Source organism: Leptosomus discolor, chromosome Z (assembly GCF_034619465.1).
Source record: "Leptosomus discolor isolate bLepDis1 chromosome Z, bLepDis1.hap2, whole genome shotgun sequence".
NCBI lineage: Eukaryota > Metazoa > Chordata > Aves > Leptosomiformes > Leptosomidae > Leptosomus > Leptosomus discolor.
In genome coordinates, this window is record NC_141419.1 from 24715675 (window position 1) to 24779653 (window position 63979).

Here is a 63979-nt window from a genome sequence, read left to right on the forward strand (position 1 = left end):
TGACATTTAAAAAAAAATCCACTTGCAAGTTATTTCTGGTCAAATGTTTGCTCACTTTCATACAGTTTCACCAGGCACAAGCCTGAAAATATTGGCATATTTGGAGAAAAGCTGATACCTATTCGAATTGTTTTTAAGTGCAGTAACAATCAGAAAACATTAAACTTAAAAGAAAAACTTAAATGTCATCTGGAAAAAAGTTTCATATGTTGCAAATGATTAATGCATTCACTCATCCTTTTCTTATTAAATCCTTGAATTTAGGATTTTCCAAAACATTCCAATTAAGAGTGCATTGTTACAGGTTTTTTTCTTGCTAAGCAAACTGGTGAAAATGAGACACACTTCTTTCCCACATATGCTCAGTTGCAAGACGTGGTTTATCAGTCCTATTGATTTTCTGCCACAGCTTAGAAGCCAACTGGTAGAGTTACCAACTATAAATAAATAAAAAAAGTGCTAATAAAACTGCACCCTCATTAATTCCAGCTGTGGTGTAATTTTCAACTATGCTCACAGTCTGGATAGTGGTTTTGACATCTGCTGTGATTACTTCTGTGTTACTTTCAATACTGTTCTGTGGATCTCCTCCAGTTCCTGGTGTTGCTTTCCTGACCCTCCCCTCTGAGGAGGTGGCTGTCTCAGGTATCATACCTTCAAACACGGCTGCAGGCCTCACTTGCTCACCTTTGAGCACCCTGAGCTGCTTGGAGGGAGTCTTCTCCAGCTCTAAGCGCAACTCTGCTCACTAGACATGTTGATAATTTTGTTCACACCCAGTTTTATGGTCAGTAGGTTAAGAGAGGTTCTCCTCCCCCTCTACTCTGCCCTGGTGAGACCGCCTCTGGAATAGTGTGTCCAGTTCTGGGCCCCTCAGTCCAAGAAGGACAGGGAACTGCTTGAAAGAGTCCAGTGCAGAGCCACAGAGGTGATTAAGGGGATGGAACATCTCCCTAATGATGGAAGGCTGAGGGAGCTGGGTCTCTTTAGCTTGGAGAAGAGGACACTGAGGTGTGACCTCATGAATGTTTATAAATACATAAAGGGCGAGTGTCAGGAGGATGGAGCCGGGCTCTTCTCGATGATGTCCAATGATAGGACAAGGGACAACGGGTGCAAGCTGGAGCACAGGAGGTTCCACATTAACATAAGGGAAAACTTTTTCACTGTGAGGTTGACAGAGCCCTGGAACAGGCTGCCCAGAGAGGTTGTGGAGTCTCCTTCTCTGGAGACATTCAAAACCCGCCTGGACATGTTCCTGTGTGACCTACTCTAGGTGGTCCTGCTCTGGCAGGGGGGTTGGACCAGATGATCTTTCAAGGTCCCTTCCAACCCCTAACCTTCTGTGAGATTCTGTGATTCCATACATACAATTTTTTAATTGGGCGCATGACTCTCTATGAGGAGAGCACTTTGCTTGCTCATACAGTGACCCCATGCAATGTACTGGCCAGTTAAGACAATCTTTCAATACAAATACGGATTCGTGCTCAGTTGCTACTGTGCCACCTTGTAAATCTTATAACCATGGACAGGTCTATACAGAGAGTGCACAACATCTCTTCAGGACAGAAATATTGAAATTGAGGTTTTGTTGTTTGGTTGGTTTTTTTTTTTACCATTAGGGAAAGGAAACCTCATTCTTCCAAGCCTAATTCCAGTTGCTTTGCAATTAGTATCACTTGTGTTTACTCTGATATTGAAGATACATACTCCATGAAGGACAACATAAAGCCTGCAGGAAAGCCAAGGACTTCTTCGACATGTCCAGTAAGAAGTTATGGTCCTCAACTGCTCATGCTTGGCTTTTTTATCGTACTTATTTGCAGCTTTGCTAACTATGTATGTCCACCTATAGCTCACACTTCTTGCTTCAGACAGCTGTGAAACCTGAGATATCCACTAAATCAGACCTTCAGAGCAATAGTAAAAGTCTGCAATTTCAGCATCTCCAATGGAATAGCCCCTGCCACAGATACTTCCAGGCATTACAACATTTTCAGCTCTGATGTATTATCATCTCTGTTAAAGAAAGCGACTAAACAATGCAGAGCAAATTACAGTACAAGTTAAAAAAAAATAGGAATTTCACGGATGTAGGTGGTGCACATGGATGCCTCATGCCTAGAGGCGCACTGGTCTGACTTTTTGACAGAAGAAATCAGGCACCTCCCCAAAACCTGCAGAGGAAACAAGGTCTACAGTTCTGTTAAAAACAAAGTTTCAGGAGTGCTGATCACCCCCAACTCCGGCTGCTGGAGTTGCCATACATGCCATCACTCAGTACTTCTCAAATTAAGATGAACAAATCACCAATAATGTGATTTAAGGAATCATCTTTCAGCCTAAAAACTATTTCACGTCACTTAAACATGTGATTATCCTTTTTCTTAGCATTCAGTAGATATGATTTATGATGATATCACAGTATTTTTTATGAAAACAATACTATTAACTTGAAAATCCTGATGAGCTTTAAGGATGGGTCATTGTAGTATTTTGACAATTGAAATTTCATGTCAAATTTCCTGGCCAGCTGCCACATGAAGGGTCATTTACCTCACTGCACTTTAATGGATAGTGGATCCCATGTTGTCATATGTGACCTTTTTCTGTTGTTTAAAATTCAGTGGACACTGATGGGACTTTGAACAGCTAGTAAGCATGGCACAGACCCCATCATCTGGAACAAGATAGTAAAGTTTGTCAGATGCTTTGTCGTCCTTCAGAGCAACAGAGCTGTCTGGCTTCTTTTATAACAGGTGATTTATTTCTACCTTCAGATGTGTACTAGAGGATTCTGTTGAGTTAAATACAAGCCTCCTGTTTCCATCCAAGGTCAGTATTTCGGCTGAGCTATGGTCTGAACAAAAGACTGTGCCTGACATGCTGTGGCCAGAGTGCCTGTCCTGGCCCAGGACCTCCTGCAGCTTCAGCTTCAGAAACATCTCCTTCAGACATCTTAACTTTGCAAATAAGCTCAGCAGGATGGTGAACTCTTTTGCAACAGAAGCTACTCACATGTTTTGTACTGCCTAAAAAGTATTTTCCCATCTCAAACACATGAGTGTGTGTGTTCCCACCAGGAAGGGAATCCACAGTTGTGGGTTGATAAATGCCTTCATCCATCAGTTGCTTTATAATGTAACTGTTACTTGGGAGGAAGAGGTAGTTAAAGAACACTTCTTAAAATATTTATTGTAAGTTGTAAATACTGTGTTTTTATTATATGTTAACGGAGGAAAGGAGAAGGTTGAATTCTCCACTGCAAACATGAGAAAATAAAGTACTTTTTAATGGATATGAACTGTAAACTTTAAAACTTACTCTGTACTGTTAAGAAAGGCAACTTTCCCGTGGGGTCTGCACTACTTACAGGCTTATGACCAAGCAGTTCTGCTTGTTTTCACAGACATGGAATGAAATGCCTCATAGTTTTGATTTTGCCTGCACCTTGTTTTGAGGGGGTGAGCGGATGAGCATGGTTCTACTAAACAATGTTGAGGGTGTATTAAAAAACATTTGGAAAGTAGGGCACTGAAATCCTCTGTGATTTTCTATAATGTCTGGTCTTTTGCCTTAGAAATACTGGTGCACTTCCGTGATTTCTTCTTCCTGTCACCTCCTTCTTTGCAGGACTGTCTTTTCTTTCCTGATCTTTCTGGGAGCTCTTGGTCATTCGTCTTACCCAGTCTCTTGTAGTGTGTCAGCACTCCCCTGGGATGGAGCAACTCTGTGGACTAGCACAACAAACTGCTTCTCAAACCTACAGTGACAATAAGAGGGAAAGATACTTTCCCAAACACTTGGAAAACACTTTCTGTGAAATCTTCTAAGTGACATGAAGCAGGTTATACTTGTTTGAGGGCAGTTAGTTCAGGGCTGCTGTGTGGCTGCAGGTCCAGCAACATCCAAGAAGTTTGCTGGAGATTGTTGTAAAGTCTTAGTGTAAGAGCAATATAATGGATGTTTCCAAACATGCTAGGAGAAAAGGGAGAAGCTGCTGATATGCAAGAAGGAGAATAAAGATATGTGAGACGTGCCAGGGCAGAAGGGTGAAAGGATGATGGGTTGTGTGGAAAGAGTACAGAGGCCTGAATCAGAGAAACAGAACAGGTCCCAGGGCGTGGGTTGGGAGGGCTGGGGTAAATGAGAGCAAAATGAGAAAACAAGCACAGAAACAGAAACGCGTAAGTCAGACTCTGTGAAAGAAAACAGCAGAAGATGGGCCAGTGCCAGAAGACAGCCTGTTGGGAAGCTAATGGGTAACAGCAGCAAAGACATTGGGGCAGGCAGCAAATGAGGCCAGCAGAGTGGGAGAGCCAGCAGCCAGTGGGACAGGCTTGCAGAGGGGATCCCCTCCATCCCTCAAGCAAGAGAAAAACAACAGGTTATGGTCTTCAGCTGGAACCAGAAACTTTCTTTGCTCAGTTGCTCAGAGCTAATCCCTAGACCTGTAGCAGCCAGCCCTGCTGTGCCCAGCATGAGGAAAGCAATAGTGTATTCTGTACAGGACCACAGAAAAGGTATCTCTCTCTATTAACAAATAAATGAGCATGAGGGGTAACCTGTAGTGTTAGGTCATCGAGATAAATTTGCTTTAGCTATCTGAGCTTTAACTCTGGTGACAAACCAGGTTGTAATACCTAATCCAATGCCTCGATTTTGCAAACAGGGCTGTTTGAGCGTGGCTGTTGTGCGAACTACGAGCCCAAGGGATCTGACTTGGGTTCAAAACAAGCGGTGGAGGGGGAAGTGAATTTAAAAAAAAAAAAAGAAAAGGGGGGAAACCTGTTTGTAATCCAGATTAAAAAATGTCTGAGGCAATGGCACACAAGGGCCACTATTCCTGGCTACTGCTCCTATTAAAGCATGGCTCATGGTGATTTAAAAGAGGAGTGGCAACTGAGCAAAACAAGTGGCAAATTTTACAAGGCGACAAAGGCTTAATTTTGCAATCTCACTGGCAATCCCGCCTCAACTCACCCAAAATATGTGTTTAACTGGGAACAGTTAAACCCTATTGATTGTAATGGGGTTAACTAAGTATGTACAGCGTGTCGATATTTATAGGCTCAACTGATGGACGCAGGGAAGTGAGGCTCTAAATGAGGACGATTTATCAGAAATACACGTTTGTCATGCTTTTTTTTTATGTACCAAAGATTTTTCAGACTCGGTGTCTTTCTCCCAAATCTTTTAGCGTGTAGATTTCCCTCAAGAGCCAATCCGCTCTAACCCCACCACTCCGCACACTTCAAGCTGCGAACCCTCATTTTCTCATCCTTTCTCTTGAGACGCCTTACGGTGGTGAAAAGTACGAGTATTTGTAGGTTTGTTTCTTTTCTTTCCCCGGCCGCCGCTCCCGCCGGGGCGCGGACAGCCCCCTCCCTCCGGCCCGACGGCCGCCCCCGGGTACCGGGGCTTTCGGCAGCCCCGGCCCGGGCCGCCCCGCGTGTGTAAGCGCCGTCTGTCCGGGCGGTGCCGTCTGTCCGTGCCGTGCCGTGATCACTGATCCCCGGGAGTCCTCGGGCACGGACGCCACCCAGCATCATCGGCCTTCCCGCCGCCGGCTGCGCCCCCGGGGCTTTAGGAGCCGCTGCTCAGCTGCCTGCCGTCGCGTCCCTCCCTCAGCTGCCAGCAAGGCGGGAAGGGGGCAGCTCGCGGGCGACCCCCGGTAAGGCGGCTTCCCCGCCGCCGCGCTGCCTCTGTCCGCCGCTCCTCGCGGGGGGGCCGGGTGTCCCCGGGCTGCCCACCCTGCCTCAGCGGCCCTGCCGGGCGCGGCTTCCTCGGGACGGGGGGGGACCCACCTCCCCTAGCCCGGCCCGGCCCGGCCCGGCCCGACCCGGCCCGGCCCGGCGCGTCCCGCCCTCAGCCGCGCTCACTCCCCTGCGCCGCCACCCCGTCAGTGGCGGGCGGCGCGGGCCGTCGGGCGGTGCAGAGCGGCGGAATGGGCCCCCGCGGCGGCGGCGGGCTGTACGTCGGGCGGAGGGCCGCCGCCCTGCTGGCCGCGCTGCTGCTGGCGCTGCTGGCCGCGCTGCTGGCGCTCGCCGCCCTCTACGGGCGCTGCCGGCGGGAGGAGGTGCCGTCGCCGCCACCTCCCTCGCCCGCCGCCCCTGGCTCCACCGCCCCGCCGGGTCCCGCTCCCGCCGCCGGCTCCGGCCGCCGCCTGCCTCGCCACCTTCTGCCGCTCCACTACGACCTGGAGCTGTGGCCGCGGGTGCGCCCGGGCCAGGCGGGGCCCTTCGCCTTCAGTGGGCAGGTGAACATCACGGTGCGCTGCCGGCAGGACACGGACGCGGCGGTGCTGCACAGCTCCGGGCTGCGGAGCCGCGGTGCCGCCGCCGTCCGCGGTCCCTTGCCCGAGCTGGGCGCCGCCGTGGAGGTGGCGGGGCTGCGGCAGGAGGCGGCGGGCGAAGTGGCGGTGCTGGAGCTGCGCGGCTGGCTGCGGGCCGGGCGCCGCTACGTGCTGCAGCTGGGCTTCCAGGGCTGGCTGGAGGAGGACCTCGACGGGCTCTTCCTCACCCGCTACACCGACCAGGGACGGAGCAGGTAGGCGGCGGCACCGCCGCCCCGGGAAACCCGCGCCCCTCCGCCGACGGCACCGGAGGTGGCAGCTCTGGGGGGGTCTCTGCGGACCGATGGCACTAGGGCTGGGCGGCCCTTGCGGGAGCAGGTGGCCGCTCTGCGCGGCGGGGCTGCCCAGGGCGGGGCCGCCCAGGGCGGGGCCGGCCGCCGTGTGCTGACCGCGCCCTGCCGCCGGGTGTGCGCCAGGGGCCGCGGAGGGCAGCTGTCGGGAATTCGGGTCGGTGCCCCATGGTGGGCGCTCTCCTCCCCAGAGAGCGCGGGCTGGGTGGCCCTGGCGTTCCTGTGGCAGCTGACTTGAGCCGCACCAAGGGCTCCTGGCGGCTTGGGAAGACCATGCTGAGATGGTTTGCAAAGACCTCCTTGTTTACAGAGGAGCTGCTGCTCCGGAGTTAGCCTGGGAGGGCTTCCTGAGGGTCTGTCAGACAGGGATCTGACTTTGGCTATAGGCTGAGAGTCTATATCTCAGCTGGTCAAGCAGAGTTTTCTGGACAATGGCGAGTCTTTGTGCCGTTGACTGGCAGTGAGGGGTCAGACAATGCCTACACCCAGTTCCTGGGAGCTGCGGTCCGGCTCATAGTCCTCATCCTGGCCACACGCCTCTGTCTGTGTAGCATTGACGGCTCCTCACCTCCTCTGCCTGTGTCTGTGGGAAGCGTGTCTTTATCCAGAGCCCAGGATTTCAGATGTGTATGTATTCAGGCATGAGTTTAGAGACGTTGAGCACCTGCTGTTTCAGAAGCACGGTGGAGTGGGATGGGTGGCCGCTGTAGACAGCTGGACTTTGTAGGTGCTGTTGCACATGAAGTTGTTTGGCTGTCATCAAATGACCGACGATTTCCTTAGTGAGTGCTATTAGGGTGCTTTCCCTTTTATTTTCTAATAGATACTGAGGCACTGTGAGCTTTTCAAGCAGTCAGTCATCTAAAACATATTTTCGCCCTCAAAATAATGCTTGCTTATTTATTTTTTATTGTGAATCTTCTCAAGGTGAATTGCATTATAAACTTCTGGATGTGAAACTTGCTAAAGAAAAGTGAAACTTAAGATTATGATTTAAATAGTTCCAGCGGAAGACAAGTTTCTCAAAGTAGGTGTTTAAAGAAGAGGCAGATAAACTGCTTATTTTAAAGTTATTTCATTTTTAATAATTAAAGTTGCAGTGAATTGCTGAACATCAGCAATCAGTGAGTCAAGAGGAAAATTGAGTTAGGACTGAAGTGTTCTTGGCTCCCAGCTTATCGATGAGTCCACTAAAATAAACTGTATCTCAGCTGTTCATAGACTTCTTGTTCAAGGAGGTAATATTCAGTTACCTGCAAGGTCTACATGGGCAAGTCCCTGTATGAATAGTAATAATATGAAACCACAAAATAAATTTTATGGGTTTTACTGAAATGTAGGAGGACTGTGTAGTTTTTCTGCAACAGTGAGTTGGCTTTTCAGCTGCCATTCCTGTGTAAATCTTCACTGATACTATTGTTTTCCACATCTGGAAAATTTAACTTACACAGACTTTTTTTTTTTTTTTTTTTTCTTTTTAAGAAAAAGGAGATAGGTTGATTAGCCTTAGAGCAAAATGAAGTATGGTAATAAGTATTTCTTATTCTATATTCTGTTTTTCTTCAGTTGCTATTTCTTCATTCACTGATAGTCATTCACAGGATTATTTGATAATTTGTGCGACTTTTGAGTTAAGGAAAGTCTAGAACACTTTGCTTATTTTAAATAATTTTTAAAAAATCCAAATTAAGAAAGGAACAAGCACTTAATTATTCAATACTGTATCAGTCTGCTTTCTGATGCTGCATTAATTAAATCAAGTCCTGTCAAAGAAACACTGAATTAGACTATGACATTTTTTGGTTCAGACTGTATAAAATTTGGAGGATTGTCAGCTGTGCTACCACAGTAGAAAATAAGAAAAAAATGTTTTTAAATCATTGAAATAATGGGTATAGTTCAATTTCCAATTGTTTAGAGACAATTGTTCCATTTCATTCTTAGCTCAACACAAAGCACTAATGAAATGTGAGACTGTAGTCTGCTTAAAGATATGCCAGTGGTGTCCAGACACTGAAATAAATCAAAGGAAGTCCACTGAGTGCAGATATAATGTATTGTTTTGGTTACTTGTTACTGCCCACATTCCTGATATTCTTGAATGGATTTTGCATATCTTTTCTGCTTTAAAAAGGCTTCCTCTGAATCGAGAGTATGCAACAGTATCTTGTTATTTTTTCCTTCACTAAGAATTAAGTCATCACTTTACCAGCCGTTCCCTAATCTGATTGGGTCCAGTTACCCTGAAGGGTTTTGCCTTTTTTTTTTGGAGCAGGCGTGTTTTGAGGGATGTAGTCTGTAAGCTCTAGCAAGCTGTTAATGATGGAAAAAGTTGTAATAATGTATTCTAATATAGATCAGGAGCAATTTAAAAACATTCAATGCCCTTCAGCTGTCGGTACAAAGTACATTACTGTTCTGCGAGGAAACCACCATCTCCAGGAGACTGTCCTGTAGCTCTTCTAAAGTGACTTGGACATAGCTCCGACAGACCTCTGGGATCTGATTCCTGCATAGACTTCTGACTTTAGCACCTAACTTAAACCACCAGCTGTAACAGACAATGTGCCATTCATCTATGGTCATGCAGACTTCTGTGTTTCTTGCACGTGCTAGAAGTCTTAGGGGTTTCTGTAATTTGTGCTTGTGGAACCTCTAGAGACCTCTCGTTTCCAAAGAGTTTAAGGGGAGAAGGGCAAGCTGTCAGTAGACAGCTAGATCCTAGAGAGAAGTGGAGTCCTTGAAATGTTTGTTCCATCTCATCTTTGGCACCAGCTTTTTTCTTGGTCAGATACCACTGTTGCTCTTGGCAGGTTGGCAGAATTAGCTGGTTGACACAAAGTACTGTTCCCTGCCCTCTCTCAAAGTCGGAGCCAGAGCACACTGGTAGGGTGGTGTGGGAAAGCTGTTTGCATAGACAGCTATTTTCAGAAGTGCTAACCTCACCTCTGTGGAAAAACCAATAAACCAAAGCTCAAACCTCACTGAATTTCCAGCACGGAAGTTGTTTATTATCAGTTTGGTCATTGATGACTGCATATGGGGTTTTTTGTACTACCCACCTGGACACACAAAAGAAAACTGAAAAATGGGAGCGCTCTTTATAGATCACACATAGCCCACGTCTGTGGTGCTTGCAGGAGCAAAGGAAGTAAAAAACAAGGATTCTCCCACTTCACCAGCACTAGGTGTTTGAAGGCTTTCCTGTTGAAATGTGGAATCTGTATTCTGCATGTAGCTGGGAGAGTCCATGCCAGGATCTGGGTAGGCAGGAGGATACAGAAACCACCATTGCCCTTCTCTAGCAGCACTGGCTCAGACATAGATGATGCAGGAGGTTGGTTGTAGCATCGTGCTGCATACGGATGCTGCACTGCTGTGAATGAGCTTGTGTATACTGCTCTAGGGTTAGGGAATCCTCGTGGAGTGTACCATAAAGCGCAGGCTGTATGTCACTGTTCACATCAGTGTTACAAAATCCTTTGAGAATTTTGCTTGCAGCCACTCTGCACATGTCCTACGCAACTTCTATAAAACACTTGACTGGATAGGACTGGTATTAACAGGCATCCCAAAATGCAATTAAACACAGTATTTGCGCTGATTTTTATCAGTTGCTTCTGCACCAATTACTAGAGTGAGAGCAGAGGGGATTAGAACAGCATCAGTATGGTTAATTGTGCCTCTGCATTTAACTGCACATCTGCAGATCCCACGTTCTTCTTCTGTTTTATATGAATCTGTGGGTAAGACCGTCAAAGGCATAGGAGAGAAATCAGAACAAATAACAGGTTTGGTATTTTCTTCGGCTTCATGTCGGTATTGAGCACCGTTCACCTGAAAAAAGGACTGGGTGTTGGGGACAGCTGCTGCACAGAACAGGATTCTGCTTGCTGTAAAATTCCCTTACTTTGAGCCACTTACAGTTTAATTCTTACATAATTTTAAAGTGGAGGAAATCAGATATAAAAGGTGTTAACACAAAACCCCATTATGCTATCAGTATTACAATCAACATTATTTTAATGAGAATGAGTTTTTAGAAGAATAGCATTTTTTGCATCAACAACGAACATTTATTCTACAATTACCGGTTTTTTATCACGTGAAACATTATCCACTAGGCATTCATGTACTATACGGGATGCATTCCTCATTTTCTTTTTCTTGTTTTTAGACACTAACTAAAAAAAAAAGAAGAATCTTTGTAGTATAAATTGTCAAAGATTTAGGCTAAGAGATCCTGGTAATGTTTTGTTTCTCATTATTTGAATGTGTTGTGGCTTTGATTTTGTTCTGCTAGGGGAAGAAGGCATTATATAATACTTAGAAAAAAGAAAATTAAATTATGCACAAAACTTTAGGCTTAAGAGGAAAATTTATTTGTCTGCTTAGGCGATGTTAGGCTTTTTTAAAAATTAATTGCCTTTTGGGTAATTTTTTTTTGTGGTAATATTGCAGTGTGGTAAAAGTTTGCTAGTCATTCAGTTCATGCTAATACCTTCACCTTAAAAAAAAAAAAAAAAAGGAGAAAAAAGCCACCACAGTATCTCATTCTGACAAATGATGTGAGGTAATGTGCGTTTGAAACAACGGTTATTTGTGTAACATGCATGAAACATTCCCAATTTTCTTTTTTTATTTGGAGTCCTGCTGAAAAATAACATTTAATCCATCCTCATATTTCTTTTTTATCGCAATGCTTTTGCTCAATATATGCTATTTTGTATTCTTGAACAAGAATTTATTGTAGGCAAATTTTCTAAGTTTCTGCATCAGCTTGTGCTGGTATAGAGGCTCCTGAGACAGCAATTGCACTGGTGTGGGGGAATTTGTAGTTGTGGGGTTGCTCTGTGTTTCCTAGAACCGAGCTGCGACTGATTGCACAACTGAATGCACAAAAGCATACTTTGCTGCATGGGAAGAAGGAGATTGATTCCCTCGATGAAGCAGCCTGTCACTTTTGCTGCTCCTGTGCAACCCTGGCAGAAGTTTAAGTCACTTGCTGTCATTGGACAGGATAAAGGAGGAGAGGAGGTGACACTTTTGTCTCAGGTGGAGCTTCAGCTGCATTCAGTGAGGCAGCTGGTGGCTGGCACAGCACACTCTTGACTCTGCAAGGAATTGGGTCCATAAAAAAAGTGATCCTGCACTGACAGGCAAGAAGTCAAATACACTGTGGTGCTCTCTTTTGAGCCATTCCTCACTTCAAAATAGATGTTTTGGTCCCAGTGACAGTCACTGCGAATCAACATGTGTTCAATGTGGGTTCTTTTAAATGTCATAAGTTGTGCTATGGTACAGCATCAGATATGTCTGTTAAATGCAAAATGTACCATGTTTTAAGACTACAGTGTTTTTATACAGTCGTCCTGTTGATATTAACTCAGTTCCCCAACATCACCAATGAGGATGACATAGTGTAGATGAGCTGCTGATTCTTTCAGCACTGGGTTAACTAGATCAGCTTTAAGCAGGGTTAGAGTAGCACAGCTATTAAAATGGCAACAGCCAAACATTTTTCAAAAGAACAGGGCTCCTGGAGGGCTGGCCTTAGGAACTGCTGGAAAGCATTGCGGACTTTTGTCAATGGAAGCAGGAATGTAATGACTCTGTTCCTTGGGTCTGATCGCACACAATGAAGTATGTCTACTATGAAGTGATATATAAATATCATAAGCCAATCCATTCATTTCAGGTACCAAGAAAAGGGAATCTTAAAACATGCAACCTTAGGTTTTGGACATGGTTCAGTTGCTGCAGATCATAATCAGGTGCAGTCTGTGCTTGTAGGGTAGATCTGACTTGTTACTCCACTGCATGGTGAAGATTACATACTGTTGCTTAATGTATGGATGCTGTCCTGATGGCTCTTGGCTCCTTTGAGATGTCTCTGTGCTTAAGCATAAGCCTTTGTGAACCGGCTGTGAATGCACTCTTAGGGAACACCTCAACTACAGCTGAAAAATACTAGTCCTGTGATGGCATTGAGGTCACTGAAACAGGAGATTATGCCATTCTTGTATGCCCAGCTGCTGGCTACTGCTTGTCTGACAGGTATCGAGCTTTAGGAACCATTGCGTGCATATTTTTTCCAATTCCTGGTAAAGATGCCCTAATGGGAACAGCCCACATGTACAGCTCATCTTTGAAACTTTAGCCATGGGACATGGTGATTTACCTTTAGATTCCAGACAGTGTGCATCACAGGAGAAGAGTCAGAGATCACTCAGACACTGATCTAGTAGTTAGTCTGTTGAGTTCTAATCAGTAAATTTAGGTATGTAAAATATTAAATAAGTACCGATGGATTTGTCGTCAATACTATTGACTACACTCAAAGTTAGTATGGGATACAAAGATTATTGTGTAAGCTTACTATATGTATCTTAAATGTTACATGCATGCAAAAATTATCACTTACCAACCCATCAATGTCTGGTGAAGGATCTCTCAGCCTCAAGGGGTGACCTTGAGAGGCATCCCTACTCAAGGGGAGATCATTGCCATGCAGCCAGCTGCTATGGGGGTGAGAGCTCAACAGACCCTGATGCCTGTAGATGATTATATATAGTGTAAAGTGGTTGATTTGTAGTTGGATTTTCTGCTGTTAGTGAGGTTTCAGCCGCTTATCAGCCCAGTCTCCAACCAAACCTGTTTTTTGGGTTTGATGCTGAGTTTCACTGGTAGCCTCACACAATAGGACTAACTATGGTTAGGCCTACTTGCTGAGCATCTGCCTGGACCAAAATTCAGTTAGTTCAAACAGGAGGAGTGCCTCCATCACAATGTGCCACAGAGTCTGCCCCAAGTGAGGCAAGGCTCCATAGCATAAGGTAGAAAAGAATCCTCTTGAATATTTTCTTAGGCTTGCCAGTGCACTGGAACAGCACTGGTGCCACTTTAGCTGGGGTTCTTCTCTATGTGATTTGACAGAAGTGTGCAAGTGCATGTAGATGCAATTACCTAACAGTTATTACAATTTTTTATTAAAATGTACCATTAAAATAAGAGTGGATGCATTAGAGAGAGGAGCAGGTGTACAGAGATATTCTAATTATTAAATCAAAGTTGGGCATTGTATCGCTTTTGAGCACTGGCCTGATGTGTGCAAAACTTTAATCAACTCTGTCTTAATAAACAAACTAGAAAAGGTCAAATATTTAAACTATGAAATCTGGAGAAGGCCTGGGAGAGAAAAAAAAAAGCCACCACCTAATTAAAAAGGACTGCTTTTCTCCAGAAGTGTCCAAACTGGACTGTCTGTTGGGTGCCGGGATTTAATCATGCCTTTACATAATAACCAAACCTTTTCCAAATCTGCATATCTGTGTGATGCACTTCTTGCTTTTTCTGATTTGGTGGTTTTTACGCGCTGTATATTGGTTTTGATTAGCTGTAGCATGCTAGGTTAATCTTACTTGTATTTTTAATACAGTATGCTGATTGCCTCCCAACTGGAACCAACGTATGCCAGGACAGTTTACCCATGTTTTGATGAACCTGCCATGAAGGCCACATTTAATATCAGAATAATCCATGACCCCAGCTATGTAGCTCTTTCCAACATGCCTGCTATTGGTAGGTAAACAGCAAGTAGACTTATGGGTTTTTTTTGCCCTGAATTACTTTTAAAAAGAGTGTAATTTGTCTGGACACAGTATATCATCCAATATAGCAGTATTCTGTGGTGCATGTGCTAATGCCTTGAAAATGCACAGAAAATCTGTGCCTATGGACTTAAAAATCTGAAGACGTGTATAATTAATGTCTCTGATGACAATAATTCTGTATTTTTGTAAGTTGCGATGTGCTTTCCTCTGGTTGCTGGAGGCTGTGTAGGGTTTCATTCTTGGCATTTGCTGTTTAGTTGGTGTGTCCATCTTCCTGTGTGACATCTGCTTAAAACAAAATGGCAGCCCGAGTATGCAGAGCCTGTAGTTGTGGTATTAAGGGATTCCTTTCACTCTAAGTAGATTTTAAGACATACTTACAACATACAAAAAAATTGTTTTACCAGGCAGAAACACTATAGCTTCCTGTGTATGTACAGAGTAAGAATAGCACTGGAGATTCTTCTCTAGTCCCTTGTTGGGATCTTGTGTGGGATGCATGTAGAGTATAAGATTCCAAACAAATTCCATAAATTAGTATTCTTACAGAAATTTGTTGAAACTCTTGCCTCCTTCTTAATGGCTTTTTTTTCTGCGGTTCAGTGCCTTTATTTTTCACTTAAACAATTTTCAGCCATAAAAAGGCAGTTTTATGAGATTTGCATGAAAGCTAGTAACTTAGGAATTATAATAGATAGGATCTCTGTGAGAATTGCCTGAAGCATTTTCTTCCCCTGAGAATCTTGTCCATGTCCCCATATTTAGTAGGAAAGTATCTGATTAAGTATTTCATAATTCTTGGGCACACATGACCTCTTTGTGAATCATAATAGAGCATACATTTTAGAGGTATGCAGCATGGGATAAATTGTCCACAGTTTGCCCACATGCTGAAACTGACACAGTTTGATGTCCTTCCAAGGCTTCAGTTAAGAAGCTCAAGAGTGGATTTTTGGTGTTCTCCTGGAAGGTGACAACTGATACATGGCAGTAGCAGCAAGTCTGTCTGCTTGCCTTCTACCAGAAATGTATGAAGTTAATGCAGAAATACAGCATATTGAAGAGAGGTATAAAAAATCATGCAGAAAACACAAAATTCCTTGTTTGTTCTTAAGAGCAATGGTTTGAGTAGTTCTGTGATTTTTTTTTCTAGATGTATCTGAAATGCAGGATGAAAATGGAAGCCTGTGGACTGTTACCACATTTAACACTTCACTGAAAATGTCAACTTACTTAACTGCTTTTGTGATTTGTGATTTTGATTATGTCACCAGAACTGAGCGGGGAAACGAGGTAAATATGAGGCTGCATAACACATTAGAGCAGTTTACAACAGAAGTTGGCTCTGTAATGCATCATGTGCTTTACAAGATATCACAGACATTAACTGTACTTTCCTTTCCAAAACTGCTTGCTTATGTGGCAAAACTCTTAACATTTATCCTGCAGATGTTTGTGCTGACAGCTTTCTTTTAGGACAATGAGTTTATTTTCCTGTCCTGTTCATTTCATATAATTCCACAAGTAGGTATGGGCTCTGTATTTTAAAACTTTAGGAGCAGCTACTCTGCAGAAAGTACTGGTCATAATTCAGGGTCTTATTTTCTTAGCTGTCTTAGTTGGAAGAAATATCCATTTCCACTGCAGTGACAAACCTCTGAAGTTCAGTGCCTTGTTCTTCAAGGTTCTTTGAGGAGCAGCATCATGACAACAGTAGAAGCAATATTGTGCTCCAGGCATTTTGTATGCTAGTATTTTAACCTTCTATTCTGCAGTGGACACATTTTTTTAGCCTCCAAAAGCAGCTGATTTGTGTTTGAAGCTTCGTCATCAGTGGGTATTTGGTTTTGCTCTTACACTACCAAGGCCAAAGCTTCTTGAGGGAAGCTCTGAAAAGATATACTCTATTGGCACCATAGGTTTCACTTTCCTTCTTTTGCTGGCAGTCAACAGGGCAAAGACGTATCAAGTTGTTCCAAAATAAATAGTAAACTCAGCCATGAAGTTTTTAAGGGTAGCATATACTTGCTATCCTTAATACATGAGAGCACAGTGTTAGCTTCATGGCTAGCTCACTGTCGTCCTACTGGGGAAAGATAGAACAAGGTGAGAGTACAGTGCAGAGGTGAGCTAGGAAGCACAGTATTAGCTCCTTTTTGAAGTGAAGATTGGACTTGGTGTTATACATGCCATCCCCTGTGTAGAACATGTTGGATGCTTCTAGCTCTGGATGTGATGCCTTTGTCTTGGGCTGATGTTTACTGACAGGGGTCAGCAAAGCAAAGCATTCAAACGAGCATTTTTCAGAGAGAATAGGCACCACCTCTGTTCTGTGAGGTAGAGGGGAGTGGGTGTTTCACCCCTTGGTTTCAGACAGAGATGTGCAATTTATGCCTCCACAGTATTTGTGTGAGCATGTTCATGGTGTCGGTTTTGTCATTTCTAGTAAGTAATTTACAACCTGAAACATCAGTATTATTACTCAAAGCTCATACTAGGATTAGGATTTTAAGTCTGCCCGTTGTGTTTAGGTTTTGCAAAATGAAGTGATCTGGTCTTTGAATCTCCTCTGAAGCCTCAGCTGAAAAGAGGGGCTCAGAGGCTGAGGATACTCTGTTGACTGAATATGCTTTATTTTTTCTCTTGTAAATTAAATCCTGATGCTTCCCAACTGTGCTCTTATGATTTGTCTGTGCGGCAACTTGTAAGACCATGTATTGCATTTAGATGCAAGAAATGCAGGGGTTTTGACCTGCTAGGCACCTGGGGCATGTTGCATCCAGAGACACATGATGGAGACATAAACCTTTTCTCAGTCTCCTCCAGCACCTCAGGCAAGCAGCTGCCCCATCTGATACCATGACAAAGCAAATGGGCACAGGAGGGGACAGCTTTGCTTGCTGCTGCTGCTGTCTCTGTTACTCAGAAGTACAGATGTCATCTGCTCAGATGTATTCTGCTTTCTCCAACAGCAATGGGAGGCCAGTGGTCTGTTTCAGGCTGTGAGAAAGTTCAAGAGGGGAGATATGTATGTTTGCACAGTAAATGCTCTCTGAACATCCATTTCTCTCTCTTCAGGGAAAGAGTGGTTGTCTGAAGGAAAGTTTGTCACCCAGACTTACTGGCTGGAATACGTGGTTTAAGATGTGTGATTCTAAACAGTTTTACTACATTTCCCATTTAATGGAAGAAAAACCAGGAGTCCATTTGTTCAAGCAATTTATAGTGAGATTCAAATCTGGCCCTTTTGATGTACTGGAACTATGCTAGATTTTAGCAGGATTAGGCTCTGTGCCACATTTTGTTAGGTCCAGCAAAACTTGAGTTGGGATTTTTTCATTAAAAGTTTCATTGCGTGGTCTGGTTGGATAGCCAGCATTTTCAAACAATGATTCACAGAAGAGAAGCAAAGAAGATGAAAATACAAGGTTTGTCTAAAATAACACCTCGTTGTTTTATTGCAGATACGTATTTGGGCTCGGAAGGAGGCAGTTAAAAATGGATATGTTGACTATGCTTTGAATATCACAGGCCCAATATTTTCATTTCTGGAAGACTTACTTAACGTCAGCTACCCTCTGCCAAAGACAGGTGAGATTACTTTATTTTCTTAAATGGACCAGAAATGGCTGCTGATGGTGTAACATTCACAGAAGCAATGGGTTCTTTTGCAGTTCTTTTTTTACTGCTTACTGCATTCATGGAATAAAACCCCTAAGCTTTAATTCACTGAATTCTCCTTTCTGCATTATTAACCCATAACTCAGCACGCTTACCTTCACATTCTGCTTATACTTTTAAAGCATCATTTCCTAATAAAGGGCAGATGGGGCTACAAAGTGGATAGAAAGGAGTTGTTCAGTCATGTCGCTGTTTCTGGGATACATAGACCATACCACACAAGGATGTTACTGTATTCTCCTAGTAAATCCATGCTTGCTGCAACCCATGTCTCCCCAGAGCTTCCCTTGCTTTCTTCAGTATTTCTCTGTCTTAGCTCTGACTTGGCTGTATGTTCCTGCACATCCTTCCCCAGAAAAAAAGACTCCTGCAGAAAAACATTGTTTCTACTTAAAATGGACTTTAGGTAAATCAGTTAAGTCAACCTTCAGTCAAGAAAAATGGGTGCCATCATGTATTTCCACTGTATAGTTTGCCCACTACTTGTACTTGTATTCCCAAGAGCTTCAGCATGAATATTATGGGGAAACATGCTCTTTTATACGAATTGGTAGAGTATTGAGAGAACAGAAGGCAGTTTTTATTAAAAATGAGTTTTGGACTTGCCCATCATATTAGCAGATTGTAGGACTGTGGGGGAAGAATTTTTCTCCTTTCTTGACTAAGTAATTTGTTGATTTGTCAAATCTGTATTTTGGCGCTTGAAGTAAACAATTTTTCACCTGTGTAAATGTATTATCTCCCAGTGTATTTAGAATAACTTGCAGAAATACACACTACACTTCTTATGGAAAATGTAATACATGCAGTCTTCACTCTTTAAATTTTGTTACCTTAGTAATCGTACAAGCTACTCAAGGGCTGTAGTCAATTCTGTCTCACGCTTGTGTTCTTCTGTTTAGTAGCAGTGTCAATACATTAATTCACTAGTATAAAAATATTACAACGTTTAAGTAGAAGAACAGTATTGCAGACTTCCTGTTAGGTAAGATTTCACTTTCACATAATGCTGTGAAACTGTTACAATCCCTTCTGTGATGTCATGCAATACCAACTGCATTTCCCACTGACTTTCTTCAAAGATTTGCTTAAAAATCAATACAATTAGAGCAGCCAAGAAGAGCTCTTTGTAAACACTGGAGATTTCTATGGCGAACTCAAAATGTGAAATGAAGAATAAACACATTTCAAATCAGGGATATTTAAGCATTTGTCTTCACCTGATTTTAATGCAGTTATAAGTGAGCTCTCTTGCCCCAGGCTGGCTAGATGAGGCCTGCCTCACCGAAAGTGAAATACCTTTGATACCTTTGCTGTAAGCCTGAGGTGATAAGCCCTGCTGTGATGTAGTCTAGCTTTGCTTGGATTCAGCACTGTCCTTGCATTAACTGCCTAGCATTTGGACTGGAACTGGCTCATGGTCAGCTGCTTTGGAGTACAAGCTTGTGTCTGTGTCCAAAATGCTCTGTATATCTTTTCCACATTTTGCTCTTTGCTGCTGAGTTTACACATATCTTTCTTTGAGATCCTTGATGTTTCATCCAACTCTCACATTTGAACTGGAAAACTGCTGCCTGTGCATAAGGCATAAGGGGAGTACGGAGGTATCAGGCATACTGTGGAAACAAAGAGGTGGTGTTTCTGGGGCACCTTTCAAATAAGAGTGGAAGGGATCCCTCTACTCACAGAGCTGAAAGAGCAAGATTTTTTTTTTTATCAGTTGCTAGGCTGAAGAAAGAGGTAAGTATGATTTTTCCCAAACACGGGAGAAAGTCATACAGAGAAAGCCAGAAGTGAATATATTCTCTTCTAGCATTGGTAGAATACAGCCTTCATTTTTGTTCAGAACGTTTGTACGTACAAGATACAGTACAGATCTGGGCTTCGCGGGAATTTGTTATGACATTCCCTGAAAGAGTGGCAATCATAGATGCAAAGTAGAAATTTCAGAGACCATTTGCAAGAGCATTGCTGTAATACCGCAAAGAACCACTAAAATGTAGTATCCTTTAATTGCACACTGAACCAGTGTGAGCATTAAAATAATGTGAGCATTTTACTTCCAAAATTTTTAAAGATACCTTTTTTTTTTCCTCTCTTGTTTGAATCAATTTAGATCTGGTTGCACTGCCTGATTTTGGAGCAGGTGCTATGGAAAACTGGGGGCTAATGACTTTCCAAGAATCATCATTGATGTACCTCCCGAGTGATAAATTCACAAGCAGAAAGGCAATGATTGCCATAATTCTGTCACACGAGCTAGGACACCAGGCATGTGGTAAAAAAATTCTGTACATTTATTTGCCTATGAGGTAGGGTGTGTGAGCACAAGGGTATTGAAAAACTCTTTGATCCTATGTTCTGCTGATAAATCAGTATTAAAAGCAGATTCTGTCATATTACAGACTGCATACTGACTGCACAGGACTCATGGATACAAAACTGTTCATGGGCTACTTATTTTTTTCTTACACTGTACCTGAATACCATACTAGAAAATACTGTAGGGATGTAAGGATGACACCATGCTCTCTATTTATAGTATACTTAGTACTTTGGCAGGAGAAATAATGGACTTCATAAGTATTCTTCTGTAATGGCAGTGCATGTACATATTGCAAAAGGTATTTGTTTTTCTGTAAGAAACAGCCCATAGTATGACAGAACAAAATTGGCACGAACATATTTTACACAGTAGCTGGACCTTTGTCCATTTTTTGCAGAGATTTTAAGAATTTTTCTTAGTTTGTTTGGAATGATAACGCAGTTTCGCTTTTTTATTGATTATGGTTTTTTTTTTTTTTTTGCCAGAGCAGCAACTGTTTGCCGTTAGCAAAAGAGATTAATTTGGCTAGTGCACACGTATGCCCTTCTGACAAGGTCTGTAACTTTTCAGACCTTCAGATGAGCAGTGTTTTTATTGCAGGCTAAGAAAACAAATGTCAATACTTAATTAAACGCTATTTTAAAACAAAGTTGTAGTTCAACTTTTTAAGAATTATCAAATAAAATACAAATTTGCAAATGATCAGGTTTTTGTTAAATATGAACTGCCAAATGTGAATACGTCACAGCTGTCATGGAAGTTTTATTGCTTGCCATGATAGGGATGTGCTGATTTTGGAAATGGTTATTTCCCAGGTTCTGTTTATCGTTCCCTTGAAAATTTCCTTTTGTTAAGAACATGGAAAAATGTTTTCATAATTGCTTGATAAATGTCGTACTTTTAATTATAGCCTGATATGATCTTTTAGATATTTAAATTTTATTGGGAAGCGTTTAAAATTAAAAGAATGACATAAAGCACTAACATCCATACTCATGGTATGAAACTGTAGATGAAGCAATTAAAAAATAACTGCCCTGAACCTCTGACTTTTTCCGAGATGCATCTTTTTCTACTGAATTTTCACTATTTGAAGGAACATCCAGCATTTTATTCAATTGACATGTACACATTAAATAAAGCTACTTCAACATAGGCATGTGTGTTTAACCTGCAAAAATTAAAACAGCAGTCCAAAGAGATGTTGAAACATTTTTTCTTTCTGTTTAAGTGGTTTGGAAATCTGGTTACAATGAACTGGTGGAATGACCTGTGGCTTAATGAGGGACTGGCATCTTACTTCGAGTACCTGGGAGTTACCTTTGTTGAACCTAGGCTTTCACTGGTAAGTACTAACACTTAGTGAGGTAAGCTAAAGTAGCAAAGTTCCAGCATGCATGAAGAAAAGGAAGGTGCAGGAGATGGGATTTAATTAAGCCATAGTATTAGTAACTTAGCTCCACTGGGAAAGACCAGTAGGTCTTGCTTCTTCCCTGGAAGGTCTCCATCTGCTGGGGGCTGTGATCATACCCAGAACTTCTACAGCTGGTACAGAGGACGGCTGGACAGCTATAATTCTGCACTGACAAGGAGTTGGTGTTTTGCCCTAGATCTGTCATGTAGCAAACCCAGATTTCTCTCCTGGGTCCTATAGCTGATGGCATGCGCCCCTGTCCAAGCTCTTTTCCAAGCATCCCGTACCTCAGGTATCAGGCAATGACTCAATTGGGCCATTTTGAGTCTCTTTACCCGAGAGGGTCCATGGATGTCTGTTTGTAGATAAGGCAAATATAATGCACATAGCTAATCCGACAGCAAGATAAAACTCGTTCCCATTCCACCCAAATGGGAATAAGCATAAATCCCATAGTGTATTAGAAAACTGCATCCCTCAGTAAAATCTGAAACAGAATAGGAACTGCTATTCTATCCAGTCTGCCTTTTATTTGGCCCAGATGAAATGCTGTTCGTCACTTTCCTGTTCTAATTCACCAGTGAACTTAGATACATGCTTAATTGTAAACTAATAACAGGCACATCAAACAAGTTCTGTCAGAAGGATTTTTAGGTCATGGGATATGCTAACCTTTGGCTTTGATCTTAACAAACACCAGCTCACTTTATTATCCATAATGCCATGTTTTAACATCATTGAATAGTGTAAAGGCCACCAGATTTTAAATTGGAAATAAATCCTTGCCTGCTTTTTAATTTTAATCTGTTCATTTAGAAGCTTGCCTTTCTAAAAATCAACAATTACCATTTTATTTATGTCCATAAAGTAAATTTTAATACTGGGCAGTAATTCCATGTGATAAATTACAGTTCTATGATGTGCCTTGGAAATCCAGAGTAAATTACACAGGTGTGAGAATACAGGGCTTTCTGGTGCATTTTTGTGGGCCATACACATTCACAGAATCACAGAATGGTTGAGGTTAGAAAGGACCTCTGGAGGTTATCTGGTCCAGCCTCTCTGCTCAAGCAGGGCCACCCAGAGCCAGTTGCCCAGGACCATGTCCAGACAGCGTTTGAACATCCCAGAGGGTGGAGACTCTACAACTTCTCTGCACAACCTGTGGTAGTTAGTGCTCAGTCACCCTCACAGTGAAAAAATGTTTCCTGATGTTCAGAGGGAATCTCCTGTGTTTCAGTTTGTGCCCATTGGCTCTTGTTCTGTCACTGGGCACCCCTGAAAAGACCCTGGCTCCGTCCTCCTTGTACCCTCCCTTCAGGTATTTATATATATTGATGAGATCCCTCTGAGCTCTCTCTTCTCCAGGCTGAACAGTCCCAGCTCTCTCAGCCTTTCCTTACAGGTGGGATGCTCTAGTCCCTTCATCATCTTTATGGCCTATGCTGGACTCTCTCCAGTAGCTCTATATCTTTCCTCTCCTGGGGAGCCCAGCACTGGACCCAGTGCTCCAGGTGTGTTCTCACCAGTGCCTGAGTAGAGGAGAGGGATCACCTCCCTCGACCTGCTGCCAGTACTCCTCCTAATGCAGCCCAAGGACCATTAGCCTTCTTTGCTGCGAGGACACATTGCTGGCTCATGTTCAACTTGGTGTCCTTCGTGCCCTGAGGTCCTTTTTCACAAAGCTCCCTTCCAGTTGTTCCTCCTCAGCTGCAGGACTTTGCACTTACCCTTGTTGAACTTCATGAGGTGCCTGTCAGCCCATTTCTCCAGCCTGTCCAGGTCCCTCTGGATGGCAGCACAACTCTGGTGTATCAGCCAGTCCTCTCAGCTTTGTCTGATCTTCAGACTTGCTGAGGGTACACTCTGCCCCATCATCCAGATCATTAATGAAGATGCTGAACAGAACTGGACCCAATATTTGCCTCTGGGGTATGCTGCTAGTTATTGGCCACCAACTAGACTTTCTGCCACTGATCACCACCCAATTACAAATTGAACCCTGAAAGTTAAATTTACCAGCTGTTTACAAGGAGAAAAATTGGTCAACACATTTGATCCCCTTATTTGGAAGCCTGTGTTCTTCTCCTTGAGAAGTAGAAGTGCTCAAAGTGGCCTGCAATGTTTTAAAGATTTAGGTGTTTTTCTTTACCTTTTAATTATGTAGTTTCCATCCTGCCTTAGGACATATACTCATCTGGGGGGAATTGAGTCATCATTTGACAAAAAGAGAACTTCACTGATTTACACCAAAAGAGACATTTTCCCTCCATATTTCTCACCAGGTGACAGCAGAAATGCTGCATAATTATGCCTTGCTACCCTCCATAGCTTAGTTTTTCGGTTATTGCTTGGGGTTGCAGCAGGAGAAGCAGAGAATTTAGGTGGAAAATGCTGCCATATTAATGGCATACAGATGCAAATGAGATACAGGTTTTCAGTTTTCAGTATTTATTCATTTACTGTTTAATATAGTTGCCTAATTTTTCCCTGAGGTTTACATTGTAATCGTCTTTGTCAGGCCCAAACCCACGGTCTTGTCAGATGTAAAATTTTCACTGGTTACTAATATTGCTTGTGGAAAATGTTAGGATTGGGTATACAGTTGCTTTTCCTTCATGGGAAGGTTAGGGAGGGAGGAAAAGCATTGTTCCTTGTTTATTGAGACTATTTCTATTAGTGCTAATCCCATAATCTACATTCTGTCCTGAGAATAAGTATTTTCTGTTCAGCTCACTTAGATTTGTCTTTTTCTTGCAGGATAAAATCTTTAATGATCATGTTATACAACCTATCTTAAGGGAAGACAATGAAATAGGAATTCGATCATTGTCAGAGAGTGAAGACAAGATCAAAGGATCATTTTCTTTAATGTCTCTGTTTGACAGCATCACGTACAACAAGGTTAAAAAATATAAAAATCTTCCAGTTTCTTGTATATTCTAAACTTACGGTACAAAGTAGGTTTAAGAGGAAATGTTGAATTACAATGCTTTTTGTAGGTTGTTTCGTTGTTCAAGATTTGTTTCTGCTGCACACACAAATTTATTGGATGTGGCAAATGTGTTTGGCTATGAAAGAAGTGGTGAAAACATTTTTAACTTCCATGGAATATGAGTTGTAGGAGTACCTTGACTAACTTCTCTGGAATATAGTTTGAAAAAATATTGCTATAATAATTACAATAATAATCCATGTTTTCTCATAGCTTTTTTTTGTACTCCAGGGGGCTTCTATTACATGGATGCTTTCTGGGTTCCTGACTGAGAAGTTGTTTATCAGAGCACTTACTGTAAGTTTGAAAAACTAACGCCTCCATCTGTATTTGTAAGCTTGAAAATGACAACTGTAGAAATTGCTGTTTGCCTTGCTGATGTTTTTCATTGAACCCTCATGAATTCTGATGCTTCTGTTTGTTTCTGTACAGTCGTATCTGAAAGAATTTTCCTTCTCAAATGCTAACCAAGATGATCTCTGGACCCACATACAGATGGTACTCATTTTATCTCTAGTATTCTTAGGTTAAGAATGAGAGCCACAATTTCAAGACTGTCACATCCTTCAAGCCAACAGAGACTGTACCAATTCACGCTAGTTGGGACTCTAGCTTAGTATCTTTTTCAACTTGTTTACTATTCAGTTTGTTCATTAGATAGTCACTTAAAAATCTTTGTGTCCCAGCAGCTTTGTTTGAATGAAATTGACAAATTAAGTTTGTCATAGCCTTACAAGGGTGTATATAAGTATATAAACACCAAAAAGAGAAAGATTAGCAGTCAGGTGTTAAGAGTGGGGAATGTCATCTCAGTGTTTCATAATTCCTAAAAAGGCTTATGCTCTTTATTATAAAGTCATTTATACTTTGATATACATTGATTTGTTGTGTGAATCAAAGACCAGCAAACTGCTAAGCAGTTATATTTTCTCTAGTATGTTAGAACCCTTAGAGTGTTGCTGAAGCACTATCAGTAAGTATCTATTTATCATAAATATTTCTAATTCCTGTTTCCTTTGCAGGTTGTAGATGCACAGGATGAAATTCAGTTGCCAGCATCTGTAAAACAAATAATGGATTCTTGGACATGCCAAAATGGGTTTCCAGTTTTAACATTAAATGTAACAACTGGCACAATCAGTCAGGAACAATTTCTTAATAAAAAGAATGAAAACAGTACTGATCCTTACAAGTATGTTTAGCTTGTGTTTTTATTGCATGTTTATACCCTTGTGTTTTTTGCAGGACACTCTTCAGTTAGGACATTATGTTTTGGTGATCTGATTTTTTAACTTTATGCTTTTTTCTTTCTTTATGCTGTCAACTAAAATCTGTTTGAGACTGGACTTTGTAATAGTTCTGCAAGCTGCTTGTTTTGCCAAAAGTTTGCTTTCCTCTGGAGTAGTGACTTTTCCAGGCACATAATGGCTTTGTAAGGACAGACACAAGCTGTGAATAGGTTGCAGGGCAGGAGTTTTGCCTGACATTTTCTTCTTTCCTCAGCCCTCAGTTGTATGGACTTGGGATCTGGATGAACCACGCTGTAGCTTGTTTCCAGTGCATGTATTCCCAGTCTCTTCTGCTTGGCTAGAATAAAGGGGTTGCATTTAAGTACTTATATAAATGACCCCTTTCTCAGAAAGCAAAAGGTGCTAAGGACCTGACATACAGCTTTTGTCAAAAGTTCTCTAAAGTTCCTGCCAGTGAGCATTGCTGAGTGCCCGGTGCTTTTGAAAGCTGTGCTGTTTATTTAGATGGCTAAAAATGGTGATAGAAGGACCTGCCTTTGTGCACTCACCTTGGAAACTCATGATCAGAGTTTCAACTTCCATGAAATTCAGCGGTTGTCATAAGCATGGGATGCATGGGCAGGACCCATAACAGGAGTTCTCATGTAGGGAAAAAGTATAAAGGAGAGCAGTTTTTCACTGGCTGCTATTGCTGGTCATGCAAACAGCCCAAAGAAATTTTGACAAGAACCATAGAGTTTCCTTTGCTCCCAGGCTGCAGGAATTGCAGAGCATTAGTCCATTCAGCATTTTTGGTTAGCTCAGATGTGTTCCAAGTTACAAATGTTAAGTCCTTTACTGTAGTTAGTAAAAGGCAATGCCATGTGAATGTAAGAAAATCCAGGACATGCATTTCTGAATTTTTCAGGGTTTTGAAGCTTTCATCTGTTTTCACCAGGAGTTTTACATTTCCTTAGAAAGGAAATTACAGTTGCCAGAATTGCAGTTGTATTGCTTGCCTGGGGCCTTTTTTAGTAGATAGCCTTCTGAAAAAGAACTTTACATTCTCCAGAAATAGGGTGAAGTGTAGTAAGTGAGGAGAATGAAATTATTGCCTTTAGAAGGAAAGCCAGAGCACAGAGATACAGTGATATTCAAACACTTAGCACCAAATAATATGCTAGATATGAGTGTCTATTTAAAGCCATGCTAAAACTCCTTTATCTTTGATGAACCTTGGTGCTGATCCAGCATAAGTACCACCATGCGATGAGGTTTTGTGCATCAGGGAGGAGAGAAGGTAGATGGAGATTCTTGTAAGAAGGACTCATCTGCAATCTAGTTTAGTGTCAGCTGAGAGGGGTTTTTTTTAAGCATAAGAATTAATTCTATTATCTCTTCTTTTTTTTTTTTTTTTAAGTAACACATGGATTATACCTATTTCTTGGATGAGAAATGGATCCTCACAACCCTTCATGTGGCTAGATAAAAGCAGCAGTAAGTAATTTGTTCACACAAGCTAAAACCAAGCTCATAAAAACACACCTAACTCATAAACAGAGGATACATTTGAATTGAACAGGGAGATTAAACTTTATTACAGAAATGTCTATGTTATCTGTTGTGCTAATTTTTTGTTGCAATCACAACAGATTTTCAAATAGGCTAATATATTGGAGTTTTTTCTATGTTGCATCAAACTTCAGTGTATGTTTTTAATGATACGGTAGAATGCATATTATGAGTAGAGATTTCCACAATAATCTTGATTTTGTACATAAATCCAAACTTTTAGCTCCTCGTGCTTCTGTATTACTCTTACCTCGGCAGATCCCATTGATGTTAATGACAGCTTTTGAGTATAGGTAGGATCTCAGCTGTGATGTATCAGCAAATGATGAGCTCAAGTAGTAGATACAAGACTGAAAAAATTAAAACTAGCCATGTGAAGTGACCCAACATTGTTACACATGGATATCTGTAAAACCAGAAAATTAATATTTTCAATACTGTTTAAATTAATTTTTTGATGCAAATTAAATGCAAAAATACTCTTATCAAAAGAGTAGGATTTTAAAAAGTTTTAAAGTTTCTCAAATCAAATACAAAATTCAGTTCTTTCTCATCTGAGTGCTTTCCAGTAAACACCTGTATTTTTTTGAGAAAGAAGAAATGCAATCAGTAGAATGGGGGAATCATTTTTCTTTGTCAAGTCAGCCCTGAACTCCATCAAATTTTGAGTCTGATGTGTTTGTGGAATGCTTAAGATCAAAACTACAATGTGCATGTTGCAGCTCTCCACTCTCTGTTGCTGTGGTTAAAAGCTACTTTCCCTCTTTTTCAGGCAGTAAGATAGCTTGAGCGATCATTTCACAGCATATGGACAAGTAGATTAGCAAACAGTGATTGTTTATTCCTCTGAATGCTTTAAAGTTAAATAAAGCAGTGATTGCTAAGATGAAAACTCAGAAAATTTGTGGAAAAGAATTGTTAGGTAGCACTTGCTTGGAAAAACTAGTGTAGTGTGCTAAGCTTGTATTATTAGTGATAAGCTTGTATTATTAAGTTATATCAATTCTGTTTCCTTACCCATCATATGAATTAAAAGCTACAGAACTTAATAAAGAAGTCCGTCATGTTGCATCTGCCTGAGGGAACTACAATAAAGTAGAAATTCAGTCCTTAAAACACATTCCTCTCGTATTTGAAACCATGTATCAAACTTACTATTCAGTCAAGGAGCTTGCATTCACATTTTAAGATTAAAAAACCCAATGATCTTCTTTTTTACTTTTTGATGCACAAATAAACCAAATGGTTTCTTACAAAGGTAGAAATCTTAAGTGTAATTTTAAGTTCAGTTACCATTTTGTTCCTGTGAGATTGAAATGGCTTCTGGTGGAGAACTGTTACGTTGTCATTCAGAGGTATTAATCAGAATGGTTTTGGTAAATGAAAATGAGGGATTTGGTACAAAGTACAGTTTTAATTTGAATTTTGGAATAGTTGCTGCAGTGGCATAACAATACATAAAGAGGAAACATCTCAAAAGTGATTTCGTGTGTGTGGTTTCTTGCTGCAAAGAGCTCTGCAGGACCTAATTTGTCTTACTTCTAAACAGGTTAAATTAAACTCCAAGCTCCAAGCTGGGCTGCTACTGGCAGCCAAGAGTGTTCGTTCAGCACTGCACTGTACAGTGTTAAAAGCTGTTGTTTCAAGACTCCTCAGGCAGTGTCTACATACTTAGCTTCTGCCCATAGAATTGTGTTGGTCACCGTGCCTGAGTGAGATGTCCACTAGGAGGATCGTGCTGTTATGGTAGGACATGCTGCACTCAGCCTGAGGAGTGGAGGAGCATAGTTTTGCTATTTTAGCTGAACCATTTTAGATTCTTAATGCTCTTAATGATTAGCAGAGCATTGAACCAATATGCCATTACAGGGGAGGTACTGCTAGTGCCATATTCTAGGTACCTACACTGTTTTCAAATGATTAAGCCAGTGTCTGTTACGTGCCACTTTGCCATCTTATTTAACTTGTGAAGATGACTGAGAATCAATCCAGTAGAATTTGCTGTGACAAAACGTATTGAAGTTCAGTCTTCTATTGAAAGTAAAAGAGTGCTGGGTCTAGACTGCTCACCAATATTGATTTATTGTCTTAAGAGGGTTTGCCTTCTTGAATCAGGATGATCGTAGCCAGTTAAAGCAGCATTTGAATCCTCTTCTGATGAGGCAGCTTAGAGCCTTCAAGGCTGCACTGGCTCCTTCAGATATACTGTAGGCTATCAGGAGCAAGTAATCAGGCAAGCATACATGAAGTAGGTAGTAGTGAGATGAAATGGGACTGCAGAAGGAGGCCTTTAGTGAGTGATGTAGCTCAAAAGGACTACGGGACTATTTTATTTAACATAAAGTTTTTCAGTTACTTGTCTCTTGCTTAAACTTGGGTTTTTTGCTTTCCTCCATTTATGTGAATAGTCGTAGGTGGTCAGTTCTTCCATAAGCTGAGCATTGTGTTTTGGAGCAGTGCTAAGAGGAGCAGGTGTGCTTACCCTGCAGCAGGCATGTGAGAGTGTTGCTTATTGCTCCTCATCCAGCCTGTTTATTCTTGGATAACCTTTCTGAACTCTCCTAGCTGCCTGTGAGCTAAAGGGTAGGAGTGAAGTGGGTCTTCAGCATCCCCTTTGCCATCTCAAGGTGCTCAGTACTGAAGAGTCAGTTGCTTGTTGAAGTTCTACTGCGCAGAGCAGGGAAGCACCAAGCTTTTGGGGGTTCTCTTTGAGTCCAACCTCAAACTTGTGTCTCAGATTTCAGAGGAGCACCGAGTCCAGTGTTTATAAATGCAAGAGAATTTAGGAGTCCACAGAAAATAAAATGATGCATTTTAATGTCACTTTACAGAAGTGTTTCCTGAAATGCAAGTATCGGAGTCAGAATATGACTGGATCCTGCTAAATGTAAATTTAAGTGGGTACTACAGAGTGAACTATGATCAACTAAACTTAATAAGATTAGCACGCTTGCTTGAAAATGATCCAAAGGTAAGATTATATTTGTTTTCTCAAGCTTATATACAGACTCCGTGTATTTCTTCTTGCAGTTCTTATCAGTAATCACTCTAATGAAAACATGGAATAATGAGAAATTCACAAATCACATAAGAAGAAATGATCCACTGTTGCACCACTAGAGTCACTGTCAGCCTTCCATAGTGGAGGAGCAACAGGCCCAAACTGTTTCACATAAGCATGAAAACTAAATTTATGTGAGATGACATTCTGTCTTCAAAGTTGTCTTAACAGTTTGTGGTTCTTCCAGTCTCTTAAATTTGACTCAAATCGTTACCAGTATGGATGTGCGACTGAGCTTTATCTGCTGTTAGATAACCGTGGAGAAGGAAAGCTGGGAGGAAGCTGTGTTTCCACATTTCCTCAAACTGTAATACTTCTGCCAGTGAAATTTCAAAAAAATTAATCTGATTTGGGGTTTTTGATTGGGTTTGTTTGTTTTTTTTTGGTGGAGATTTTTCTTAGAAGACAAGTTCCAATCAGTTCTCCTCCAACTGTTTCAGTCCTGTATAGACACTGTTACACTGAGTAGATTTCATCCCACCTCTGACTTGACACAGCTTGGGCTGAAGGTGGAAGCGGTACAGAACAGCCTATACCTATGGCTGTATATGGGGTTGCATATAGTACTTAATGTTGCCTAACCCTAGAGTAAGCAGAGGCTCCAGTAGTAATGTCAGCTCGTTGGTTTTGGTAACAGCGAGAAAGTTTAAGTTTTCAGCATAACAGCAATCAGTCCAGTCAGATGACTTCTCCAGAAGGTCTGGACCTGAGGCCAATCAGACCACACAGTGTGGTTAAATCTTTCTACAGCACACTGGCTTCCTTTCTTCTAGGCTTTTTTCTTTCACAGCAGATCTGTAGCAAGAAATCAGGCATGTGATGACTTGGAGCTGGTTTTTGGCACCAGTCAGTGGGAAGGTTCCCTCGAGCAGCAGCCAAGCCAAAGTGCCATGTAAGCAGGCAGGAGACAAGGAGGAACCACCAGTCCTTGCAAGAGCAGGAGCTGTAGGCAAGGGCTCACCCATGGCTCTGTCTTGGTCATTTAATTCATGACAGTGCCAGACACTGTGCTTTGGACTAATCTGTATCTATTATGAACTGAATCCTCAAAAGGAAAAAGTGTACCAAACTGATACAACTAGGGTATTTTTAGGAAATGTAGTGTTTCCATATTTTAATTTTCGTTACCGCATGCAAATAAGAGGGGTCTTGAAATTTCATGCTTAAGGTACTGTTGCTGTTATTTCTATATATAAAAACATAGGTAGCTGTGTATTTGTATATTTTTATATATATAAGCATCCCTAAAAGCACATACATAATTTCAGCTTAAAATGCAGGATCCATTTTATGATGTTTTGTAGATTTTGGCTTAGAAAAAGTGTTAGTGACTTGTCTTACCCTTCTGAAACATAGTAAAACTTTTTTTTAAACTCTTAATGACATGTTTAGGTCTATTAACACCACATGAATGCTTTCTGCAGGCTATTCCTGCTGTCAGCAGGTTCCAGCTGATAAACGATGTTTTTGCATTGACACAGTAAGTATGTTTCAAATATGTCATAGAAAATTATTAAACTACATGATTGCATTCAACATTGCTACTTCTGCTTTGTTCATGCCTACCCATATGTGCCTCATGAGAACAACAGCTGTTTTGACTAAGTGGTAGGGGAGTTAAGTATTTAATCCATTCTTCTGTCATTGCTGAGTGATTTCTTTCAAAAATTCTTTCACATTTTGTTCCAGCTCTTAGGAAATATTTTAAATAATGACACTGTCATGAGTTTTTTATGAACTAACCTATATTTGTTGTTAACAGAAAAAAGATTCTGAATTAACATTCTAAATTTTCCTTAATTTATTCTGGGCTATCTCAGCTATGCTGTCCTGTGCCACTCAATACCTCTTTCATTTCCCTTGCTGATGGGCGACCTGATTGTTCATGTCTGTGGTGCTTGGGTGGTCAGCAGTACTGCAAGGAGCTGAAGAAGCCATACGTATGTCTGTGCCTCAAATGTACCAGAGATCCCAAAAGCATCAGACTCCTGTGATATGGGAACTCAGGGAGGAGGTAGCCAAAGCATACTGGCCCCTCTCAGAGCCTGCAGAGGTAGCTCTGAGAAGAAGTAAAAATTCACATTCCTCTTCTCATACAAATGTCTTTTCTCATGAGAGAGCTCAAAGCTAGTAATTAATAAGGAATATAACTGAGAAGTATAGAACTGTGCTTCTGCGTAAATATACTGGAGATGTTTCTGTTCTGGAGGAGAGGGGCTTGAATTAGAATTTGATTGGGAAAAAATTAATTCCATGCTAGGTCTACACTGAGGTATAGAAATGCCACATTGAAATTGTTAATTCAACAAATAGTGTGCATGTGAATGAAATGATTTGATTTTTACAATTATGTATTTTCCACAAAAGAACCTGAAAATATGTCGTTTAGCAATAGAAATACAAGTGTATTATAACTCAAAACAGTGGTCTTTTCCTTCATTTTGTTCTAGTGAGACTGACACATGTGTAAATGTGCCTATACTGTATCCTGCAGACACAAGCAGAATACGGTCTGCATACTGCCATGCTTACTGCCATGCCTGTGCTATTTGATAGTGGCACTGGGCTCTGTAATGAATGTTTTGAGGGTTCATCTCTTAAAACCACCTTTGTTTTACATTTATTTTATTTTTCCAGTGTCTCTTCTAGGTCACTCTCCATGCAATATCCTGATGTTCTATTGTCAGTTTGATAAATAAACAGACAATTGTGGTAGGTAATTCATATGAATAGGTATGCCCAAGCATAAGGTTTTTCATTTTCAAATAGGTTTGGATACATTCACATTGAAACAGCACTTGAACTAACAAAGTACCTTGCCAGAGAAGATGAACTCTTCATATGGAATGTGGTATTGTTAAACCTAGTACCTGAGAACTTGGAAGGTACTCTGAAGAACTATGAAGTATATCCACTTTTAAAGGTATCATCACCTTTTCTGTTAGTTAGCAAAGCTACTAGACCATTTAAATGAATCAGACTACAATGAATGCATTTTAAATGCTCAAGAATGCAATGATGACTATGATGGGTCATCGTTCTTGTCATTCCCTTTGCATGATTTTGTCAACTTTTTTTTATAAATAGGAGGAGGTACTTGTATATATTACTCAATGATAAATATCATTGAATCTTGAGCAATTCTTATTGTAAAGCAGAAATATACTCATATTCTATATATTAAACTTGATCCTATCTTAGTTTTTTTCTAAAACTGAGGATCTAGAAAATACAGCTATCAGTCAGTAGTAAATAGTAGTAAGTAACAGGAGTAAGACTGCTATGCGTAAAGGGCATATACTATGTATGTACTTTGTGGTTTGTACTGCCTTCCAGTTAATCTTCATGGAGAGAAAGAAGGAATTTGGTTTGGATACCAATGAGATGATTCTTTGCCATATTTGAGTGATCTGAGATGATGCTGTCTTATTTATTTCCTTGACTTCTGCTTGAAGAAGATTTCACTTTTGTTTAAAGTGCAAGCCCACACTAGTAGTTCTTTTAAGTTCTAAAAGTAAGGGTATATTTAAAATATGTGAGAAGAACAAAGTATTTCATATTGAGAAGTTGTTTTTCTGTCTTTTCCTCTGAGAATGAGCATTTGCTTTCTTTCATAATGAGTTCAAAGATCCTAGTGATGTGAAATGGTAGCTTCCCAATTTGAATGGATGTACAGGTGTGTTGAATTGTAGACCCAATTTATATACTTCATTTTAGTATGCTGTGTTGTCAAGGCATTAATAGTGGTAAATCTTTAGGATAAATCTGAGTAAGTAAAGAAAAATACAGTGAAATAAAAACTTGCATCTAAATTAAAGTAATTTTTCTTTCCCTTCTTTTAAAAGAAATACCTTTTAAAGAGAATGTTGCCAATATACCATTATTATGCAGGTTTTATTCGTCAAAATGTTGATGCTTTGGAAGATGACTATTTTGCTCAGTAAGTATTCTGATTTTCTCAGAAGTTTGTTCTGATGTGATTGGATCTCATGCACTGCAGTTTGCCTCTGTAAATTTAAATACAACATACAGGAAAAATGCTCTAATTAATTTGAATGTAACTGAATTGTTACTTTTTTTTGTCCTATAAATGTGTGTTACTTATGATGACACCTCCAATGAAACTGTATCATGAAGATAGTTTGGGATATTTTCAGTGTATTTAGTAAGCATAAAAGATGACGGTTTAATGATCTGAGTGGTAGCTTTTGTTTATTGGAGAACAGGCTCAACAGGCTGCTGCTAGTTGGGGAAAAACTGACAGCAATGAACTTTGGATGTGATTTATGGATCAATCACTACAAACTTTAAAATACTTCATTTTACAAGGCCGCTGCAGCCACAGTCTTGAATGTCAGAGTGATTTGGACTAGATGCACTTAGTCTCTTAAAACTACCAAGAGGGATACAAACCGCACAAAAAACTAAGAAAAAAATATAGTACATGGGTAGCCTCAGTAATGTCCATGAACATTGATGTCAGGAGCCCATTATTGGTAGTTTAATTTTTTTGTTTGTTTAATTAAACCTCAACTGTTTCTAGTAGAGGTTCTCCTGGGTTAACAGCATCATGCTGAAACTGTGCTGGTCAAGCACAGTTCAAATACTCCAAATGTGGAATACATATCTTTTTGTATTTCGGTTTCCCTTCAAGAGTGTATTTGGAAAAACTTTTTGCAACAGCGTGCTGGCTGGGCCTCGAAGACTGTTTGAACCTGTGCTCTGAACTGTATGCTAAGTGGATGGACAACCCTGCGTACAAGTAAGAATGATAATGCGCTCTTAGAGGTGTGCATGTGTAAGTGAGGTGGAAAGTTAAAGGGCTCTTACACGGGGGGAGACAGAATGAGAAATGCTCCTGTACGCTGCTCTTCTTTCTTGACAGAATGTCAAAATTTAAGCCTAACTGTATCCTCCCCAACCCCCTCCTCTTCCTAAAATCCCAAGTTTATGGTGATTGCATAATCATTGCTTTTTACTTAGACTTTATAGGTTGGTGGATGCAGATTTTTGCAATGAAGACCAAAATCTGTTTATCCACATAACAGGTTAACCTGAGATTAGGTCTAATATCCCATATTGTCCAGTGTCTTTGCTGCGTTACAGCCTTAGGGTTATAATGTATACCAACTCAGTTTCTAAGCTTCTCTTAGCAATACTGAGTGAAGTGATGTTTGTATGATACAAGCATCTGCCCATGGTGAGCCCATCAAATTGCCTTGCGTGTTCTGTATTCACATAAAGAGGTGCTGGTAACAGCTGTCAGTTCTTATGCTCATATTGGAGCCTAGTGGTCAGGTCAGCTTTCTGGTCTGGGAGGATGGAATCTGGGCTCTACCAGGATCAGACTGTCTGTATTCAAGTATTATATTGTTAAAGAAAATTTACGATGTATTGAAATTCTTATTCTCTTTTCCTCTCTCTTTCTTTTGATGTCTTTCTATGCAATAGTCAAATAGTAGTGGCACTGGTGAGTGAATATTTGAAGTTTATTATTATTATTATTTGTTGTAGTAAATGTTTTGTTGTTACTTGTATCTCTGTTCATATATGTACTTGTACTTTTCTGATTGTGGTTTTTTAAATAGCTTCGTTCTCATGAAAACCAAATTGTGCTTTGCAGTTAAACTGAAAAGTTTAAATAGCCTGAATACATTCTGTTATGTTCCAGAGAGACTATGCTGACTATCCCACACTAAAACAACAATGCTATGATGAATTCTCAGGCTGTTTTCAAAATAGTCACCCTATCAATAATATTTGAAATATTTTTTTTCCTGGTGGAATACTACATACCTTATCTGAGTTAAAGAGCTGAAAAGTCTGTGAAATATATTAGCTGATCTGGTTTTGAATTAGGTGGAGAAGATTAATTTCACTGTCCTTCCTGGCACTGAGATAAGTTCAAAGGGACTTTACAGCCTCACACTTCATGTGGCTATAAATGTGGAAAAAATACAACTATGAATTTTATTAAGTGAAAAAAATGATCATGTTTTAAGGAAAAAATCCATAGGAGATAGGACACTTCTTAGGTTTCAAATGACAGATCACAGTACCTGTTCAGTTAAAGAGGAGGCTTTTCATATGCTAGATAGAAAAGGAAAAGGGCACAGTAAACTTTTGACTCATATTTCACAGACAGCACCCTTTAGATGCTCTTGTGTTCTCCATTCTGACAGCAAAATTCATAACAGCGCACTACAATTTGTAACTGCGACAGGTAGAACCCAGCAGGATTTTCAGATCTATGCAAGGGAGTAATGCTTTTCACTTTCAACTTTCAACTGAACATTTCCAGAAAGTTCCTGGCAGAACTTAAGTGGACTTGATACGGTGCATTTTTACATTTACAGCCAAGAGCTGTAATTCCCAGCCAGTTTCTCAGTTTTACTCTTTTTTGCTTATAGGAGTGAAGACGAGCTAGCTAAATTGTGGTGATGTTACTGACTTGTCTTCTTTTGAAAGAAGAAAATGAGTCTAGAGGGAGGGACAATGTTGCTGTACTTCTTAGTTATTTACTAAAGGTAACCATATACCTGCTGTTGCCCTCAAAAGATAAGAAATCACTATGTCGCTTCTACATTGGCTCCAGGAAAATGATATAAAATAATCTACCCTTCTTCCCAGAAGCTTTTTGTATCTTCCCCAAGATCCAGAAATGAGAGAATCCTGGCAGGCCAGTAATATCAAACCACACAACCACTCCCAGAAAAAATATCTGGATTAATAAGCCCTGCCACTCATCTAATAATTGGACTTCCTCTGTGAATTATACAACATGAGCCACTTCAGGGCCGCCATAGATGTCTCCAGCCAGTAGACCATTGTCCCGTAGTAGGCTACCAATACAGCCTGCCTTGGATGCTGAACATCAGAGCTGCAGCCAAATCATACACAGAGCTTGTCTGTTTGCTCTTCACCTACAACAACTTTACACTCAGCAACTTACATTTTCTTGAAGCTATTGGAACAGCTGCAGTAGCAAAATAAATAGCTGTATTTTAGACAAAGTGGCTTTACCCTGTTATAACCTTACTGTGGACTCTTTCTGCAGCCTTATGAAATGATTAAGCAAATTACTAGACCCTGTAACTCAAATAAGATCTGTTATAAAAAGATTCCTTGCAGCGCTGTTCCTTACCTTGACATAACCACTCTGTCTCAGTAAGCATCATTCTTAAATGCGTAAATGAATCCAAAACATTTTTGCAGTAAATATAAAACATGCCAACACTTTCTGTTACTATGCCTGTGAAGTCCTCCACTCACAATAGGATTATCAAAATCCCTGCATCTTGCGTTTACACTTCTTAACAAGTGATGACTGTCATATGAAACACCTGATACTCTCCCTCATTCCCAGTAGTCCTTCCTAGATTCCAGGATGGTCAACTGAAACTCAGAGGAATTTTTCTCAAATGATATTTAAATTTGAATTTTCTGCTTCCAGTTTTGGGCCTGAAGAATGGCTTTTGTGCCCAGAAACTTGTCTGTTTTTCCAACTCTATCTTCCAATCTAATGGAAGACAGATTTTACACCTCTACTTACAATCTTGGTCTTACGTAATGCTAGGCAGAATAACAGTATGCCATTGGGAAGTTAAACATTTCATTTGTAGCAATGGGAACTATTCTCCTACAGAGAATTAGTCCAAAATACCATTAATTTAAACAGTTTTCAGATAGCCTGCATAGTAGAATGCGTTGCTATCACTGGAAAGCGTTGACAATGTCTTAATGTCAGGGACACATCATTGCCACAGGAGAAATTTTCTGTTCAGCATTTGCACGTGAAGTGGAATATTACACTGATAATGCTTGCATATAGTTTCTGTTATGAAACTTGTCGCCCTGTTGAGGACACTTCACTGGGGTGGGAGTAATAGGAGGCTGCCTGCTGCATGGAGAAGTGTCCCTTCTGTTTCCATTTGTGCTGCACATGGCTCTTCCTGCTGGGTGCATTCACTGAAGAAACTTTGAAAAGGCTTGTCTGGGGTGATGCTTATATGCAGCCCTACACTCTTTAATGGTGTGATTCATGTCCTAGGCTGTGATGTGAAAGAGTAGCATTGACTGTTCTAAAAAACTTTTTTGGTTTGCCTTTAAACTGCATGCTTTTTAAATGTTTAAATCATGAATAAAGCAATCAAATTTCTTAGCTTTATTTAGATTGCTATTTTGTATTTCCTTTCTTGTGCATCTTTTAACTGTAAATAAACATTTGTTTTCAGTTATAGATTAACTACTGGTTTTGACTTTACAACAGTATGGTACCTTTTAATCATATTTCTCTTTGCAGAATTCCCTTTTTAATTAGAAGACCAGTCTGCTGCTATGGTGTTGCAGTGGGAAGTGATAAAGAATGGAATTTTGCATGGGAAATGTATAACCATACCAACTCTACAAAGGAAGATAAAGACATCCTGCTCTCTGCCATGAGCTGTGCCAAAGAGTCGTGGTTACTTTACAGGTGACCTTGATCAAAGTACATCTTTGTGTATGTAGAAGTAAAACATAAGAACACAAGTACTGTACTGGGCACAGCTGATAGAGGCTTGGCTGCCCCAGAAGTGTGTGTCTTATGGACCACTGGAAGAATCTTAAGAGTTTTCTTATGGAGAAAGTATGATAAACAGGGTAAACACAAATGATCCTTCTGTGGGTATAATATCCCAGATGGTGGTAATCACTGAGAAAGGGATTTACCAAGCTGGTAGCTAGCGTGTCATGTCCAACACTGGGTCTGTCTTCTGTCAGTGTATCTAGTGACCTTTTTGAACTAAAATTACACCTTCAGGTTTTATAGCAGACTATGGCAACACATCCCATAATATAATTGCACGTTGCATGCAAACATGCTTCCTTTTGGTTTGTTTTAAACAATTTTGTGTTATTTTCTAACTTGGAACCCATTGACTGCCCTTACACTCTGCACTGTAAGAAACAGTAATTACCATAATTTGCCTTGACATTTTTCACTGTCATTTATGATTTTCTATAATTTTCCCATACTCCTTCTACCCCTCTTATTTTGTTTCCAAGCTAAAGTGTCATTGTCTGTTTAGCCTCTCTGTGGAAGCTGAATCACCCAGGTTAAAGGCAAAAATCAAAACACTTACTAGCAAGCTGTTTGCCATTTGGAGTGCAGACACACTGGAAAGTTTCTTAATCATAGAATCAGAATACCCTGAGCTGCAAGGGATCCACGAAGATCTGTGAGTCTTAACACCTGACTCCATGTGGGGCAACCTAAGACATATATCTAAGAGTGTTAGCCAAGTGCTTCCAGAACACAGTTCCAGTTTGGAACACTCTATTTATTATCTTTCACTGGCATCCATATAAAATCTTTTCGCTTTATCAGTAAAAAGATGTTGAAGCTGAATTCTCTAATCTGTCATGTCCACATTACTTAAACTATTTGTCAAAGGACAGGAATTTGCCAGTGATGGCCTAAAGGATGATCATCCAAGAATTGGCATAAAGTCAATGGGTCTAAAGCTCTGAAAGTAGCAGAGATGTTTCTCCTGCCAGCCACTTGCTCTTGTGATGGCACTCATTTGAGAAGACAGAACAAGTATGCCTGAGAGGAAGGCAAGGTGGGTTGTGAAGAGATGTCCAATCAGCTATGCTGATTTTCTACCTAACCTATGGTCCTTTATTGACTTTGTCGTTGGCACAGGCTACTACTGGTCCCTAATAAGCCCAGGGAGTTGTGATAGCCTCCTTCTTCCCTGTGCCTTAGCTGATAAGCCAATCTATTTTTCTAAATGCCATCCTGAAAGTCTTCTGAGGTGAGGAAGGTCAAGCTGCGCTTTTCCTGGCCCTCAGTATATTTTGTCTGTTCTGTTAAGCATGGTGGTGGCATGCAAATGGGAGAAATCCAGCTCATCTACTCTAGGTGTAATGGGGCTACCTGCAAGACCCTTTAACAGTGCTCTTTGAAAGCAGGTGCATGCAAGGGGACACATTGAGGCAACAAAGAGAATAGTTTCTTAGTTTTTCAATATATTCAGGCACTCACTGCCACTGACATCATTGGCAGGTAGTTCCTAAAATACTTCTGAAATCATGCCTTAGCCCCCTTGTTGCTGGGTCTTGTTATAGGGGATCCTATAACAGGTCCCCTTTGCATTACAGAGTGTCTTGCTGATGGCTTACTCTCGACACTCCATCTGTGTCACAGCAAAGTGAGTCTCCAGAAACTGAGGAGCAGTTTTGCCCTTCCGCGTCACTGTCTGGTAGAAGCGATTGTCTCCGCACACAGAAAGGAAAAGCATATATATCCACCTGATGTGCTACACCCTTATTTTACTGAGAAGTGGAGAGTCAGTGAGCTAGAACAGGGGATTTCACCAACGCAAGGAAAAAAACCCAAGCTGAATACACAGCTCAGAGTGACACCAACTTTGGTATAACCTTGCACATTCTGGTAGTTGTTGAGATAGGAATTTTCCTGAACTGGATGATATTTTGAGATCATCACTGTTAAACAGAAAGTGATAGGTACAATTATTACCTTCTTTTCTAACAGATACTTGCAATATGGACTCAGCGATACTTTATTTTCTTCCAATTGTACTTCAGTCATCATCTTACATGTGGTGGCTAAGGACATTGGGCACCGTATAGCCTGGGAATTTGTTACGGAAAATTGGCCACTTTTAAGTGAAAGGTACAGTAAGCAGCCAGCTTTGGTTTCCCTTTATTTCTGTGTCTCTTTGGCTTCTTCCTTCATCTTTATGTTTGAGCTGTAACATCCAGGTGTAGATTTTCCTTCCGGAGGTGGCTTTTTGGTAATGACTGATGCAGTTCATTAAGTATGCAGAGCAGGGTTTTCAGAGGATTCAACTCTGATCAGGGCTTAATGTCAAAGAAGAGCTCATGTCAGACAGAATGCTTTAAAAATTTGTCCATTCATGACTGTTCCAGTGCTTTTAAGTGTTAAATTTCCTGGAAAATCTGACTCTAGAAATGGGTTTATCCACTAGCATTTCACAAGCATGGGTGTAAAATGCTGGAGTAAGATTGTAACCTCTTTCCCAAAGAGAGTATGGAGAGAGAGGGGATTGAAGCATACAGGTTTACAAGCACTGCAAGGACTAACTGCAGTATTATTCTCTGACTTAAGTCCTAACCCATCTCCAGCCTACCTGCACTGATGCAGGTAAACTGGCTCCAGCAAAGCAAGTATTTTGATGTGTGTTCGAAGACTGCCTCTCTCCTTGGAAATGGTGAAAAGCAGCAGGGCTGTGATAAGAGTACATTTCTGCTGCCTTTGGTGGCAGAGGAGTCTTATCAGGAACCAAGAATGGCAGCATAACCAAGACCAGCCATCTAGGAGCATTCAAATGTGTACCTTTATTGCTAGAAAAGGCAAGTTGTGAGAGATCTGTGTCACACCAACTTGTTCCCTTACAGAGTTTTTCTATATTCCATACTGATGAGAAATGTACTGGGAAACTGACCCATTGTTTTCAAACTAAAAGAATAGTGTGAGTGTTAATTTATAAGTCATCCTCAAGACACCAACAAAAATACCAAGTTGTTAAGATCATTATTGGTTAGCCTTTCTAGCTGAGTTTGGCTGTATGGGCTCACAAAGATGATCTGTTTTAAGCATAGAATCTACATTGCCAAAGCGGAAATACCAGGTCTCACTGGGAAATGAAAATGAAGGGAAATTAATGTTTCATCCTGCTCAAATGTCTAAATTGAACGTTAACAATATTTCTTTAAAAGGGGAAAAAGACTACAAAATTACGAACTTCGGCTTAGTTGATATTTCCAGCATGGTAAATAATAACTAAATATTGGGAGTATTTTGAAACGAGATGAAAGTTATTTGCTAACATGCTGTTTGAAGGACCTTTATCTCAATTTTACAGGTATGGAAAGGAATTATTACATGATATATTAAAAGTCATGGGAAGGTTTGTCAATACAGATGTACAGATCCAAGAGGTAAATCAGAGAAGCAATTAGTTTTAACTTTGTTGCCTATTGTTTTAACTTTATTTAAAGAAAATAATAGAATGTAATGCATAACGTTCCTGTGTTGAGACATTGAGAAAAATTATACTTCCTCCTTTGAGAAATAAACGTGTGAACAGCACCCACAGCCCTGCAGTCTGTGTGTGCAGCTGATTGTTAAGCATGGCATGAAAGTGAGCTTTTGTGCAGGGATGGATGTGGTCCTGCTCTGTGTGGCTGCAGTGTAAGAGGTTCCCTGCCCATGTGCCGAACAGATGGCCTACACACATGATACAGTTCTTTCCTTTTGACTGTGTGGCGGCCCAGATGAGCCCCTGAACAGTATTTTCTAATTGGGCTGCTGTACATCTGGAAAAAGGGGATGGGTTTTGGGAAACCTGCTGAAGGGTGGAAATCTGCTATAGGCTGTCTTATTTTATTCCCCACAATAATCCACATTAGTGCTTGTGACAAATTAATAACTATCACTGCTCGTTTCATACTCTTTTCTTCTTCTTTCACCTCTGGTCCAAGTCTACCCAGATTCTTTCCCAAAATATTTTTTTCTCAACAGCTCACCTTTTGTGCTGTCTGCATGTGATCCACATTTCTATGCCAGTCCCAAACCGCTAGTATCTGCCATTATAAGAAAAAAATTGCTTCCCTTTTTTGCTGTTGGTTGATGCATGCATACAGCAAGTAACTGAAAAGGGATACTTAATGAGGAGTGCAATTTGGAGAGGAGAGCCTAAAGTCAAAGAAATCTGCCTTCAACGTTGATGAACTACAAGTTTTTCACCTTTTGTTCTTTAGGGACAAGTTATCTTCCTGGGACGGCAAAAGCAATAGCACAGTGCCAGCCTTAAAATTAACCTTCAGTTTTGGAACTGAGTCCCAATAAGTATTTTCAAAGCTGTCTCATTTTCCTCTAAAATCTGTCATGCCATGATGTCTACAGGAAGTTTACCAAAAGTTGGGCTGCTGGCATGTTAGGTTGCTGGTTGTCATGCTGACATCCATCTCATTTCTCTTATTGTTTATTTTCAAGTTGTATATATGTTCTGCCCATATATTTCTTCGCTATTCTTCAGTCTTTTCTTGTCTTCTGCTCATTAGGCTGATGAGAAAGATTTCTTGTTCTGTGATTGTAGCACAGGCAGCACAAGAGGATTCTTCTACCCAAATAGTCGTGGACACTGTGTGGTACCACCAGTGCTAGTGAAGTTGTCTGCATGTGGAAGGATTATTAGAGGGATGGCAAAAGGGCACATTCCTGATGTGCAAGGAGCTTTCCCACTTCAGTGTAAATCAGTAAACTCTCCACATCCCCTCTTTAGTCTCTGCCATCTCCCCCTTTTCTGTGCACTTCTATTTAAAGCGTATGTCAGGTACACAGTTGCTTGCTGCAAGTAAAGTTATATGAACTAAGCTCATGTGTTTATTTCTTCAGTTGCAGGTTTTTTATAATGCTACACTGGAAGAGGATGAGAGAGTGTCTACTACTCTACTACTGGAGTTTACAAAAATTGAAAATACAGAAAGGAGAGAACTGCTAATCAAGGTTGCCAACTGGTTACAGAAAAATGTAGACGATTGACTTGGAAAACGATTTTCAGTATATTTTAGAGTATGATTCACTAGCATTTCAGTATTCATTTTAAGATGTAATTAAAGATAAAGCACATTTTTATGAGTGCTGTGGTTGTCTTCCCACTGGGAAGTCAGGCAAAAATAATTCACAAAGAAAAGAAAGATTCAGCAAAAGAAGCGAGAGATATAGTTTCACATTATATCTAAATTAATTTCATACTGGATGACTTGTTAGTAGCAATGTGTTGCTAATAATAATCTAATGTATAAATACAGTCCTAAATCCTTTGTTTTTTTCTGAATATCAGAATGAAAGGTGTGGTACAAGTTTGTTGCAAAAAGACACAAGGAAGCTGGAAAAGTTTTATATTCTGTTTCACTTATGATTTGTACTGTAACCTTGGGCAAGTTGTTTAATCTGTCTCACTCTACTTCTATATTTGTAAATTGCGAAGAGGACAATAATTTAGAACAGTACCATGAAACATAAACTTGAGAATGACTTCAGAGCTGTAAGGAGGAAAGAACTAAAGAAAACCTCAAATTTTAATTGTATTACTGCAATGCCTTGTCATTCAAACTTTGTTTTTCCTTGGCAGATATGTACTTAATGCATCTACATTCACATTTGTGTTTGATTAGGAACATGCTTTTGAAGAGATCCTCCCAGCTGTCTCTGGTTAGCATGCTTCAACCCCCAGGGCAGTCTTGGAGTGTGTGAACTGGATTCTTTTTGGACTAAGTTTTATCTAGATGATGAACTCCTGATATGCAACTGATAGACACCACCATATGAGGGTCATTTTGGCCATGGCACTAGAATGCAACGAGTCTAAACTAACCCCTCTGGAGCATCACCAAGTGTTTCCATTCTTACTGCACTGAGGTGCTCACTGATGTAGACATAGGGTTAATCATCTCGCTTACGCAGCATTTTGGAGGTGACAGATAGACAGAATTCCGTTCACTAGTATTAGCAAACCATATTAGCTTGTGGTTGAAGAAATATTGGATCTTCAGTCCATGCAGTTCATTTATTTGTGGGGTAACAATATTATGACAAAATTACTGTACAGGTGCTCAGGTTAACATAGAAAACAATGTTATATGGGAATGCAGGAAACCCAAGGAGTCAGAGTACTGCACCATGAGGAGACAAGGAATAAAAACCAGACTTGTTAATACAAAGAATTTTTCACTGATACCCTCTAAATACATCTAAGGAAAACATTGCCATGTTGGCTGCAATGAGTCTCCTCTGCTCCCCATGGCTGCAAAGAAAAATTGTCACTGTTTTGAGACTACCTGAGGATCCCTTTAGTGTATGGAAATTACCAGCTGGTGCAGCCAGGTTTGTGCTGGAATCATTTGACCTCTTTAGCATTTGATCTAGTTAAGGGTAGTGCCAAAGAAAATTGTGTGCAATCTTGATAGTCTTCATCAAGATGATCCAGACAGCAGAGGAAGTCATCAAGGCTGAGGGGTTTTGCTTCGGCATTTCGTGTGACTTCCATTAGTTAATCACTGTCTCTGCCTCATCAGATGGACTAAGCAAAGCTCAAGAAATCATTGTCACAGGATTTATAAACTAAACTTCTCGTAACAACATTTTACCCCTAAGCCCAGTAGGTCCAAACCATTTCCTTCCAACCATGAGTAATCACTCTTCCTTTCTAACTACTCTTCCTTATTATTCTTTTGTTACCTTTTTCTTCCTTCTACTGAACAAAATTCTTAATTAGAAATGCCAATATGTAAACAATTACTAAAACTATTTTAAATAAGAAGTTATTTTCAGATAATGGCTCCTGACTAATGTGTGCCTCTTGGCTGACATTCTGTACTGCAGAATAGCAGCACAGTTTTCATGGCAGAGTCATATGGTGAAGGTGATTGCTAGGCAAGCTGCCTGAGTAGGAGCAGATCTGAACTGCTTTCACTTCCAGAGTCCGCACATCTGCACTTGGTGGCATGTAACATCAACAGCTGCACAGTGGCAGTTCTTGCTGCTGTGGAGTACAAGTTGAGCACAGAGGTTTGGAGAGTGGCAACTGGGAGAGGCAGAAGGGAAGGAAAGGTGCATGGAGGAATCCAGGGCAAGTTGTGAAAGCTGCTTTATTGCAAAGGGAGTTGGGGTGAAAGGAAGTTTGTTGAAAATGAGTATGAGGACATGGATGGGACTTCAGGAAATGAGTTTTTACAGTACTTACACAGACTATGTATGTGTTAAGGGGCATGTAATTGTGAAGATGTGTGTGTATATGGGGCAGTTTCCAGTGAAAGGAGGTATGTTACTGATAGACAGGATGCATTTAGTAGACCCTGAGGGAAAAAAAAAAAAAGGTAGTTATGATGGGAAAAGACCAGCTTTTTGCCTTAAGTTTTGCTCTCTGCCCTGAGAGTGTGACTTCTACACTTGTTCTGGCTTTAGAGCATGCATGCATGACAGGACAGGAGACTCAGGGGAGATGGCAAGAATGGGGAAGAAATTGTTTAGGGGAAGGAGTAAAGGAGAACTGGGACCTCAGGAAGAGGTTGAGTGGTTACTCGTGGTTGGAAGGAAATGGTTTGGACCTACTAGGCTCAGGGGTAAAATGTTGTTATGGGAAGTTTAGTCCTGAATAGTTGGGAAGGGAAGATGAAAAGAGGTGAGAGGACCAGGGGTCCAAAGAGGAGAAAGGATGGAAAAACCAATGAGGGAAGCTACAGGAGCAAGGGAAAATCCAAGGAGAATGAGGAAAACAGGGTGAAGAGGGAGAAGTTCAGGCTTCTCTTTAGTGCATTGCTTGCCCCGCTTCCTTTCCCCAAAGAAACCCAAACTGAGGTATTTTGAAGGATTTTGTTGTATATTTTCAGATCCTGTGTAGTTTATCTTGAACAGGGCTGATATCCCCTTAGGTGTGTCCCAGCCCCAGCGTTGGTCACCAGCAGTTCCTCACCAGTGTCTCTGCCCTGGCATAAGTTGCCTACAGGCCTCAGTTGCCTTGGAGGAATCCTTCATCTGGCATCAAGTACCTTCTCCCAAGTGTGCATCTCCACCTTCCACGTGCCTCCTCCAGTTTGTTGCTTTCGTTTTCTCCTACCCCCGTGCTGCTCTTTCTTAAATATGTTTGAGCAGTGGTGCAACATATTCCCCTGATTGGCTGCAGTTTTAGTGTGCGATGAGCTGACTTTGTCCGTTTCTGAGCTCGCTGGACATGGCTGTTAGGGTACAGGGCAGTTCCTGGCTCACCAGCAGCCCTCGCTGCCTAAAGCCTGACAGTGCTGATCAATACAGTCTCGCAGTCTGTGTTGCAGCCTCCATCACCAGCTACCCCACAGCACACAGCTTCCAGCTTTCGTCCAAACGCCAGGGCTGGCACTGAGAAATCCTGTGTCTCCACTTGTCCCACTGCTACCATGCAGTTTCCCTGGCAGTTTCTCCATCACTGCGAGCCAAGCTGTTCCCAGTAAGAAGAAAGATTTCAGAGCTGTTTAAGTCAGGGTCCAAGAGCACCAGCCAACTGCTCCTCTGCATCTCCTGGCACAGGTGCCCTGCTGCCCTACTCTGCCCACACCCCGTTTCCTCCCTGGCACCCCAAGGAGCCTCCTGGGCAGGTGAGGAGAAAGCAGCTGGTTGTGGGGCCTGGGTTGTCAAGGTGCAAGCCCCATGCCACCTGGATGGCACACACAGATGAGGCAGGAGGAGCAGCCCGCTCCTTTCGGGGTTGTTGCAAGTCCGAGAAAGGGTGAGTATGGGGTAGGGAGAAGGGAGCAGGGGCTGAAGTGGCATAAATGAACAGTGATGTGGCCTCGCCACATTCCTGTGGTGCAGTGACTCACAGAGGACAAAACCAGCTGTCATCTCTGCATCCCCTCACCCAGAGGTGCAGGAGCTCCTCTGGAGCAGGGTGTGACGGATGGACCTGACTCCTTGACCAAACTAGTGGCACTTTCGTTCAGCTCCAAAGGCAGTAAAGACCCAGGCCATAACCAGGCCGAGCACTTCTCTAGTTCCAGCCTGTTCTCTGAAAGCTCATGCAGGAACAGGGTGACATGATGAGCACTGATGCGTATGAGCTTGGAAACAGGAACACTGATCATGTGATTAACACAAGAATAGTAGGTGGTTCTTCCAAGACTCATCTGTCAAGGAACAAAGGAAGTTGTGGGTAGAAGGACTCTCATGCTTACCTTTTCCATCGCATGTAATTTGTCTGCAAGCCAACCACTTTATCCCATAAATAGGAAAGCCTAAGTGAGCCTTCTCTGAGCTCTCCCTGCTAAGCAGCTGTCTGCACGGCAGTGATCTCCCCTTGAGCTGGGACACCTCTCAGGGTTACTCCTTGAGGCTGAGAGACCTCTTACCAATTGCAAATCTTTGGTAAGTGACTGATACTATGTGTAACATTGTATTTTAGTGCACTAAGAATTTGTGTTGGTAACTTTGAATCATTACTGTATCCTCTGGGCAGTAAGTAATGGAGTGCACCTTGCCATCTGTTAAGTCTCACTTTTATGGTATCTTACTTAAATAAAGCCACTGTTGCTGCTACCTTTGGTGGTGGTTCTTTAAGTGGTCAAAATCTTCCCCATGGCAGAAGAACAATGGGTTCTAGTCTTCAGGGGTCTGTTGTCTGCCATCCTTTGTGATGGGACGTTCTTTGAGGCAAGGAACTGAGCGGAGATGATGGGCTGACCTTGCCCAGCTGCAGGATGCCCACCCTGATGCTCTCCCACTCCTCAACAGGATGTTGGGAGAAAATGAGGGGAAAAAGCTCGTGTGTTCAGATAAGGACAGGGAGATCACTTACCAGTTACCATCGTGGGCAAAAAGGACTTGACTTGGGAAAATTAATTTGATTTATTGACAATTAAAACAGACTTGACTAGTGAGAAACAAAACCAAAAATTAAAACATCACCTTCCCCCCACCTTCTCTTTCCCAGGCTCTTCCACCTTCTGCCCTCCAGCATCCCATCAGGCAGAGGAATGGGGTTTGACGTCAGTCCGTAACTGCTCCTCTCTGTGGGTCCTTCCTCCTCATACTGTTTCCCTGCCCCAGCAGGGGGTCCCTCCAACCAGCTGCCATTCCTTCAAGGAACATCCACCTGCTCCACTGTGGTCCTCTCCAGGGCTGCAGAGGAGTCCCTGCTCCAGCTCCCACCTGCTGCGCTCAGCTTGGTGCTCTCTCTGCTGTTCCTCACCTTGTGTTTTCCTTCCCCTCACTCCCCTGCTCGCCTGGCATTTTTGCCCTTTCTTAGGTAGGCTTTTCCAGAGGCACGACCAGCTTGGCTGAGGGGCTCCAGTGTGTCCTGCAGCCACCTGGAACTGTCATGAGGGGCACAGGGCTGCTCCCCCCAGCCCCCGCATGGAGGGCTCCCCACAGCCCCTGATGCCAGCGCCCAGGCGCAGCCGGTACCAAGGGGAGACAAAGCTTGAAGAGGGAACGTTGTTATAACCTGTATGTGACAGAGAGGGAGGAACAGCAAGGAAGGCGAGCGTAGGGGGAGTGAAGTGAGCAGCCACCCATAAGTAGAAGAGGAGAGGGGAGGTGGGGACCTTGACCGTGGGACACCTGGCTGCTGGTGGTAACACCGAGCTTTGGGGGTGGGGGGTGAGGGGGTCAGGCCCTGCAGCCCTTCTGGAGCCAGTCAAAAAAATGATGATACCATATCTCAGGCTTCAGGCTTGGTAACAAAGCCGTGGGTAGGAGGAAGTGGCTGCTCTTGCTGCCTCTCTGTTGCCTGCATGGAAGGTGCTACATAAGCCGTGAGGCAGTGTGTTAGCAGTGGAGTGTCGGGCTGGTTGACAAGGAGGATTTACAGTCTTCTCTGGAGAAAGGTGGTTTGCTCTACCCTTATGCCTCAGACAAGCCTTTCATGGCCTCTTCTTGGCATCTCAGCCACTAAAATTGTCTCCCTGCCTTTCATGCGCTTTCTCCCTGTCAGTCCTGCCCGCCTCTCAATGATTGCTGCTGATTTGAACATCTAGAAAAGAGAAAACAAGAGGCAGAAACACCTGATAAACCTGGCAGTTCAGAAAAAACAGGAGCGGAGGGAGGAGGAGGAGGGTAAAACGAATTATAAAATGAGAGGAACACAACTAAGTCCTCACTCTGTGTTGACACTTTAGCAATGAATTCATAGAGCCCCAAGGAATTGTTTCCCAGTGGGATACGAACAGTACAGACGATTTCTTAAGACTGAAAAGTGAATTTTTTTCTTTTCAGCTGCCCAGTTTGTACTGGCTGCAGATGCTACCAGGCACACTGTGTGGCAGAGTGCCCTAAGGTGTACAAGGAGCAATCAGCTTGACATTGGATAATATCTTTTGACATTTATCAAACCTGTAGCCATTTCTTTGCTTCACTCCCACACCCACCCCCCAGCAGCAGGGACATTTGTATCTTTTCTCTCGAGGTGTAATTACAGTCCCGTGCTCATGGGGGGGAAGGCTTGTCTCTGTAGCAACCATTAGGAGTTTCACCATCAGAATCAACCTCTCTAAAGATTTTAAGTCACCTAACATTTTAATCTACATGTATATCCTCAATTACCCATATCCTAACACCCAGTCAGAAAAAATGTTCTGAGTAATTGCACGCTCCACATTGTCATGTGTACCATGATATACAAATACCATAACTCATGCACAAACAATTCAGAAAAAGTTCAGATACATGTGTGTAAGTATTAGCAAAATGGAAGAAAAGGAGATACTAAGCATAAGGTGGTTTAATTATACATTTTGTATTTATAGAGGTAATAATTCCTCTTTTCTCCATTTCGCAGAACATGGAGAAATCAGAAGAACATTGAAAAAAAATAAGGAGAATAAAGCAGGTTGTAGGTTTTTGTTTGTGACTTGCTGTTGTATCAGTACCTTGGAGATTGCAAGTGATTCCTGTTTTATTTTTCATGACAGGAAAGACAGTCTGTGGAACAAAATGAAGGTATATGTAGCAGCATTTAAATCACCTAGCTAAGGTGTGCTGCTAGAATGTTACATCACCTTTGGTTTTTAAAGTGTTTGGAGGGAAAGAAAATAGTATGGTAAATAATACATTTACTTGCCTTCAGACTGGGTTGTGAAATACCTCAGAGGACGGATGGATACAGTTGGTGAATATAAAAAGACACATTGGACTATTTGTCTAAACACAACAGAAGAATTTATAAGACTTGATAGCGTGGGGATCTCAGCTGGTCTGAGGCCCCTGGACAGGACAATTTTGACCTTGAGAGGATTCCAGTCTATCTGTGAGAGAACAAACAGGAGCAAGAAGAGCTGCAGCTGCAAGATAAGCAAGTTCTGAGAAAGTGTCGACCGCAAGACAAGGCATACATGTCCTTTTGGCAGAAGAGCTGAGTTATAATGAACTGTGCAAATAACAAATGATGAGATTGTATAACAACTTTGAACCAATTAGAAAGAGACACATCTGGGAAAGCTAAGGGGAAAGAGAGTATAAATGAACAGAGAAAAGAGAGCAATACAGGCTTTTGTACCGAGAGGCTTTCAAAAAGATTTGTTGTCTTGTTGCTTTACCTGTCTCGACCGTGACAATTGGTGACCCCAACGACTGATTAACGAAGCACGAAGAGACTTTGACTGCAGGATGAGCAGTGGAGAAGGAGGCCAGTGAAGCTGAGAGCAGTGGTGGAGCTGCTAAGTCCGCGGACAGATAATTGACAGGTGAGCCACTGGGAACATGGGTGCGACCCTCACAAAAGAGGAGGTTACTGTGTTGAACGTATGGAAAACGATGTTGAAAAAGTAAGGACAGAAAATGGATGAATTAATGTTACAGAGGATGCTGGTATGGGCAAAAAATAACGGAGTGCCAGCATCCACTGAAACTGTTCAGCGTAAAAATATGGGAAAAAACAGGAGAAAAATTAATAGATTGTGCAACGCGGGGTGACAAGGAAGCCTTGGGACTTTTAACTATGGGACTATTATTATTAGAAACTCTAAAAGCTCTTAACCAACAGCAAGAGGAGGCTGAAAAAGCTAGTGACAGCAACAGTGAAATAAAGGACAGTTTGGGAAAAATGGCAATGGCCGCAGGGTCAACAAACCCTTTTTAAAAATTATTTAAGTGGAAAAAACACCCACCCCCACCCCCACCCCCCCCAATTGGCTGGCACTATGAAACTGCAGAAGTATACGTGGCCCCATGTGACTGTAAAGCTTTGACAATATTTATGTCCTCAGGATACAGGTAATGAATTATGTCCTCCTCTACCTAAAGAGGCTCGCGCAGAACCTTCTGCACCTCCAATACCAGAGAAGTTGGGAGGAGCAGTGGGGGGATTGGTTACAGGCTTGGAGGCTCCTGAGTTGTACCCGCCCCCCCCCCCCCCCCCCCCGGTCACCTGAAGGACCGGGGGATGACGGGGCAGGGGGGATGATGAGGAACCGCAACCAGGATGCCGTGGGCCTCCTTGGCCCTGGATATTACCTCCCTCCGAGATAACGGTCCTCCCCAGAGACCCTGTTAATTTTTGGAAAGAGATGAAAAAGCGAGCCATAGAGGAGGGGAATTGGGATTTATCTGAGGCTATCCAGACAGCCGGATTGAGAGACAGTTGCCAGACGGAGCCCCTGGAGCACCCCCTCTCCGAGTACCCTTGGTTCCACGGCACACTATCACAACTGAAAACAACGCAGCCGGTGCTGGCGGCGGTGCCGGCTCCCACGGCGTCTGCCGGGGGCGGCAGAGCGGGACGCGCCCGGCGAGAGCGTCCTCCCCTTCGGCTGCCGGGGCAGGCCGGCCCCGACCCCCGCGGCCCCGACCCCGACGGCCTGGCCGAGCACCTCCCGTAGCCCCCCCGGCGAGGAGGGAGGAGCGGCAGGAACAACAGAGCCATGAACTGATTCCAACCCCCATTCCCTGTTCCCCCTCCTGCGCAGCTCGGGGGGAGGAGAGAGAGAAATCGGGAATAAAGTTAAGCCCGGGAAAGAAGGGAGAGGTGGGGGGAAGGTGTTTTAAGATTTGCTTTTATGAGATAAGGATAATAACAGGGAGAGGTGACAGGCAAAACATGTGTTGAACAATGTTAGAGAGCGGAATGATTGTGGGAAATTTATGCTGTTGTAATTGTAGTGAAGGGCCGAGGGGTGGATTGTGTGTAAATTGTCCACTGTTGTTTCAGCGTTGTGATGATGTTTTGGATGTTTATTAGGCTTTAGCTGTGTTCTAGGGAAGAGTTATAATAGCCGTGATTGCAGCATGCTGGAAATGGGCATCTGGAGGTATCAGGAGGGGCCTGAGTTGTCTCCACTAGTGCAACAAACAATCCTGAAAGGCAGTAAGGACCGTGAGGTTGCATTGTCATTTTAGCTATTGAGGAGCACATTCATTTGATGACTTTTCACTGTTGGAGATGGTAAACAGAATCCAGAGTGTTTTGTCTAAAGTGGTAAAATATTCCTTTACTACATCCATGTCCTAAAAAAAAATCTCAATTTTTTTAAAATGCAGTAGTTATTACAGTTCTTTTGTTTACTTACCTTCACAGTAAAAAAGCTCTATAAAATGCATTTGCTCTGTGAAAATACCACAGATGCAAGTAATAAATGAGGACTTTCATCCCAGTTTATGCCTTCTCTCTATTTCCACTCTTTGTGCTAAGTACTATTTAAAAGCCATAATTAATGAGGCAGAAAATACCAGGAGGTCCTTTAGGACAGTTATCTAGTACTGTCTTCAGTTTGCTTCTCTGGGGAGCACTATCTTGATTATCTGTCTTCTGTTTCAGTCACTGTGGGGCTGATGTCATACTTCCACCATCAGAGGAATTGTGCAGCAGTAGGAATGATGTCATACTTCCACCTTTACTTTGGTAAGCACAATTTAAAATTCTGGAGAACCTCCCTTCTCTCTTGCTGTCTGCTCAGAACTAACACTTTTCAGAACTGCAGGTTTTCAGAAGGTAAGTCTGGCAGATCTCTTCTGCCTATTGCATGACAACCAGAAGATCCACGTGATTTTATAATTATTTCTTAGATTTCAGCTAAAGGATCCCTCACTTCCAGACACAGCAGAAAGGCTATGGGTTTGGGAGGGAAAACTCATGAGGCTTTGTTTTATCTTACTGGGAGAGGATGGGGTTTGCTCCATCCTATCACAGAATGGGCCATTGCTCTGTCACCATGTTTATCAGTTTTCTGGGAAACCAGCTGAGTTATAAGAGATGAGACCTATTTCTTCATCTGGTCTGTGTTTCCCAGCTGGCTTCTAGGCCATTTTCTGAACATGCATGTACATTTGGGGCTATGAGAGAAGGCACGGACTGGTTGGTAAGTGGTGTTTCCACACCTTTACAGCTCAGTCCATATTGATCCTGAGGAAGATTAATTTATTCTCATTCTTAATTTGGCTGGCACCTGATGTCCTATAGAGATTGCAAGATACATACTTGAATATACCACAAACCTGACTGCTGGCTCCTAAGCCCACAGCTGTCTCTGCAGAACTAGGCTATGGGGAAGACGGAAGTATTGCAATGGGTCAGTATAATCCATGTGGGCATAGGGGGATTAAAGCTATAGGGACAGCATCTTGTTTTGCCCTGGTGAAGGTGATGAACATGCTTACAGATTTCAGCCAAAAAGTCTCCAATGGCATAAACAAATACAACTCAAAACCAATGTGCATTCACTCTGGCAAGCCCTGAAGAGATACTAGCTTTAGGCTGCTGAGAACAAGCAGCTTCAAGTATCTGGAATGCTGGTCACCACATTTCACACCAGCTGAAATATTTAGCAGTGCAATCTGCAAGGATCATAAACAGGAGTATTAAAATCTTGAAAGAGCAGATACAGGAAAATATTTCTCTTATGAAAATCACAAACAAATACAGTTCCTTCCAAATCCCAACATCTTCTGAAACTGTTTTTTGAGCAGAAACAGCTGTGTCTCAGATAAGACCAAGTTCCTTTCAATATAACACAGCCTCTGATCTTCTTCCTCCCTTAATCTTCTTTTAGCCTTGTCAGCTGTGCCAAGGGTCTGTGCTGAAATTGCCAGTGCTCAGCCATATGCTATGGCCACAGCGGGATGCTGAAATGTGGATGATCACCTCAAGGAAGTATTTGCTGTATTCAAAATATGTGGGAGAACACAGGTTTTGGTGGAGGAAGAGTGTAATTGATGGTTGTCCTCAGAGCTGGCGTTTTTATGGAAGAGACTAGTGTTCAACACTTTGCCCCCTGATTATCACTACAGCCAGACCAAAAACAGTAAAAGAAAAAACTCGGCTTCAGGACCAAGAATACTTTCCTTTGGATAATTAGTTTCTGGAGATGTGAGAGCCCATGTCCAGGTCTCACAGTCTCCCTTGTTCCCCTATCCCCCTTCAGAACGTGCTATGGAGGATAATCCTGTGACTCTCACCAATTTCTGAATCTTGCACAGTTTCCCAGTCACACTCTGCCTCATTTTTGAGAGATTTGGAGATTAAAACATTAACACTTTATCTTTACAAGATATATGGAGACAGAAATGTACTACATTTTCTGCGCAAAGTATTTTCACTGAGGTGCAAGAGCTTTTGAAATATGTGTTTGGAACAAGATGCTTGTTCCTTTTCTGAGAGTATTTAAAAAGTTGCTTATGATTTTGAGTCTTTGGCTCCAGATAACTACTAGGACCTACCTTCCTAACGAGTCAAATATTTACACCACCAGAGGACATGCAGAATTCTGGTAGCTGCTGATGGCTGTTCTGCTCCTGAACCCTGCACACTGTAATGAAACAGGTATGGACGATGGTCATGTGTACTCATAAAGTAACAATGCTGGATGCATGGTTGGACACAAGAGGAGATGTAGGAAGCAAATCCTTATCAGAACTCCAACATGAGTGCAAATGAAGAGCAACACTCACTTTCTCTGGAGCAGTAGCCTTCATTCTTGTTTTATTTGTGAGTCCCTAGCAAATTTCCAGTAGGAAAGCAGGCTCGCCCATGCAGCAAATATTATTGCCTGGTAACAGCTTTCCTTTTCCAATCCTAAAAAGATGCTCAAGTCCCAGGACTAAAGCTGTCACTGTACAGGATCCCATTGTGAACAGCATCACAATCTCAGTCATTCTTCAGGTCACTGAAGAGGAGAAAGGGAAACTCTCAGTGAAACAGGCTGAAGGCTTTTCACCTCTCAGAGAAGCATCCCCTCCTGTTATGACAAGGTCTATTCTTTCTCATTGTTATTCCCACTTTGACTGTCACCCTGCAGGGAGGGGCTGCAACAGAGGGAACTAAAGGCCTGGGCTCCTCTCCTACTTCGCCCAGAGAGGTGCTGGCCCTTTGGCAGTGGTGAAATCAAGATTCTCTCTGGGACAGGGTTTGTGTAACAATCCTGAAGAGCAGCGCAACCTGGCAGAGATCACTGCCCTACCTTTCAGAGGCAGTGGAAGAGATTGGGCAGAACCTGTGGAAGGGTTGGAAGAACTCCAAAAAACTTAAATATTTCTGGTGGTGTTTAGGGTTAAAGCCTGAGGCACTGGAACTGCCTATATTGCATAAAAACTTTTAGCCAAGTAGCTTCACAAAATGGGTAACAAGAAGTAGCTAACATCCACCCTGAACAGTTGCCACCACTGTTTCTATGTGACAGGGGAGAGGTGAGGGGTGGCATTTGTAGGACAGACTCACAGAACCAATAGTCCTTCCCGGGTGCTTTGTTAGCAGAGTGAGTGATGCACTTTCTTCCTATTAAACCTAAAAGTTACGCATTCTATTTATACACAGAATCTTTCGCAAAGCTAAGGATTGATATTTAAAAGCTAGGAGGTTTATTTTCAGTCCATTGGTTGAAGTCTTCAGGAAGAAAATTGTGAAACTGCAGGGAATAGTCTAGTTGCCACGGACACAGCTCTGACACACTCTTTGGGTGTCTATGAATAACGTCAGAGAATACGCCCAGGCCCCTCCTGCTCCCCCCACCACCCACCGCCTCCGCTCTTTTTTGGAGCCTTGCAAGAAGCGCAGCTAGGACAACAGTGTCACCTGCTGGTGAGCGAAATGGCTGTTCCTGCCTGCTGCCTTCATTTCCACTGCGCATCGCCGACTGCTTTTATGTGTTCGATGAGAATACAGCTTCTCACCTTTGCATTAAAGGAGACAATGCGGTGAAGCCGTGTCAGTAACAGCTTTAGATGACAGCATTTCTTTCAGTTTCTGTGCTATTTAAACACTAGAGATTTTCCAAGGTTTGCTTAACGAATTATAGAGTGGTTTTGGTGATATGGCTTTCATTTTATGACAGTTATTTTAATAGAGTTTTAAAACTGAGGCTGATACTGAGCCACACTTTGTTCTGCATTTGCTGTTGTTTAAGAATACATAAAAACCTAGTATAGGTATCACCTACACACCTTAAAACCTTCACTTCAAAGTCTGTGGATCTCACACTTCTGTGCATGTCTAACACGTGTATGTATGTATTTCACAAAGGTGGTCAAATGAATGATCAGGTGGAAGAAAACTGCAAGAAAAGCAATTCTGCCCAGGAAACACCTGCAGAAGGAAATGTGTCTCCTGCTAAGGACTGCAGAACAACACAAAAACAACTGGTATGACTTTTCCAGTACCTTTTTATTATCAAGATACTTACCCTTGCCTTCAATTTCTTCTACAATTGCAAAAGTAAAAAGCTGGAGTCAATAGGGAAATATCAGTAATAACAACAGTGAAATAAGTCAAGATGCAGTGTAGTGATTTAGAAGGCTAAGAGCACTTCCAAGCTCAAACGAAATAGTGAGCAGGGAAACAGGAGAGTACCCTTAGAGGGAGGATTATCTCTTACTATTTGTTTCCAACTTGAAATTGCATAATTTATGACCAAGGACAATGATGATGCTGAAGCATATCTTCTGCACTGAAAATCTACCCGACTCAAAAGCAGAAATGTCTGAATAATATATAGGTGCATGAGATTGCCCTATAGGTTACCAGCAGGATGCAGCTGAAGATGCACAGCATCAACTGCCTTTTAAGTGAGTGCATTCAAGTGCACAGGTATTTCTAAATCACTGTTATCAGCAGATTAGACTGAACCGCCACAGCTTTCCCCATAAGAAGCAAAAAAGGCACTCACTTGTTTGTGAAAAATCACTGTGGACTCTGAAAGGAACGACACCTTCCAGGGAAGCTGAGGGGTGGCAAGTCAGCTCCATTTACCTATGAGGAGAAAATATAAATTTGTACGTACGTTTGTGCCTTTGCATAATGAATGATAAGTGTATGTTTAATGTCCGTGGTCATTGTCCAAGTAGAAATTTTTTGACACAATGCCCTTGTTTGTTTGCATTGACTTTAGACATGACTGTCAACATACAGTTGGGGGTTCATCTGCTGGAGAGCAGCTCTGTGGAGAAGGACCTGGGAGTTGTGGTAGACAACAAGTTGACCATGAGACAGCAATGTGCCCTTGTGGCCAAGAAGGCCACATGTGGCCAGCAGGTCAAGGGAGGTTCTCCTCCCCCTCTGCTCTGCCCTGGTGAGGCCATATCTGCAGTACTGTGTCCAGTTCCGGGCCCCCCAGTTCAAGAGGGACAGGGAACTACTGGAGACAGTCCAGCAGAGGGCTATGAAGATGATGAGGGGGCTGGAGCATCTCTCCTATGAGGAGAGGCTGAGAGACCTGGGGCTCTTTAGCCTGGAGAAGACTGAGAGGGGACCTTATCAGCACATACAAATATGTAAAGGGTGGGTGTCAAGAGAATGGGGCCAGGCTCTTCTCAGTGGTGCCAGTGACAAGACAAAGGACAATGGGCACAACCTGGAGCACAGGAAGTTCCGCTTGAACATGAGGAAACACATCTTCACTTTGAGGGTCACAGAGCCCTGGAACAGGCTGCTCAGGGAGGCTGTGGATTCTCCTTTCCTGGAGATATTCAAAACCTGCCCGGACTCAGTCCTATGCAATCTGCTGTAGGTGAACCTGCTTTAGCAGGGGGGGTGGACTAGGTGATCTCCAGAGGTCCCTTCCAACCCCTGCCGTTCTGAGATTCGGTGATACATGGGCCAATACTCAGAGCTGATGTTTTAACCTCCAAAACTTTTCAGCAGTTTTAGCTAATTGCAAACACGAATTCCATAAAATAGGAAAGAAAATGCTTCCTCCTATTTCTCAAAAACTGTGCTCAGTTCATCTTCTTTATTTTTGTTTGTGGTTTTTTCATACTCCTCTTTTGTACAAATGCTTTCTTCCTGCACTATTTGCTCCTCCAGACACTTCTCTTGCACCCAGATTATTTGGACAAAGATGGGTTCTAGGCATCTGAGGGAACAGTGAAGATAAGGGCAAACCCAGTTAAGATGCTTATAGTCATAGTACTTGTTTTCACATTATGGATAAAGTTGAAGAAAAAAAAACCCACATGATTCTGCCTCCCCTAAGACAATTTTCAAACTCCATGCCACTGTGCCAGAGTTGTGTATTCAGAGTCACGGTTGTTCCCTCTCCTGTCAGGATGCTCAGCCAGTCAGAGGAATACTCAATTAACAGTTAGGTAAGCAAATATTTTAAACTATGCTTTCCTAATTCAGGTTGAATTTTGCTCTGTTCTCCTACCTGTTTGTTTTAAGTTATCAAGAATATTGATTTTAATGTCATTTGAAAGCCAGTGAGGACACTTGGCAGCTAATAAATATTTGTTGCAATTGTACTAATTATAAACTTTGTTGTTTATTCATAGCAACAACTTGAGAAACAATTAAAATACTTAGCCTTTCAAAATCCAGGACCTCAGGTAGCTGACTTCAATCCGGAAACTAGAGAGCAGAAAAAGAAAGCGCGCATGTCACAGATGAAACAAAATTCTTTTTATAAGTCCAAGTAAGATGTGCTAATTTATTACATATTTTACGTTAAAATGGCTGGTATGCTGTTCACTGAATATAAATGAAATGAATAAAAGCATCAATATTTTGCAGACAGATTTCTTATTACACATGAGAGCTGTGCTGGGAAAACAACCTTTTTCTGTGTGACTTACAAGAATTTTGATTTACTTCTTTGGCACACTTTTGTTTTAATAACAGTGGCTGCTGCAATTATGCAATAATGCTGGTATTTCATTTTGCTGTGAGGTTGTTAAAGAGGAAATATTTGTTCCTGGACAGATGTTTTCCTCATTTGTTTGGTTTCTAACATGTTGAAGCATTCTCTGAGAATCACTTTTTCTTCTCTTTTGCAGAATTACAAAGAAGTATGACAAACATGGCAGGCTGCTTTGTAATAACGTTGATTTGTGTGATTGCCTGGAAAAGAACTGCCCAGGTTGCTTCTATCCTTGCCCCAAATGCAATTCAAACAAATGTGGACCAGAATGTCGCTGCAACAGGAAATGGGTTTATGATACAATTGAGACTGAAGCTGGGAATGTGATCAGTGTGTTGCCATTTTTTGTCCCTGACTGATTTTATTCTGACAGTTTTTGTGCCTAAGCAATGTTCTTCTTTCTTCACATTTTATTAAAGTAAATCTTGGCTTTATGAATTGTCTCTAGTGAAGTTCTTGGCAGTGGTGCTTGTGCTTCTTTATCACTGCTACCTAGCAGACTTTAACCATCCCCATTAAGTAAATGTATTTCATTCTTACTCACCTTTGCAAGCTTTACTCAAGCATCTAGACAGTCATCTCTAAACCCTGACTTTTTAAAACTGAAGGTGTCTCAACTGCTGTGGGAAGACAATCTTACCCTGGCAAGTTGGACCACATTACTTTTAATGAGTTTTTTTCTTGCAGATTTCTCTGCTTGTTCATTTACGCGGATGTGTGACACAGCTCTTGCTTTTGTGAGCGCTTGTACAAGTGTCTTTTCCTTCAGATGCATCCATGTCTTGTATCAATGAAGCAGGAGTCATTTGAAATAACACTCTTCTTTGAAAGTAGGTCACTACTTTTCCATGTCCCTCTGTATATCAAGCAGAGAAGAGTGGAAACGACTCTGCTATTCTTTCTTGCTGTCCAGGCTACAAGAATGAAACTGACATGTTCAGTCAGCTTTTAAATTTTTTTTACAGCATATGATGCACTTAACCTTGATCAGTCATTAATTACATAGTTAGAGGTAAATGGATTGCATATTTTTGCCTCTGGACAAAAAAGTCTCTTCAGTTCCAGGAGTTTCCTCTTCATGCAAGACAAGATTTCAAATACCATAACTTCCACCGAGTCTTCTTACGAGGTAGGTGTTCTTATTCATGATGGGCACTCACACCCTTTTTGATGACTGAGGCTCCCTCTGGACCTTGGAGTGGGGAAACCTGCAGATTGCTGCACGCAGTCTTCAGGAGTGTGCTGCTAGTGGGGGAATCATTTGTTGGTTTTGAGGAGACTCTCCCACCTTTGAACATGGCACCACTTTTCTCCTCTACAAGAGGCTGTTCTCTGTGGACAAAGACCTCCTGCTCCAAGGCAGAGATATCTCCCAGAAGAAGAAAATTCCTGGAACAGATCCCAAGAATGCCTTAACACCACAATCTCCTTCTGACTTGACACCTTGGAAAGATTTGTTGCTCCTTTCAACTAATGACACCTCAGTACTTAAGCTTGTAGCATAAAAACACCCAGTACCAAAAAACCTCATAGGAATATTCGCTATGGTGGTTAAAACACTCTCTATTTGGCAGTTGGATCTAGTGCTGTTCTCTCAAAACCTCCCTAGTCCCAAAGTATCTTTTGACTTGTGCTGGGAGTCTAAATAGCCCACATAATCTCTGAGCTATATTTCTTAAGGTAGGTGGAAATCCCGTCAATGTAGTTAGGGGTTGGTTTCTTGTTCCAGGTGTGCCAGAGAGTCATTCTAGACGTGATTGAGTAAGCAGCTCTTCAAGAAGATAAAATTGATTTACATGGTCAGGGACCTTCCTCTGAAACAACCTCAAGATCTAAAATGGACAGGTTTGAATTTCTTTCCACTTAAAGGCAAAAAGCCAAATAGTTTCTCAAGTGGATTCCTGTGGAAAGGCTACATGTTAACTTTTTAAGTAATGTGATTAAATGCAGATTGGTGTAAAACTTTAGAATCCCATTATTGAATTCATTGGTGTTACTCTGTGGTTTTAAACACGGATAGTGCCTCTGTCCCAACCATAGCTAAATGCAAACTATAAGAGAACTGCATCACACACTTAGTGCAACCTTGAAAATATAGCACAAAAGCTGAAAAAACAGAAGTTAGTGCCAAAATAAGGATATAGAAATATGAGAATGTTGCAAAGACAGTTCTGCTGTGGTTTGAGAATGACTCTTTGTTGTTGCAACGATCCTGCTAACTTTTCCCTCAATTCCAAATGAACAGCTGACAATGCACAAGTATAATCCCTATTAGGGCAGTTGGACATAGTAAAAAAAAAAGAAACAAAAAGACTTGTGTCATACATATGTTTGTACTGGTTGTGTAACTTAGTGGTAGATACATGTATATAAAAATAACAACAGAGTCCCCATATCTGATTGCTTTTGTTAGGAAATTACATAATGCCACACTGCATTGACATTGCGGTTTTAAATAAAATCCCTTACCAGAAAAGGCAGAGAACATTTCTTAGTCTCTTAGAAATTGATCACCCTCCAGATGACGCTAGATCATATTTTTATCTTATGTCAGTCTGAACAGAATATGTTTTTTCCTATGGAATAAGTTTGCTTTAGAAAGCTAATGTTTAAAATAAGGTGAAGCAGATCAATCAACTGTTCCATAAGGTCTGTTAGTCCTTCTTCTCTTTCTACCCTGTCTGCCCCACCCTGCTCTGGATTATGCAGGTTGAATACTTTGTGACACGGTGAATTTATTTTGCCTGTCTGTTCCTTGCCCTTGTGGCTGCTTCGCTCATGGCTACCAGTGGTCCCCCTGTGGCTTAATGAAAGATGAAAGCACAGGTCTATATTAAACTATATCCTAGCTAAGATAGCATCCCTCAGTCTCTTGCCTAAAAATGGATTCAGTTCGTTTAATTTGAATTGATTGTACTTTCCACTGTATTTCCCTTGCTTACAATCCATATCTCTCTGGAAGGAGATATTCACCCTCTGCTTTCTTAGATGTTACTACTACGAAGTCGTCAATCTCTTGGAAAGGAATAATGTGCTCCCGTATGATTTTTGTGTACATAAACATGGTTCTTTCTCTACTAAACTCCCATGTGCTTGGACATTGTTTTACTGTGATCCTCTCGGTTCCAAAGACTCCACTGTGCATCTCCTGACATTTACAAATAAAAAACTCAGAAAACAAAATAAGAACTATGCACAGCATCTTGTTGTTTGCTTTTGCTGCATTCCGTTAGACCTGAAGCCAGAAAGTTAGCCACTGAAGATGCTTGTTATTTATTTGTCTATACTTCTCAATATCAGAAGTTGTCAGAGCTCTGAGGAAAAAAGCACAACAGCTGTCCTTGCATATTGCATTGGATATTTACAGCTGCTCTTAAAACAACAGCTAATTTAAAGGAAATATAAATTGAATTATTACCATGTGGGTCAAAAGAGGCCAAAATGAAAGCGAAGGCCATTAAATTTTCTGACTTTCAAGATGTGAAGGTGTGATAAAACAAAGAACACCCGAGGCTTTAATTAGATGAGTTAAGAGCTGGGAGTTTTTAACAAGAAAGCAGACTAAAGCTGTATTGGAGCACAAGGCTGACTAGCTAGTCAGCTGTAGCAAGGCCATCACTCCCGTGTCTGCCCTTGTTTCTATGCTAATAAATGGGCAAAATTATGCTGCCTTTTCTCTTGCTTGGTGTTTGCAAATCCTTCATGCAAAATTCCACAATGAAAACGTAGAATTATTTATATAAATCCTTTCATGTAAAGGTTCCATGATTACTAATCTACAATTACATACATAACATAGCACCTCTGAAACACAGATGAGG

General features: G+C 41.7%; 2 protein-coding genes across 2 annotated transcripts; both read left to right on the forward strand.

Annotated features, from left to right (window-relative positions):
• Positions 1 to 5950: 5950 nt before the first annotated feature.
• Positions 5951 to 44112, forward strand: LVRN (laeverin). Its single transcript, XM_086479790.1, has 20 exons — positions 5951 to 6552; positions 14087 to 14229; positions 15415 to 15554; positions 17726 to 17852; positions 20059 to 20213; positions 21500 to 21613; positions 24443 to 24586; positions 24909 to 24974; positions 25110 to 25175; positions 25700 to 25869; positions 27327 to 27403; positions 30310 to 30449; positions 31964 to 32019; positions 33309 to 33462; positions 34385 to 34479; positions 35194 to 35301; positions 38842 to 39012; positions 41077 to 41217; positions 42431 to 42506; positions 43966 to 44112. The coding sequence occupies exons 1-20, from the start codon at positions 5951 to 5953 to the stop codon at positions 44110 to 44112; spliced, it is 2892 nt and encodes a 963-aa protein (XP_086335916.1).
• A 13443-nt stretch (positions 44113 to 57555) lies between these two features.
• ARL14EPL (ARF like GTPase 14 effector protein like) lies at positions 57556 to 60517 on the forward strand. Its single transcript, XM_009950656.1, has 3 exons — positions 57556 to 57666; positions 59794 to 59933; positions 60295 to 60517. The coding sequence occupies exons 1-3, from the start codon at positions 57556 to 57558 to the stop codon at positions 60515 to 60517; spliced, it is 474 nt and encodes a 157-aa protein (XP_009948958.1).
• Positions 60518 to 63979: the final 3462 nt, after the last annotated feature.

Bases quoted from the DNA above. Each gene is read 5' to 3' on its own strand.
- LVRN (XM_086479790.1), top strand. From the start codon at position 5,951: ATGGGCCCCCGCGGCGGCGGCGGGCTGTACGTCGGGCGGAGGGCCGCC. The intron at 21,614-24,442 runs GTAAGTACTAAC...TTTTTCTTGCAG, and splicing joins TTGAACCTAGGCTTTCACTG to GATAAAATCTTTAATGATCA. The intron at 24,975-25,109 runs GTAAGTTTGAAA...GTTTCTGTACAG, and splicing joins TGTTTATCAGAGCACTTACT to TCGTATCTGAAAGAATTTTC.
- ARL14EPL (XM_009950656.1), top strand. From the start codon at position 57,556: ATGAATGATCAGGTGGAAGAAAACTGCAAGAAAAGCAATTCTGCCCAG. The intron at 57,667-59,793 runs GTATGACTTTTC...GTTTATTCATAG, and splicing joins GAACAACACAAAAACAACTG to CAACAACTTGAGAAACAATT. The intron at 59,934-60,294 runs GTAAGATGTGCT...TCTCTTTTGCAG, and splicing joins AATTCTTTTTATAAGTCCAA to AATTACAAAGAAGTATGACA.